General features: G+C 57.1%; 1 protein-coding gene across 1 annotated transcript; it reads left to right on the top strand.

Moving 5' to 3' along the window:
• The first annotated feature begins 3,084 nt into the window (after nt 1-3,084).
• Nucleotides 3,085-42,787, top strand: TRPV4 (transient receptor potential cation channel subfamily V member 4). Its single transcript, XM_050924286.1, has 16 exons — nt 3,085-3,166; nt 19,772-20,191; nt 25,870-26,042; nt 26,574-26,726; nt 26,937-27,077; nt 28,269-28,567; nt 31,298-31,477; nt 32,388-32,546; nt 33,074-33,166; nt 34,230-34,303; nt 35,021-35,186; nt 36,248-36,314; nt 37,026-37,342; nt 38,453-38,580; nt 39,991-40,112; nt 40,628-42,787. The coding sequence occupies exons 2-16, from the start codon at nt 19,812-19,814 to the stop codon at nt 40,783-40,785; spliced, it is 2,610 nt and encodes an 869-aa protein (XP_050780243.1). The 5' UTR covers nt 3,085-3,166; nt 19,772-19,811; the 3' UTR covers nt 40,786-42,787.
• The last annotated feature ends 15,246 nt before the right edge of the window (nt 42,788-58,033 follow it).

Genomic DNA, 58,033 nt, shown 5'->3' with positions numbered 1-58,033 from the left:
CCTGACTCCTGCCCTTTCCCCCAATTGTTCCGACTCTCTCTGCTCCTGCTCCTGCCTCCTCCTGCTCCTAACTTCCCTCCCTTCCAAGCTCCTATCTCCCCTCTGCCAGGCTCTTGCAAGGGGAGCACTGAGAGCAGCATTGGAGGGCCAGGCTCCCTGCTCTCAATTCCAGGGCCTGGTGCCACAGCAGTCCCCCAGCAGCCAGGAGACACAATGGCAGGGAAAGTCCTGCTCAGCCCCTGCACCGGAGCACGCTCAGTCTGGTCACACATGGCCACACTGCAAGGGGCTGGAGCATGCTCAGTGCAGATGGGCTCTGGAGAATTTAGCTGCCAAACTCTAACAAGTCCCTACTGAGCATGTACAAACTGAGATTTTTCAAAGGCTGCTAACTGCTAAATTTGGCAGATTTTCATGGGAATAGCAAAAGGCTCTTCTCTGACACTGGGCAATCCCACTGCCATATTTCAAGCACTTTCTCTAAAGCACGGAGGTGCTAGAACTTCCCAACAGAACAGCTGTATGGATTTTTTTGACATAGGCAAAATAATGTATTTTCCCTTAACCTCATTCTATAAAATAGCTGAACCATTTTAGCTGAAACTTTCCAAAAAAGTTCAGCTGGAGGCAAACACCTGGCATGGAAAATTTCATCCCAAATGGTTAAAGTTTGGCAAAGTTATAAGCAACTGAAAACAGGGTCTTATAATGGAAGGTGTCAGGTAAACTTGAGTATAATGTTACCTGCTCTGCTTATAATAGATGATAATAGTACTTTGCGCACCTCCAGCACCCTGTCCATTCAGTGATCCCAGTGTTCTTAACCTGCTTAAATGAAAGCCTCCTAAGCAGACATTATATGCATTTACAGACAAAGAAACAAGCAGGGCCGCCCAGAGGATTCAGGGGGCCTGGGGTCGAATTGCTACCGAAGACCTGGCACTTCAGCGGCGGGTCCCAGGGCAGAAGGACCCCCCGCCGCCAAAGTGCTCGGGATGCAGGGAGTGGGTTCCCTGGGGCAGGGGCAGGGCGCAGGGAGTGAGTCCCCAGGTGCCGGACAGGGCAGGGTCGGGACTCAGGGAGTGGGTGCCCCGGTGCCAGGCAGGGGAGGGTCGGGGTGCAGGGTCTGGGAATAGGGAGCACGTCCCCTGGGGCAGGGGCAGGGCGCAGAGAGCGGGTCCCCAGGTGCTGGGCAGGGCAGGGTTGGGGCACAGGGAGTGGGTGCCCTGGTGCCAGGCAGGGGAGGGTCGGGGTGCAGGGTCTGGGCATAGGGAGCAGGTCCCCTGGGGCAGGGTCACGGCACAGAGAGTGGGTCCCCAGGTGCCGGGCAGGGCAGGTTCGGGGCACAGGGAGTGGGTGCCCCGGGGCAGGGTCCGGGCAGCACAGAGTCGGGGCACAGAGCAAGGTCAGGGAGCAGGTCCCCAGGTGCTGGGCAGGGCAGGGTCAGGGTGCAGGGAGCGGGTCTCCCAGTGCCAGGCAGGGCAGGGCAGGGTCGGGGCAGAGGGAGCAGGTCCCCCAATGCCGGGCAGGGCAGGGTCGGGGCAGAGGGAGCGGTTCCCCAGGTGCCAGGCAGGGCAGGGCAGGGTCCGGGTGCAGGGAGCGAGTCCCCTGGGGGAGGGTCCAGGCAGGGCAGAGTTGGGGCACAAGGCAGGGTCAGGGCACAGGGAGCGAGTCTCCCAGTGCCGGGCAGGGCAGGGACGGGGCAGAGGGAGCAGGTCCCCCAATGCCGGGCAGGGCAGGCTCGGGGCAGAGGGAGCGGGTCCCCAGGTGCCGGGCAGGGCAGGGTCCGGGTGCAGGGAGCGAGTCCCCTGGGGGAGGGTCCAGGCAGGGCAGAGTTGGGGCACAGGGCAGGGTCGGGGCACAGGGAGCGGGTCCCCTGGTGCTGGGCAGGGCAGGGGCACAGGGGCGGCTCCAGGCAGCAGCACACCAAGCACGTGCTTGGGGCGGCAAGCCGGGGGGGGCGCTCTGCCGGTCGCTGCCAGGGCCCTTCGGCGGGCTGCCTGCGGAGGGTCCGCTGGTCCCGCAGCTTCAGCGGATCTCCCGCAGGCTGCCGCCGAATCCACAGGACTGGGGACCTCCCGCAGGCAAGCCACCGAAGGCAGCCTGCGTGCCGTGCTTGGGGCGGCAAAATACCCAGAGCCGCCCCTGACAGGGAGTGGGTCCCCCGGGGCAGGGCAGGGTTGGGGCGCAGGGAGCGAGTCCCCCGGCGCAGGGTCCGCGCAGGGTCGGGGCGCAGGGAGCGGGTCCCCCCAGGCGCAGGATCGCGGCGCGCAGGGCAGGGCAGAGTCGGGGCACAGGGAGCGGGACTCCCGGGGCAGGGTCGGGGCGCAGGGAGAGGGTCCCCCGGCACAGGTTCCGGGCAGGGCAGGGTTGGGGCGCAGGGAGCCGGTCGCCCGGGGCAGAGTCGGGGCACAGGGCGCAAGTCTCCCGGTGCTGGGCAGGGCAGAGGCACAGGGCGTGGGTCCCGCGGGGCAGGGCAGGGTTGGGGCGTAGGGAGCGGGTCCCCCGGCGCAGGGTCCGGGCAGGGTCGGGGCGTAGGGAGCGGGTCCCCCGGCGCAGGGTCCGGGCAGGGCAGGGTCGAGGCGCAGGGTCCGGGCAGGGTCGGGGCGCAGGGAGCGGGTCCCCCGGCGCAGGGTCCGGGCAGGGCAGGGTCGAGGCGCAGGGTCCGGGCAGGGCAGGGTCGGGGCGCAGGGAGCGGGTCCCCCGGCGCAGGATCCAGGCAGGGTCGGGGCGCAGGGAGCGGGTCCCCCGGCGCAGGGTCCGGGCAGGGCAGGGTCGGGGCGCAGGGTCCGGGCAGGGCAGGGTCGAGGCGCAGGGTCCGGGCAGGGTCGGGGCGCAGGGAGCGGGTCCCCCGGCGCAGGGTCCGGGCAGGGCAGGGTCGAGGCGCAGGGTCCGGGCAGGGTCGGGGCGCAGGGAGCGGGTCCCCCGGCGCAGGGCCGGGCCGGAGGCGGGGCGCTCGGAGGGAACCTGAGCCGCTCCGGCTGGAGACGCCGGGGGGGGGCTGGCGCTGGCCTGGGGGCGGCCCGGGCTCCGGGCGGGGTGGGGCCGCTGGACTCGGGTCATTCCCAGCCAGCGCAGCGCGCCCGAGAGACCCCAGCGATCCGTGGGGAGACGGGCCGGGCCCCTTCGGCTTCAGCTGCGCCTCTGCCGGGGAAGCGAACGGAAGGTACCGGGGTCCCGTCTGCCCGCGGCGTGGGGCGGGGCTGGGCGGGGTGCGGGAGACAGAACCGAACAGTCTGCAGAGCCCAGGCCCCGGCGGGCTGCCCCGAGCTCCTGGGGCTCGGCTCCCTACCACACCTGGGGGATCCCCCTCCCCTGGGGCCTGGCTCCCCAGCACACACCTGGGGGATCCTCCCCTCCCCTGGGGCTTGGCTCCCTAGCACACACCGGGGGGATCCCCTCCTCCCCTGGGGTTCAGCTCCCCAGCACACACCTGGGGGATCCCCCCGTGGCTCAGCTCCCTACCCCACCTGGGGGACCCCCCTCCCCTGGGGCCTGGCTCCCCAGCACGCACCTGGGGGATCCCCCCCTCCCCTGGGGCTCAGCTCCCTACCACACCTGGGGGACCCCCCTTCTCTCCTGGGCTCGGCTCCCTACCACACCTGGAGGACCCCTGCTCTCTCCTGGGGTTTGGCTCCCCAGCGCACACCGGGGGGATCCCCCCCTCTCCTGGACAGGGCGCAGGGTCCAGTGCAATGGTTTCTGCCTGGCTAAGTTATATCCGTTCTTATCAGTTTAATATCTGAAATCTCTGTTGCAGATTGTCGGTGAAATAGCCTAGTGCAGGGAGTTTCCCTGCAATTGAATCATTGGGCTGATGGGAGCAAATGCTCTGTGTGCTAAAGGCAATGTCAGGGTTAGTGGGCTCCAGCACCCCTCTTGAATGCTCTTCTGTGTCACTGGGGCCCAGCACTGTCGGAAAAGCTTTTTATCTGGCATCTGTGGTGGCAGGGAACAGAAGAGCCAACTGCAGACACTGCAGTGGCCAGTGCCACCGGGCCAGAAGTTGGATTAAGGGAGGGGAATCGCTTTCGGGGGCAGTCAGGCATGTTGTGACAGGATTTGGGATGTGGTGAGGAATGGCTGCAGGCGCATTGAAACCCACAAATGCTCAGCAGGCTGAATCCGCAGCTCTCTGACTGGTGACGGAGGGGAGCTCCTCTTAACCCGCCTGCCTCCATTTCACCTACCATTGCTTTCCCTCTCCTTATGGCTGAGAATCCGGAAATTCACCAGCCTGTTCCAGCAGTCTCTCTCTGAGGCCTTATTGCAAACCTAGAAGGGTCTATGTCTAATCTATCTGTCTGACTCATCTGGGCGTTTCTGATACACCCAGCACTCTGATATCAGTGGGTCCTTCTTCACTCTAATGGGAGTGAGTCTGTCTGTCTGTCTACTATCTGTCAGTCTACCCTGCTTTTCACTTTAATATCTCAGCAACCATTCAGACTCACCAGATTGTTTGTATGATAACAAAGTCAGTCGAGCTGTTTTCCAGAGTGTTTGTGTCACTCCGGCGGCATGTCCTATGGCTGTGGGGGTGAATCTCCAGGGTAGATTAGGGAGCGTGCTCGTTTGGGAGCAATTTGAGCAGCAGTTTTCTTAGTTCTCTACAGGAATTGGTTGTTGAACCAATTCTTGGCATTTGTAGGCGATGCCCATAAATCTGAAGGGATCCCACTTGCTTGTCCACCCTGTGCCTTGTTGGAGACACTAGCCCAGTCCAAGGCAGGCTGTCCTATGTTATTGACAGGGTCTTCCTCTGCCAGATCAGCTGCCCTGGAGACTGAAGGGCATTATGTCCTCATGGGACAGGTGTAGGGCAGGCTGTGGCTTCCCCCATCACTGAGCAGAAACAGTCGCTTAGCCAGGCCCTGAAGAGAGGGGAGCTCAGTATCTAGACCAGGGATGGCCAGCCTGAGCCTGAGAAGGAGCCAGAATTTACCAACGTACGTTCCCAAAGAGCCACAGTAACACGTCAGCAGCCCCCCATCCGCACCCCGGCTGAGAGTGTATCTTGTGCTGTACAAGACACAGCAACACAACCCCTGCCTGGTACACCAGGTCAGCCCCAGAGTCGGAAATTGTTGGTGATTTCTTGTGATTGGCATTGATAATTATTAGTGACTCTCCCCTGGCGTCGGCTCTCAGTCTGTGGTGAGATTGTCCCGCTTCTCTTGAGGAGATACATAGAAACTGGAAGTTTAAATCTTTTGTGTCAAGTGGCTCCCTCCTAAGAGGAAACACGTCTGATGGCTCATCAGAGAAGCAGCGGTTTGAATGCCAAGGACAGGAGCGACCCAGATGCTGCTAGTTCACAAGGCAGACTGCAGGCGTTGCTTTTTTTCCACAAATGTAACTTTGGGACTGTACTAATCTGTGTGTGCCTGGGGAAATGAGGTGATTAGCGTGCACGGCCCTCCCTTCCTGCTGTGTCATGTGTCATCAATGGCAGGTCGGTCTCATTCAGCTCTGGTGCTTCTCATGCAGCGGGTGGTGTCCGTCGAGCCTGGGGACCACAAATTGTAACCCTGGATCCAAAATTGGAGGCTGCCTGGTGTGTGGCTTGCAACTCCACCAAGGTGGGTCACTCACCACCTTTCAGGCTTGATCTCAGGGGCAAACCTGCAGGTGGCATGGAGATGGCTGGATATCTGCTGGCCTGTTTGGATTTGGAGCATGCCTGGGTCAGTCAGTCTCTTTGGAAATTTAAAGTCAAGAATGGAACCCTGTTACCACCTGGCTCCATGCAAATTGCAGCCCCAGCCCCTAAGGGAAACAGAGCCTCTGACCCCACCCAGTATCCCCTCTGCCAAAGGCCTGTACAAATAAACAGGCCTCTGAGTGTGACCTAAAGGTCAACAAGCTCTGAGGACTGAGCTGCAGATCTGAGAGCCCCTCGCTGACCCCGGGACTCCCAGCTGTCCTGACGTCTCAGGCAGAGAGGGGATTTCAGGTGTGTCCATACCCCGAGCTATATAGGTCAGAATGTCCCCGCTGCCCGAAGGGACTGGAATCAGAGCAGACTGCAGGGCAGAGATGTTACAGGTGCCCAGCCCAGGGAGTGGGCAGCTGCGGTTCCCAAGTGTCCATGTGCAAGACTATTGTGGCATTCTCCTTTAGAGGTGGCAGGGCCATGCATCACTGCGGGGAGGCCCTGTCCAAGGGGAGAGGTTGCCATCTCCTAGCCAAAGACTAGGGTTGCCAACTTCCTAATCTCACAAAACCGAATACCCTAGCCCCTACCCTGCTCACTACATTTCCCCTTCCTTGGTGGCTCGCTCTCCCCCACCCTCACTCACTTTCGCTGGGCTGGGACAGGCGGTTGGGGTGCGGGAGGTAGTGAGGGCTCTAACTGGGGGTGTAGGCTCTGGGATGGTGCCGGGGATGAGGGGTTTGGGGTGCAGGAGGGGTCTTTAGGCTGGGGGGTGGGGCAGAGGGGTTCAGGGTGTGGGAGGGGGCTCTGGGCTGGGGAAGGGGGTTGGGGTGCGAGAGGGGGTGAGGGATCTGTCTGGAGGTGCAGGCTTCAGGGTGGGGCCAGAAATGAGGGGTTCAGGGTACAGGAGGGGGCTCTGGGCTGGGACAGAAGGTTAGGGTTAGAAGGAGAAGAGCAGAGGTCAGGTCTCCTAGCCGAAAGCAGAGGCCTCCATCCAGGGGAGAGGTCGGGTCTCCTAGCTGAAGGCAGAGGCCCCCGTCCAGGGGAGAGGTCGGGTCTCCTAGTGAAAGGTAGTGGCCCCCATACTGAGGAGAGGTCGGGTCTCCTAGCCGAAGGCAGAGGCCCGCATCCAAGGGAGAGGTCGGGTCTCCTAGCCGAAGGCTGATGGAATAGAACTATTTCTGCTATTTGGTCTCCTAACAGCAGCGGCAGCCTTTTTTACAGTGTAATACCTGGGCATATTGACACCATGGCAATCCCAAAGATATTTTACCAGCTTTAACACAAGTTGTGCTGGTGGCTTGAGGGATGTGGACAAGTGTCTCACCAGGAACTGGCCGAAGACCATCAACTTGTGTCACAGAGCAGCTGGGAAGGAGCTTGAGCTATAACCAAAGGAGAGGAAAGGAGACCAGGAAGGCAGAGCAAGGAAAATGGGGAACTCTGAGGAGATGGAGAACGACTGATGGTGAATACAGGAGACCTATGGGGGAAAGATGGGAGCCCAAGCCCTCCGGTGTGGGCTGGACACCGCCTACACTCAATGCCTGTTATGGCCCGTGGAGCTATGTGTGACAGTGGTGTTCTGCGATGGTGCGGTGTAGGGGAGGTTTGAATGGCTGCAGAAAGTGGTACCCAGATGTGATGGCATTAGAGGCCTTAGAAATATGCTATTTTGTAGAGCTGATACAGCATCAGGACCTGGGCCAGCCCTTCAAGCACCAGGCGTGGATGTGCCAGGACACAAGCTGGCCCCTCCTAGCAGAGCGTTCTCAAAGGCAGAATATCAATGGTGGCCACATATCACATTTCTGTAGCACCTTTTATCCCAGAAGAGCCCAAAACCCGCTACAAACAGGCTCTAACATACAGGATCTCTGCTGAAAAGGCAGCTGCATCTGGGATGGAGCGCAGCACCTATGGAGCAACACTACACAATAGCTTGGCCAGGAAGCGAAGGGGAATCCAGGATACAGTTGAAACTTCAGAGGGAGCTCAGGGGAGTGGCCTGTCATCGCCCAAAGTGGACTTTTGGCAGGATGCTGGGCTTAATGCCCCTCCCTACTCTTGGCCAGGGGATTCTTAACAGCCACAAGGGTCAGGACTTACGTCTCATGTGAAGGACAGTAGCACAGGGACATTGGTTCAGAGGGACATGTGCCACCTACCGAACCATTAACACCACTTCCAGGTTTTCCAGGGAGGTCTCCCATCCAAGCACTGGCCAAGCCTGACTTTGCTTAGGCTGCAAGAGCTGAGGAAGTCTCTGGCTGAGGTGGTCTGGTGGGAGCCCGTTACTGGAGGATAGCAGAATAGTGGCCTTTAGCTGGAAAGGTCTGTGACCCCGGGCTGGAGGCTGCACACTCTCCAAGGAGCACAGTGCAGCTCTGTGCAGTGTTCTGGCAGCATGGCTGCACCAGTCCAGAGAACACAGGCTGTTGCTTACCCGAGCTCAGGCCTGGAATGGTCCCGTAGCTGACAAAACTGTGCAAACTGGGCTTTGGTTATGAAAACGGTGACGTGCAGGGTGGGGAAATCTGGAAAAAAGACAAATAAACTAAAAGCTCAATGAAATCCAATTAATCCCCTGGCCATCATCTCATTGGGCCGCCCGCCCGCCTCTGGGATTGTTGGGGCTTCCCCACTCAATGGGGCCAGTTATAATCAGCACACAGTTTCCAAAGCAAACTTCCTCCCCGTGTGTCTAATAACAGCACCGGATCTTACCAAGCTGCCTGCATTTTCCATCGTGCCGGGCATTGACTCACCTTCCGCACTTCACTCTGCTTCAGCCATGAAAGCAGACCTGTCAGCGCCGCCTTTGTTCCGTCCTATTCTCGTTCTCCTCTGCCAGGAATCAGCCGCATTACTGGGGTGCAGACCCTGGGGGAGCGGATGTTGACATTCAAATAAAAAAATGGTTGCCCCTTAAATCAAAGCTAGTGTTTCCTAAAATGTTTGTAGTGAGATTAGGGCTGGTGGAACTTTGTTTAAACACCCATCCCCTGTGGCGTGACTTGTGGGCCTGACCCACCTGTCTCTGATCTCCTGAGTCGCAGTGACTGTGCCTAGCCTAAACACAGCTGTGCTTGTTTGCCCCACACCATGAGTCAGTCTGGATTCTCATCCTCTCCAGAGCCTACTTTTCCTGGCAGCAAACAGAGAGGCACAGAACCGGTTAGGAATCGACGGTGACAATGGGCTTGGATGGGAAAAGCCAAGTTCCCACCTAGTGAGGCTGTTCAGTTGTTTTTCTCCTTTTGGGGATCAGATCAGAGTAAGCGAAAAACAAACTCCCAGCCCATGGAGGGGCGTGTTTCTGAAGTGACACCGGCCCACATTTCGAGTGCTGTTCCAACAGATATTCCAGTCGCTGAGGTCCTCTTGGGGAATCCTGAATGCAAATGAGTCTGCAGGGGGAATTTTGGTTGGTGCAGTGGAATTATCCCAGCTGGGATTTGACCAGTGTGCTGCGAATCACAGAGGGCATGGTGACAGTTGGGACTGGGCTTGTCCAATGAAGCGCAACAAGGGATCTACAAAGTAATAAATAACAAGGGGAAACATGGCCTAATGGTTAAAGCAAAGGACTGGGATATTGGAGAACTGGCTTCTCTTCTTGGCTCTGGTTCTAACTAACTGTGTGACCTTGGGCCAATCACTTCATCCGTCTGGGCTCTGAGGGTGTGTGTTCACTGGTGGCCAGCCCATGGGGGTATCCAATTGCAGTGTAGACATCCTGGCTGGCTGGAGCCCAGACTCTGGGACCCTCACCCTCTGGGGTCCCAGAACCCAGGCTCCAGCCTAAGTCCGAACATCTACACTGGAATTTTAGAGCCCTGTAGCCTGAGCCCCACAAGCCCAAGTCGGCTGACACGGACCAGCCACGGATGTGTTGTGTAGTGTAGATATGCCCCGAGTGTCCGTCTGTTGAGTGCTGGTGGTGGAATGACATCCATAGATGAGGAGTGTGACACCAGGGCTGAGCAGTAAAAATCAGGGTCTGATCTGCGGGAATCTCCCTGCAGCTGGTCTCAATTCCTGTGCTCGCGCTGATTGCAGAAGACTTGCAGGAGGTTAAGTGACAGCAGAATTGGGCAGGGAGCCTGTAATCCCCACCATTGCTCCAGCCCTGCCAGCATGGAGACGTGCAGCTGCAGTTCCAAGATCTCTGCTCTCAGCTCTGGTCTGGATCCCCTCCTTATATGACCCAGAATGTCAAGTCCAGGGGAACATGCCTGAGTTTGTGGGACAAGGGAAAGCCAAGGGATCTATTAGTATATCACTCTGGCAAGGGGGCTGTGAATGACCAAAGCAAACGTATAGTCACAATCTGCAGATCCACCCAGTCCCTTTAAATACCCTGTTTGTCACTGAATCTCCTCCCGTGTTACTACACAAGGAAGCCAAGAAAAGGGCCAGAGACATAAACAGCCAGATTGGAGCTGTCTGTCGTTCTGCTCTCACATCTGCCCTCCTGCCACTGTCATCAGCATGGGTGGGGAAAGCAGCACATTTACAGCAACGTGGGACTACATGGGATGCAACAAACCGTGCCCTGCGGTCTCCTCCACACGCCCGGCGCACAGAGGGGCACTCCTGGTCTGTTTCCAGCCTGCCTTGGCTCCCTCGAGATGGGGCAGAATGTGGGGCTAGGGTGCAGAAGCGGAATCAGTAGCTCTCCGGCCTCATGGGGACTTAGCTCTGTGGGATTGGCTCCTCCCAAGTGAGGAGGTTCATGTGTAGAAGAGAGAGAAACCACTTGTCATAGTAATAAAGATTTCTACGTTGCCTTCTGCCCAAGGCTTTCTGGACTTAACACGCTTTAATCAATAAAATATACAATAAAAGCTTTCTCGTCCACGTACTGAACACAAACGCTGCCCAGCGCTGTCTGCCTGAGCAATTACTGGGTTTAGATGCTCTTGCCAGTCCATGCCAAACTGACTGGAGCTTCCTGCCAGTTCTGATGGGGTTGAGTGGCTGAGGTCGGTGCGCCTGGTTGATTTGACTGCGTGGAACTGACATTCCATGTTCTGCTTGGTCTTGGGCAGGGAGATGGGTCTCCGGGTGAGACTCCCCTGGCAAATTTTCAGCTGCCAGGCTTTGCTCTCTCTTTGGCAGAGTAGCTTTGCTCGCTCGCTGTCAGCCCGTGTCAGTTGGGGGCTGGGTCCTTGGAGTGACTTTAGCCCATCTCTAAGCTGGACTCTGAACACTCTTTGAAATTCCTGATTGTTTCTAATGAACTCCTGCCTTTCTACCAGCATGGTGCCTTCTGCCTGCCTCACGCACCCCGGCCTGGCTGCATGCTCCTTTCCCTGCTTCCCAGTCCCCCTCCTTCTCCCGATCCTTCAGCTGTCCGACCCATCCCCTCGCCGAGACTTCCACTGCGTTTCACCCCAAAACCAGCAGCACTCATCCTCCTCCGACAGCGCTCCCAACCGAGCACCAGCCAGGCCCGCTGCATGGTCCTGGGCCTCGAGCCCCTATCCTGTTACCCCATCCACTCTCTTGGTTTTCTTCACAATGGTGTTTATTAAGAGCCTGGTCCTCCAAATGCTTCTCACTGGCCATAGCACTTGCTGCTCTGAGTATCACCCAGCAGAGTGCCCCGTGCCTGGCACACACAGCCAGCGCTGCTGGCTAGCAGGCCAGGGGACATCACTCACTGGAAGCCGATGCTGGTGCAGGGATGGAACGTGCTGGATGTGGATGGTTTGTTTTGAATCGCGCCACCTGCTGCTCCTGTGCAACTCTAGCCCATCACAGAGGACTCTTCAGTCTCGTGCCTGCCTCTGCTCTGCTGCTTCTGGAAAGGTCATTTCCATGGAAGGACCTAGCCCCTACGGCATCCCATTGCACTAGCTTGTCCCATTGCACCAGCTTGTCCCATTGCACCAGCTTCCACATGGAAAGTTTACTGACTTTCAGTGTGTGCCCGACCCCGGGTGTACATAACAATGTGATCTGTTCTTCCCCGGGGTGGGTGCAGCTGTATTAATGGGACATGTGATACTCCTTGGGGGGAGGAGCAGATACAAACGGGGTGATTCAATAACAAAGGACTGTAAAGCAAAGGCTGCCTAGGCATCCCTTCCCCTCCTCCCACTGTGTGTGAGAAGAAAGAGGAACCCGAGAAAGGCAATGTGGGGTCAGTGCATCTGGAGCCAGTTTGTTAAACCTCACGCTGAGCCGTGAGCAGTGAGGTCACTGGCCCTGGCACGCAGCGCCCAGATCGCTATCTCCTTCCTGTGCCCCAGGGCATTTCGGAAGGGCTGAGACATGCAGCGACTGAGTCACTCAGATTGGGTGCGGTGGCGGGTTCACACTGCATGACCTTGTGCTGGGGCAGCGATACTCTGACCTCGGGGGTTCAGGGGCCAAGTAAGGGATCAGCATTACCCAAAAGAGCCACACTCATGGGAATTCACTGTTTCATTTACTATAGTGCTGTAGATTCCTAGTTACACAGCATGACGGGGCAAATATTTAGTTTATATCTATATATTATTCTCACAGTAAATAAGTTAATAACTTAATTGGTTAATTTTTAAAAGCATCCTGATCGGCTAATAGCTTAGGTTGGTTAATAATTAAATCACCCTGTGTTTTAATATCACGGGCTGCAAAGGAGACACACCAGCAAACCATGTGCAGCTCTTATGCCTCCTTCTGAGCATCGCTGTGTTGGGGTGTCGTGGAGAGGCATGGCACTGCTGGGCCAGCATCAGGACATGTGTCAGCCACCTTGTGATGAACTCGCTTTGGGGTCCAGGCTGCAAAGTGTCACTTAGACTCTGTTAGTAGCTAGGGTTGCACCCACACGGCTCATGGGGTCTGGGATCGCCCTGACCATACTGGGAAGATCCCAGGGATGTTGGGTTGGGGGGGCATGCCCCTGGCACAAAAACGGGTGGACAGAGGGTAAGCAGCCTTTCATGGGAGCACATGAGACTTTCACAAGCTCCTGACAGACTGGAGAGCCATTGGCTCGCAAACATCCGGCGCCATGGTTCATAAAACCAAGGGGTTGTGGCTGGGTGTCTGGGGCCGGGGATCTGCCTCACCTCTTCCAGTCAGGCCAGGCTTTGAGGAGCTGAAAATGAATGAAAGAGCTGAAAGACATAGAGTCCCCGCCATCCCCCCAAATGCCATCTGCCCTGGGATGGTGGGGAGGGCTAGTTCCCAGCTAACACTCAGCCATCAAGACACCAGTGCTTTAAACTAGGACCCATCCCACATAAGGGTGTGAAAGACTCTTCCAGGAGCCCTGGGGAGGAGAAGGCTAATGTGGTGGTGAGCTTGCTGGGAGAGAGCTGGAAACGTGGCCCTCATGTGGCAGCCTGCAGGGACCCTGCCCACTGAGGGCTTGACCCTTCTCCCAAGTATATCCATGGGAAAACTCCCATTGGCTTCCCAGGGAGCAGGAGGGGCTATAAAGACAAACAGCTTCTCACAGCCCCCCGCCCCTCCAGAGCACTCCCTGCCACTATCACCCTCCTCCCCCTGCTCCATTAACCAAAAGCAGGATGGGGACAATGGATCCAGTCTCTGCCGTCTCGCTGCCTGTGTCAGGGGGCTCCCAACACGACAGGCTCCTCGTTCACTGGTACTCCTCTCCCAGGGTATTTAAGGCACTTTCCTGGGGTGGTTTTAGTGACTCTTCGTAATCAGGGTTAGTGGCAAGAATGGGAGGGTAGCGTGGATCAATTGCTAGGACTCGAGATTGGGACTCGGGAGATCTGGGCTCCGGCCTCACCTCTGCCATGAACTGTCTGAGATGCCTCTGCTCTCTGTACAGTGGAGAAGAGTATGCGGACCTGCCTTTGTAGCATGCGTGAGGAGCCATCTGTGGGTACAGATCAACTAGTGGGACGTGTTCTTGTTGGTCTTCTTTTGAGACGTACCAAGACCCATCTGCAGGGTTCGGCACAATCCTTGGCATGCCCGGACGCTTCTGTCTTGGCAGGTTGTTTTCCCTAAGCCCAGCCATGAATCGTCCTCTCCCAGCCCTCTCCATCTGCCAGGCCGAGTGACTATGTGACCAGGAGGCAGATCATCGTGTTTAGTCTCTGCTGCGGGTGCTGCTAGAAGTTTAGTCTGTTTCCCTCTGTATGCGCCACCCTCTCTCCTCCCTGGAGGGGAGTGGGGACTCCTGCTGCCACAGTGCACTTCGAGATCAGGGATAACGCTCCCTGCCCCCTCTGCATGACACATGACTGCCAACCCTAAAGGTTCACCCAGTGTGAGTCCCAGCCCAGAAATCATGAGATTAGCCCCGAAATCCTGGGGTTTGTGTTTATTGAACTGCCTCTCTGCAGCTGTGTGTGCCAATCCGTGCTCGCCCAGCGTACGGTGGGTCTGGCCCCTGCTGCAGGAGCTCTCACTGCCACCTGACGGCTGGAGCTTCCAGCTTCTGCCCAAACCCAGCATTGTCAGTCATTAATTCTGTGCCCCCATCCTGCCCGTCCTCCATGCCAGCTTCTCATTCTACCCCCCCAGCCCTCACGTCAGTTCCCTCCATGCATCAAGTTCTCCTGTCAGTTCTGCCCTCGACATCAGTTCTATGCCCTGAGCTCAGGGTCCCATTGTGCCAGGCTCTGTCCAAACACACTCCAGGCTCCTCCTCCTCCTCCCCAAAACTTTGATGGGGGAGCTCTGGTGTGCCTCATCCAGAATCCTGTACCTGGAGGAAACCGTGAGAGTTGGCAGCGTCGATCATGTCCCTGTGAAAGCCAGACCTTCCAGGGAGGGTCATGGGAACTCCAGGCCTTCCATCCCAGACCTTCCAGGGAGGGTCATGGGAACTCCAGGCCTTCTATCCCAGCTGCCCATTGCGCTAGCTGCATGCAGTGAGCGGGGCCAGAGGAACTTCTCCGGATCCCTTCCCCACAGTTCTCAGATCCCCTTTAAACAACCAGACAGGATGAAAGACACAGAACAATGGCACAGCTGCCTTGCTATGGAGGGAGCCCCAGGCTGTGGGCTCCTTTAAGGAGGGAGCAGGGAACTATTGGCCTAGGACTGATGGGGCAGGATTCTCTCCTTAAAAAACTAGGGGAGGTTGTTGTGCTTGTTTCCAGAAATGTTACTGAGGCTGGCTGGGTAGCCCTGGGGAATGGAATCCTCCCTCTGCCCGTGGCACAGGTACAATCCAGGCAGCAGCAAGGCTTCCACCCCCGCAGGCTCCTGCTGGAGGGATGCTCTGGAGATTAGGCTGCCTGGAGCATACAGCTGTAAAATCTGCCATGGAATTTGACTGTGTGTTTAAATTAACCCTTGGAGTGCTGGCAATTTCCAGGCTGCTGCCAGCTGAGCTCTGGTGGGAGCCTATGTCTGTAGCTGTTCATATCGAAAGCCCAACAGGACCTAGACCCTGAGCACTTGGGCTATTGCTTTCTGCCCTTTGTCTGTGCCTGGCGTTTACACTGGGCCGGGGCAGGGCAGGTCTTCGCAGGAGGACTCCCTCCTGGAGCAGCTTTGCTAGACACCTAGGACTGCTTTGTTGCCTCTGTTACCCTGGGTTGTATTTTCCACCAAGTCTTTGGTCTCAGTGACATAACTGATAGTTGGTTACTCCGCAGAAGGGCACATCCCCTGAATCTGGAGAAGCAGATGGCAGGGCCCATGGTTGTTGGCTTTGCCCTGGGCTGGAGGCTTGTCTGAAGAGATGAGGACTATTTGGGCTTTGCCCGTCAGGGTTTTGTTTTATGTTGTGCTTTTTGTATGGCTCCGTAGGTGCTTTGGTTGGAATTTTCAAAGGAGCCTAGGGAAGTTAGGCACCTCCAGTAAATGCCAGGAGAGTTGGGAGCCCAGCACCCACTGGTTCCTTTGAAAATCTGCCTCATTGTCAATAGCTGAATACCACTAAGTCTGCAGAGAGTTCACCAAGGGGTTAATGCTGTGACTGAGCTATGTTAGCAAACGGGGGGGGGGGGGTGGAATTTGTCAGGCAGGAAGTTTTTGTGGTGCTGCTACACAGAAGGGAACCAAGGAGTGATTAGCCTGATGACAGAAGCTAACTTTACCCTCAATCTTCTGGGGCTGTGCTGACTGCTGCCTTTCCAGCCAGGAGGGAGGCATTGTTCATTGGGCTCTGTCTTGTATCCTTGCGTTGGGGAAGCAGCATGGTCTAGTGGCTAGAACAGTGCATTGGAAGAGTTGGGTTCTAGTCCTGGTTCTGCCACTGGTCTACTGGGGTAAATTGCTGCCCCTTTCTGTGCCTCAGTTTCTCAATCTGCAAAGTAGGGCTAATGATAGTGACCACCTTTGTAAAGTTCTTGAGATCTATGGATGAGAAGCACTAGATAAGAGTTATGTATTATTATTATTCAGTGGAAGCTGGAGATCTGCTCTCTGAGGCAGTGTCTAAAAGGGACTCTCCCATCATTGCACTGGTGTGACTAGGGCGGACACATTGGTATGTCCATGTCTGTGATGTTTGACCCAGCTCACAGCAGGTCTAGCTGACCTGCAGGTTAATCACGGGTGATTACCTGTGCCCTGGCTGCTCTAGCGCCCGCTACTTCTTGGTACCACCACTGGAGCTGCACCAGCGGGAAACCTCCCGAAAGAGGCTAAGGTAAATATGCCTTGGAGGAGACTCTGGTGTGACGGTCCTGGCCCCATCACTGGCAGGGCTGAGTCACCATGGTGATAAACCTGGGGAAATGTCAGCGAAAGGAAACCAAATCTGAAGATGGGACAAAGACACCTCTGTGTGGGTGAGCGGGGAGGGAGACGTAGGGCAGCCAGAGACAGTCATTCAGAGGCCAGCTCAGGGGCCTGGGAGCTCTGGCTTCTATTTCTGACCTGTGTGGATGGGTGACCTTGGGCATTGGCTCCCCATTGGAATAGTGGTGACCAGGCTCCAGGAGCGTTGCAGTGTGAAATCACATTGTTCATCTCCGTGTGTAAAGAGCCGAATGCCTGCACGGCTCCAGCTAGTGCTCGGAAGTGCTGAGAGACCCTCCGGAGGTTGGGGCTTTGCGTCTGCTCGTGATCAGCCCTTCTTCCAAGCGGTTGGCTCTGCAGAGGTGGCCTGGACCCCATATTTCTCGGTCAGCTGAGGGACCTTGAGCCTTTCCCGCGGGGTCCAGCACACCTCTCGCCCGCCCTTCCAGCATAGGAAGAGCAGAGGTAGCACCGGAAGGGGAAGAGTGAGGCAGCGAACTATGTGGGACTTCTCCACCCCTTTGGGCTTGGCTCGTTTGTCGCTGCTTTGGGAATCCAGAGTTGTTCTGCCCATGTTGTCTCTGGGTGAGAGGGTGGGATGCAGGGAACAGAGGCTGGACACTGGACTGGGAGCCAGGACACCTGGGTGCTAATCTTGGCTCTCTAGGTGACCTTGGACTGGGCACATTCCCTCTCTGGGCCTCAGTTTCCCATCTGTAGAAAGGGAATAATGACACCCCCTCCCCCCTTTGTAAAGCACTCCCATAGGAATGAAAAGCCCCTCTCTACAAGCCAGGTTTCTCCAGCTCCACAAGGCCTGCTCAGCGCTTCACACCTGGCCAGGGGTGCCTGCAAAACCCAAGATCCCAGCGGAGCGACAGACTAACTGCATGGAGAGGAGGCTGGACAATATGGGCAAGCCCCACCAAGGCAAATGCTGAGGCTGGGTTGCTCCCTGGAGTCAGAACCTCCCTTGAGAGGGAGATGAATGGGGTGGTGTGGAAGGGGCCATGGGGGTGGCTAGGAGAATGGCCTAGCTGACCCCGGAGAGAGGAGCAGGAGGAGATGGGGGTGGGTATGGAGCTGGGCAGGGCCTTCAAAGTGAAGAGGAGACTGAGCCTGGCGTGCACGAAGCTACGTAAGGCAGGACAAATGGCACTCCAGGGTGGTGACTCTCTGGCTCCATTCTCCTTCCTGTTTCATTCCTTTCCTTCCTCCCCATCCCGGGACCATCTCCCCTGGCCACACGGGGTGCGTGTGCTGCCCCAGCCTGGCAGGGAGACGTCGCTCAGTGCTGGGATAATTCTAGACACCAGAGTGGGGCCAGAGGGGAGACGCTGAATTTCCGATGACACGGCAGCAGGATTGCTGTGCCACTGAAACCTACTGGCTCTCTAGTAATGACATGCTACATAATTAGAAGCATGTTATCCAGCAAACGTTCCAGACCGAGGCCTGGAGAGCAAAGCCCCACATTAGGGCTTGTTATACAAAGCTACAACCAAGTAGAAAATGACATGTTCCCAGGCTGCTTTTTCTGTCCTCTCAGAGCTGCCGGGCCTATCAACAACAGCACAGACACCGACACCTTGGATCCCATTGCTGGCTATGGCTTAGAACTTGCTGCCTGCTGGTTATTTCTTTTGCAAATTTTCCTGTGCACCAAAATAAATCAAGGCCATGGATTTGAATTCCAGCTGCAGGACAATCCACACACAGGTCCCTCCCCCGCCACAGAGCCCTCATTTGGATTCCCTCCCCCATCCCATTGCAAGCCTCCATCTCGGAGTCTGATTGAAACAGATTCTCTGTTGCCCCTCAGTTGTGTCACTATTTCCACCTGTGCAGTGCGAGCGTGAAACACTAGGGGGCAGCATCTCACCCAGCTCTGCTCTGGTGTAACTGCACGCAGGAGGGGCAGGGTGACCATGAATTGGGCCCGGGAAGCCTGGTCCTCCCCTTGCCTACACCTGGGAAAACTGGGAGTGTCGCCATTGAAGTCAGCAGAGCAGCAGGGGTGTGAAACCAGCATGAGCTAGAATCGGGCCCTCGTGCCAGCCCTCTGCTGAGCCCACTCTGGGGGGTCCTGTGAATGGCACAATGCCAGCCCAGCCTGCTGGGCCAGGGCGGCAGCTTCTGCCTCTCTCCTGCTGCCCCGGATCCACTGCCTTGTGTTGCTTCTAGCCAGGCCCTTGGTGTTTATTGGAGGGGGGTTGGGGTGGCTGGTCAGTATTTATGGGGCTGGAGAAAGAAGAGCCTGTTCTCTCCCCTGCACTGGGCTGTGCCCAACAAAACCACATCTGGGCAAGGCAGGGCTGCGGCAGGGCTCGCCCTCTGTCATTACAGCAGCTCTTTGAAACATGAAGCCAGCAGCCGATTGGATCCCACACACATCTGCAGATATGAGGGGACCCGGCTGGCGCAGCCACCACTACGGCATGGACTCGCTAGCTGCCTGCCTGTCTGGCCCTGCATCCTGGGGGCCCTGGCTCCGAGTGCAGGGGAAGCACATTTACTGAATGTGCAGGAGAAGTGAGACGCAGAGAGTTTGTGATCTCCCTGAGCACGGAGGGACTGAACCCCGCTGCAGGGAGTCCCTCGACTAGGAGCACTGGGGTGAGAACTGGGAACTGGCTAGGAACGATCCCTCCTGCCAGCGAGATCCAGGAAGCTATTGCAAGATCCCAGTAGGCAAAGGTGTGAGTGGAGTGGGGGCCGTGCGATCTGACGTGTGCAGCTCACCCTGTTTGCTCGGTTATTCTGTTTTAGGAGGGTTTGAGTTGATTTGATCCACCCCCACCCCCTGGGAGATCTTGTTTCTCTTTGGGGTCATCTAAGGGGGTGTCTACACTGCAAAGGGGGGTAAGCGTACCTGTGTTAGCGTTACTCTAGCTAGCACAGGTAACAATAGCAGAGTAGAACTGGTGGCAAGGGCTTCAGCAGAGGCAGGCAGCCCATGGGTCTGTGGCCGCCTTGTACCAGGGCTACTAGCCCGTGCTGCCATCTTTGTGCTCCTATTGTTACCCGTGCAGGCTAGTTCCGGGGTGCTCTTACCTGCAGGGCAATCCCCCCTTCCCTTGCAGCATAGTGGGACCCCAAATCCACCCACTGGCTTTCTGCCCGGGTACGTGGACAGTCCCCCCTCCGGCCTTGTCCCTTCCTTTCCCTCTGACGCAGGGAGCCTCGGCAGCGACTCCCCCACCAGGCTGCTGCTCTTCGGGGCACTATGGTGCTTCGGCCCAAGCTGTGGCCCAGAGCTGGGAGGCCTGGGATTCGCAGCGGGCGGAGCTGAGCAGGCATGGAGGAGGGTCCGGCCTGGCTTTGTGTGTCTCTGGCTGGGAGGGTTTGTTGCGTAGGACGTCTCTCTTACCCTGCACACACACGCCCCTTCCCACCCCACCATGTCATTTCTCATGCTCTCACCCACCCCTTCTCTTCCAGGCACACAGGGAGGGGTCAGGGCCCTTCCAAAGCGGGCGGCATGGCGGACTCCGACGACCCCCCCCGGCTCCACGTTGGGGAGGCCGGCGAGGCCCAAGGCGAAGAGGGCTCCCCTCAGAATGATGCTTTCCCGCTCTCATCTCTGGCCAACCTGTTTGAGAACGAGGATGGCCCCTGCCCCACTGAGGTGGCCCGGCTCCCCCCCGGCTCAGGGGACAGCAAGCAGCAAAACCTGCGTATGAAATTCCACGGGGCCTTCAAAAAGGGCGTTCCCAACCCCAAGGACCAGCTGGAGTCCACCATCTACGAGTCCTCTGTCGTCCCAGGGCCCAAGAAAGCCCCCATGGACTCGCTTTTTGATTACGGCACATACCGCCAGCACCCCAGTGAGAACAAACGCTGGCGGAGGAAGATCGGGGAGTGAGTATGGCACCCCAGTCCCCTACGGGCAGCATGCCTGCTTACGCTGCCGCCTCTCCATGCCCAGGGCTGTGCGGGGCATCCAGCCACGAGATGCCAGCCGGGGTCAGGGTAGATCTGGCTGGGAAAGAGAGGGAAGGAGGGTGGAATTGTGAATTGCTGTTTTAATTTCAAATGGTTTTACCTGCTCTAGAGGTGGCTGGAAAAAGGGGGCATTTTTTGAGCAAATTTTATCCAACATTTTCCCATTTTTCAAATTTTGGAATTTCCAAATGCAACGCTTACTCAAAGTTTTGAAAAATATCAGCCGGCTCTAGCTTGGGGCATTTGCCTTTCCCACCTCACAGCCCAGCATCTCTCTGGGCCAATCCAGAAAATGTCACGTCCACAAACATCACAGAGTTTGTGAGCCTTTTTGCCCTTGATGTTTTTCTGGAGAGATCTTTGTGCTCCTGTTTCTATTATTTTCGGTGCTCAGGTGCCCTACCGAGCCACATTTCTTTTATTTTAGTGCTACTTTCAAAAAAAAAAAGTCCACATTTTTGTTGCAAATATTTGGAACTGTTCGCTGTGGATATGAACCTTCTTTGAGATATTTGCAGTGAAAACTATTTATCTGAGCTGCTAGGATTGCAGGAAGCAAATGCACTAAGAGGGAGAGACATGGATAGGCAGGATGGGGTCGCTACCTTTGATGCCACAGTCCCAGCGCTCAGCAAGGGCATTTTGACCAACCTGGTATTTTCTCACAGGTGTCAGCTAGTAACAGTAAGGAGCATGTCTAGCACTGGGCAGCTGCATGTGGTAGCAGGCTCTGCAGTGCTCCTGTTGAATGTCCCCATTCAACACCACCTGCTTGTGTCTGGTTGAACGTTTTCCATGGTCACTTGCAAAGAAGGGGGGCACTGGGGTTACAGAGATGCCAGCTTCCTAAAGGCACCTTGCTGGGAGCTGGACAATAGCCAGGCCCCTCCAACCTGGCCCCAAGCAAACCTCTGCCACCCAAGGGCAATGCAGGTGGGGCAGGCCACAGAGCGAAGGGGCTTTCCCGGGGGAGAAGGTAGCAATGAGCTGTGTAGACCACCCAGGAGGTGGTAAGGCTGTTGCAGCAGGATTGGGAAGCTCCAAAAGCCCAAGGGATGATCAGAGCCAGGGAGATTTCCCCTCCCCTGTGTCCCGAGCAGGAGGAGTAGCTGGGATGCCCTAGGGTGCCCATCAGTGCACTGCCTCTACCAGCCTGCGGTAGCTGCTGAGACACATGAAGCACTCACTCCCTAGCTGGGATATGCTCTTGGTGCTCCAGGCTGGTGTTAGGGGTGCTGGACCTGCCTGAGCTGTCCCTGAAATAAGGATGAGATGAGCCCTGATACTGGGGGGTGGAACCCCAGTGCCTAGACCAAAATGGGCTGGAGCCACAGTCTGGAACAGACCTTGAACTCCAGCGCAGGCTGGCGCGAGATCACATTGAGCTAGATCTGGGGGCTGCGAGCGAGCAGTGGGATGGGGGGGGAGGCCAGTGGGAGCAGGGAGCAGGGCTGTGTGGAACTGTCCTCTGGGTAAGCCGCTTTGGAGGGTGGTGCAGACAGCCTGGCCTGGGAGGTACTAGCACTCGCCAGGGCTGCCGGCTGCCAATTTCCCTCTCGCGCGCTCCCCTGAAAGAGGGCTCTGTGCTGGGCCGTCTCACTCTGTCTTGTGCAGCCTGGCTTTCCTTGCTGGGCGTGGCAAGCCGGGCTCCGGCATGAATGGGCTTTTCAAAGAGTGCTCCCCGCCCGCTCCCTGCCAGGCTAGGCCAGGAAATGCTCCCGGGGGACATGGAGGCCCCGCCTGCCCCAGAACTGGCAGCAGGGCACAATGCACCAGTCTGTCCTGGAGAAACTCCCCGCACTGTGGGGCTGGCCAAGCCATGGGCTGGAGAGACTCCAGCTCCGCTCCCCGGGGCTCCCTGCGCTCGTTCAGACAGCATGATGCAGCTCCTGCCCTGCTGGGGTCCTGCACCCACTGTGCTTCCCGGGACGATGGCCACACAGGAGACCTCAGGTGCTGAGGACTGACAGGGACCCAGGACTGCTTAGTGCAATGGGACTGGGGGGCAGGACCCAGTGTTCTGGTCCCCGCTCTGGGAGGCAGTGTGTCCCCATGCTCAGGCTGTCTGTCAGATCCCTTCCTTCTGTCTTCTCCACTGCACCCTTCTGTGGCCTGGGGCCAAACCCACACCTCCAGGTCTCACTGTCCCCACATGGTCTGTAGCAAAGGGATGACAACACTCCCCCTGCAGATCCTAGGTGAAAGGGGCTAGGAGATGGGGGGCACTGCCCAGATCAGAGAACAAGTGAAGCAGGGAAGCAGTGAAGGGGAGGGCAGGGATCGGAGGGGAAGAGACGCTCCCAGTTGGTTTAGCAGGCACTGGTTGGAGAGCTGCCATTGTGCATGGTGCTGTACGGCTTACAGAGGCAGACGCTGCTATTGCAGATGCTGAGAACGAGTTGCCTCCCGCTTCTCTCCCCTGCCCTGGTTCCTGTATATGTGTGGGGTGTGGGGGACCCCAGACTGTCCGTAGCAGCCAAGGTCCTGAGCCCCACAGCCGCCATGTGTGCATGGAGTAGCATTTGGGGCCATTGCTCTAGGATAGGGGCATACGCCTAGATGACATTGTGACACAGTCACCTGCCTTAGATGGTGCTGGGGGTCTCCCCCTCCCCTGCCTGCCTGAATCACTTCCATTCCCAAGGGCTGGGGGTCCGCAGCAGAGACCAGCGGTCGGAGGGGAGCGTGTGTTCATGTCGCTCCCACAGGCATGGTGTGGCACCCTATATTGACTGCCCTTCCCCCCCCCGGGTATAACTGTCCCCCACATGCACTGCAGGGACATTAGCTACAACTGAAATCGGACCGGCAGGTCTGAAGGCCCCATCCTGCCCCCTCGAAGCGTGGCCTCTGACTTCCATGGGGGCAGGACCAAAAGCTCTTGGACATTCTCCGGTAGGATCTGGCCTGGGTGGGGTCTGTGGACGAAGTCTAGCTGCCAACTGAACCCAGATGCCACTCCCCCACTGTCCCCTGAAGATGGCCTGAGCTTTGCAACCTGGGTGCTGGGCCCCTGGCAGCCAGGCCAGGACTCTCCCCAAAGCTTGGAACAGCCTTGCAGAGGTGGACACTTCCCCTTGTTCCTGTGGGAAGCTCTTTGGGGCTGGGAGCGGGGTCGATTTGTTTGTAAAGCGCCATGCCAAGGTTTTCATTGATAGCAACAATCTGGTGATCTCTCTGCTCGGGAGGTTCTCCTGGCATTTAGCCACACTTTCCCTTCCCACATATCCCCCCGTCACTCTTATTTCTGGCTCCTTATGCCACCCAAATGGTCCCTCCCAAATAGCTGGGTGGTTTGCTTGTAACCTGCCAGGAAGTGAGGCAACTGCTGCTCATGTTTCTGAGGCTGGAGCCCAGCCGGGCCGGGGCACGGGTAAGGTCAGCTGGTTGTTTGGGTTCTGGTGCCGGCAGCACTGCCTGGGCCGATCCAGCCCTGCGAACCCCCTGGGGTGGGCAAGCTCATTCCATTGCCCAAAGGTCCTGGGTCGCTCCTCGCCAGGTGAGGTGGAAATTCCTTTAATGACGCCTTGTTCTGTAAGTGGCTGATTCGGGGAGAAGCCTCGTTCAGGGTGCGCTTTCCCCTCTGCCTAGGCCTGGTGCTAAGCTGAGACTGGTTTGTTTAGATGTAATTAGCTGAGACAACAGAGGTGCCTGAACCAGCCCAGCTTGCGTCCACAGAACTGGCCTGAGGGCCTGTACCCTCTGGAGAGTGGCATTTAGCCATCCCTGGCCTTCAGCAAGGGAGTTGGCCTCCATCACTCCCACCCCGTCGTCACTGAGCATGTTTATCCTGGTGCGAAATGATGCTCACCTGTCTCCCCCGGCTAAAGGCATTAAGGTTTGCAAAGCCCCTTGGGTGGAAGGCACTCGGAAGAGGCTACATGTTCCTGCAAGCTCACTGTGCTGGGGCAGATCTGCATCCCGAGGCCCATTGGTGCTGGTCCTAGTGTAACCAGAGGAGGGCGCTGCAGGCTTATTACACTTTCTAGCTCTGGGAAAGGACCTAGTCCATCATCCTGCCCCTCTCTGGCCATCAGCCTGCTGCCACTGTAACTCTTGCTGGCCCTGGAACCGAGCCCTGGTCTGCCTGGCCACATGGAGCACTAATCACCCGGTTACTGGGCTGCCTTCCCAGCGTGAGGTGTGAATTCTCCACCCTGGGACTGTGACTGGTGCCTTCTGGGGTCGGGGGCAGCAGGCTGCTGTGACAGCTGCATTGCTAAACCCATTTGCCTGCAGCCTCTAAGCAGGAGTGGATTCAGGTAGTGGTGTGTCACATTCACATAGTCCTTGTTGGCCAGGGGATTTCAAATAGCAGCAAGGTGGGTGAGGAGCTATCTTGTATTGGACCAGCAAGCTCTCCTCCCCAGGAGTTGAGTCCAATACAAGATATCACCTCACCCACCCGGTCTCACCAACACGGCTACAGCCGCACTGCCTGCGTGGGATTTTGGTGTGTGCAGCCAGCTAGAGTTACGCCTTCCTTTGCAGACACAATCCCTTTATTTGCAGATCCCTCACGGGGCTGGGATTCTTGGGCAGCTCCTGGAACGTAAGGGGAGGATTTGGGATTTGCTGATAGCAGCAGTGTGGAGCTGGACAGGGGCTGCGTGTATAGTTGTATCTTGGGAGATAATTGCCTGCACCAACGCCCAGGCTCGCTCTTTGGATCCCCTGTGATGCAAAGTCCTTGCCAAGCAGCTGTCGGCTGGCCTCTCTCAGAGCATGCAGGATCCCCTGGGGGGCAGGTGGCCTCCAAAGCAGGAAGACATCAGGAAATTCAAGTGCTGATGGCCCTGGGCCCTGTGAAGCGAGGGGCAGGCCTGCAGAGCCAGGCATGAGGGGAGGGTTGAGCCCATCCATGGCGGTAGCTGTACCAGACCTGTTTTGGTGCCGCTGTCAGGTTTTGGAAAGCTTAAACTTTAATTTAACTTAATATTTTAAAAGTAAATGTCTAGCCTAATTTCTAATGTGCCCTGGCACAGTGCTGCCTGTCTGAAACAAAATCGGCCCTTACCTCTCAATGGGGTGTGTTAATTCTGAAGCCTAGTGACACTAGCTAACATGTTAGCATTGTTAACTATTGCACTGCTGATCAGTTTAGTAGAAACATCCAGCTATGCCGGAATCAGTAGTGTAATGGGGGGAGCTTGAGTTATGTTCCCTAGTGTGAATGCGGATGGATTTCCTTCCATAGGAAATGAAACACTTTACACAGTTGACCAAATATTACTGTCTGCATTTTACAGATGGGGAAACTGAGGCACAGAGCAGGGCAGCATCTTGTCTAAGAGAGTCTGTGGTAGAGTTCAGTCCCCCTGTCTTGACTCCCAGTCCAGTATCCTGTCCGCTGAGTCACACTGCTTCTTGTGCACCTGGGTAACTGCAATGCTGTGGGGCAGAGGCGAAGTCAAGGGCCAGGAGACCAGATGCCCCACCCAGGCACCTGGAGCAGGCTGTAGTAAAGGACATGTCAGTGGCCATGTCTGGCTTATGGACTAGCTCCTGGCCCTGTAGGCATCAGGTCGGTGCTGGTGGCAGGAGGAGCTGCGCGCTTTGAGAGTCTCCTTGTAGAAACAGTGCCCCTTTTCCAGGAAGCAGACCCACAGCCCGAAGGCCCCGGCCCCCAACCCGCCTCCAGTCCTCAAGGTGTTTAACCGGCCCATCCTCTTCGACATCGTGTCCCGGGGTTCAACCGCTGCCCTGGATGGGCTCCTCTCCTTCCTGCTGACCCACAAGAAGCGCCTGACCGACGAGGAGTTTCGAGGTGAGCTGCGAAACGGGCAGCGTCAGCAGCTGGCCTGGCTCTGGGGCTTCCTGCTGGGGGGGGTGGAGCTGAACATACCAGCTCGGGAAGCCAGTGGCTGTGCTGCACGGGCCCTGTGTCCTTGCTGCAGAATCTAGAGGGACACAGCGGAGTCCATTGGGCTGGGTGCTTCATGTGCAGTCAGTGTGGCGGGGCGTGTAGTGACGGTAAATTGGGCGTGCACCCTCGATTGTGCGTATACAGCTTGGCACCCGTGAGCCTGGCTGCGCAGCCACTCCCCGTGCCCATGTGAGTGCATCGGGGCTGGTGGGTTCCCCTCCGGGGAACTAGCCTCTCTTCCAGCCAAGCAGGCTTGAGGCCCGCATGTGACAAGAAACGCTTCTGAATGCAGGTGTTCCTGGGCCATGCACACCTGGGGGCTTGTGGCTGGGTGAAGGTGGAACCCCTGGAGTTGGGCACGTGCCTGCTCTGAGCTTCAGGCTGTTCCTACCTGCCCCGCTCCCTCTCTCACAGCCCCTCCATTCCCTGCAGAGCCCTCGACGGGGAAGACCTGCCTGCCCAAAGCGCTGCTGAATCTGAGCGGGGGCAAAAACGACACCATCCCCCTGCTGCTGGCCATTGCGGAGCAGACAGGCAACATGCGGGAGTTCATCAACTCGCCCTTCCGAGACGTCTACTACCGAGGTGGGGGCTGAGCCGTGACATGGACGGGGGTGGGATTCCTGGCCATGGCCAGCACTGGGCGGGCTGCTGGGAGCTCAGCCGCGGCTGGGGCAGAGCCATGTTCACCCCCACACACCTGCCCTCCCTGCGGTGCGTTGGGGACGTGACGCCGGCTCGGCCGGGGCTGAGGCTGGGCGCTCGGGGCACTGACGGGCCTGCGTGTGGTTCCAGGCCAGACGGCGTTGCACATCGCCATCGAGCGTCGCTGCAAGCACTACGTGGAGCTGCTGGTGGAGAAGGGGGCGGACGTGCACGCCCAGGCACGCGGCCGCTTCTTCCAGCCCAAGAACGAGGGCGGGTACTTCTACTTTGGTGAGTGGGGAGTGCTGCCCGGCCCTGCGCACGGGAAAGGCCACGTCCTCAGGTGGTGGGGGGCCCCAGCTGGAATAGCGGGTGGAGAAGCCACCTCCAGTGAGGGGGATGCCCCAATGGGAGGCTTGGTAATGAGACAGACCTGCTCGCCCCTCGGCCCAGCTCCCGGGTGTCGGTGCCAGGAAGTGTCCCTGTCTGCCTGCTGACTGCTGGCCTGGGAGGTGGGCTCTGGGGTCTCACCAGCTCTGTGTCCCACAGATCACCCCAAAATGAACCCCGCCCCCATGTCAGCAGGGGCCTAGAACTAACGCGTTGCTGGAAAATGACCTGCCCTCCCGTGCAATCCCTTACACTCTCAGGACCCTGCACTGGTACACACCAGTCTGTGCGGAATTGCCCCATTGGGTCATGTGAACAGTCTCACATGCAGTCATGGTGTGCGTGCTGTCACACACATGTGCAATCCCTTACACTCTCAGGACCCTGCACTGGTACACACCAATCTGTGCAGGATTGCCCTGTTGGGTCACACAAACAGTCTCACACGCAGTCATGGTGTGCGTGCTGTCACACACGTGTGCAATCCCTTACACTCTCAGGACCCTGCATGGGTACACACCAGTCTGTGCGGGATTGCCCCATTGGGTCACGTGAACAGTCTCACATGCAGTCACGGTATGCTTGCTGTCACACACGTGTGCAATCCCTTACTCTCTCAGGACGCTGTGCTGGTACACACCAGTCTGTGTGGGATTGCCCTGTTGGGTCACATGAACAGTCTCACATGCAGTCACGGTGTACGTGCTGTCACACATAGAATCACAGAACTGGAAGGGACCTCGAGAGGTCTTTAGTCCAATCCCCTGCACTCAAGGCAGGACTCAGTATTATCTAGCCCATACTGACAGGTTTGTCCATCCTGCTCTTAAAAATCCCCAGTGATGGAGATTCCACCACCTCCCTAGGCAATCCCATTACAGACTCACGCTCCTGGTTACTCCACCACTACTCAGGCCTGTACCTCTGCTCCCTCCACTGGCTGTTCACTCGCTGCCTGGGGGAGCAGAGCGGCTGCTTCTCCCCAGGCCTCTGGCCTGGCTCCCGTAGCTGGCTGCCCGGCGCCCAGAGCCCGGTTCTGAGAGTGGCAGGACGGAGAAAGGCTGACGTCTGTCATGCTCTTTCCCCTGCCAGGCGAGCTGCCCCTCTCCCTTGCCGCCTGCACCAACCAGCCGCACATTGTGCACTACCTCACGGAGAACGCGCACAAGCAGGCAGACCTACGGCGCCAGGACTCCCGGGGCAATACAGTGCTGCACGCCCTGGTGGCCATCGCCGACAACACCCGGGAGAACACCAAGTTCGTCACCAAGATGTACGACCTGCTGCTGATCAAGTGCGCCAAGCTCTTCCCCGACACCAACCTGGAGGCCGTGCTCAACAACGACGGTCTCTCACCCCTTATGATGGCGGCCAAGATCGGCAAGATCGGGGTAAGGGCCTGCTGTCCTTGTCTCCCTCCAGCTGCTGCTGCAGGGAAAGGGCAAATCCAGCTCCGCCAGCCCCTGTCAAGAGCCCCTCTTCCCCCACTGCCCCCGCAGCTCCCCTGGATGGCAGTGGCACCCCCCAGAAGGGCAGGAGATGCTGATTAGCATCTGGCTCCTGGGCAGGGCTCCTTTCTGGGGTGACGGGGCAGTCTCTGTACTGGGGGCAGCCTGTGTACACGAGTTCAGCTCAGCGAGTATGTCCTTGTGCATCGATAACGACCCAGCACATTAGTCGAGCGCTCGGCTCACGGGGCAGCAGGGTCTGACCCCAAGTCCCTGTTGGTCCAGCATACAAGAGAGAAAAGGTGGGTGAGGTAAAATCTTTTATGGGACCAGCTTCTGCTGGTGAGAGAGACAAGGTGGGTCGAGCTGCTCTGAGCTCTTCTTCAGGGCTGGATGAGGGACCCAGGGGGTCCCAGCTAAATCTGGGTGGGACAGATTGTTACGCACAAGGGGTTAACGCATGTTGCAAGAAACCACTTAAAAAGGCAGGTTTCCTTTGAGGAGGAGGGCTGGTAGGGCAGCTCTGGAGTGACCTTTGCCCTGGGCGCTGTGGGGTTTTGGTCCGTTAGCATTGTCCTGCGGGAGTTCATCTGCGCGCGCAGGGATTGGCTGGTTGTTGGGGTTCCCGATGCGCCGGATGAGACACCACATGCTGGGATAGGCACGTGCAGGACCCCTGGGTGCTCTGCCACCCACCCACAGCAGGAGCTGGTTCCCCGGATCGCCCCAGGGTGCACGGCTCTGGGCAGTGACTTCGGGCCTGGCGGGTTTGTGATTTGGTGGCTGCCTCCCCCTAGCGGCCGGTCGCAGTTCTCCAGCGGGGTTGAGTGTCTAAGACCTTACAAGACAAACGGCTCTGTGGCAAAGGGGTCCCTGATCTTGGGCATACGGGTAGCAGCCCATTAACAGGCTTGGTTAATGAACCTCAGGTGTCTCGACTGCGCCACTTCTCTTCTCTGCTACCTTGTCCTCCTCCCCCTGCACCATGCAGCTGGGACGGCGCTGCAGTGCCACGTGGCGGGGTGTGTCTCCAGTTAAAGACACAGGGATTGTGAAAGAACAGGCACTGTATGACGTTACTCCTCTGGAAACAGAGTGGTACAGCTGTGCTGGTCACTGCTGTGCCTTTCCACCCAGGGAGCAGGCCTTGTGGGGTCCCCAGCACCCGTCAGGCCTCGGGGTCTCACTCCCCAGCACCCCCCTGGGACACTCTGTGGCAGCATCGTAGGGGTCCCAGCCCATCATGGTCAGGCAGAAAAGTTACCCCAGGGCCTTGAGAAAATGAGGTGCTCTCTGGGATGGTAAAACAGGTGTGGGTGGTGAGGAAGCAGGGGAAGAGCCTCCATCACACAGTAATTGCTATGGGAATATTAAAGCAAAATCTTTCCATGCTGGCCCTTGATTCTGGCTGGTTGCCACAGTTATCAGTGCTCAGTGTGGGACACTCTGGGTTGAAGTGTCAGACAGTCAGAGGCTCAGCCCCTCTGAAAACCTGGCCTGAAGTTAGGCGCCCAGAATCAGCAGCCACTGCCGAAAACATTGGCCTGGACACTTAGAGCAAGTGGAACCCCCTGAACACAGCTGCTCAGTGCAACAGAGAGAGCAGGGGGCTCTGAGCAGTGTGTCCCGGTGCCCGGCTGCTCAGTGCAACAGAGAGAGCAGGGGGCTCTGAGCAGAGAGCGGGGGGCTCTGAGCAGCATGTCCCAGTGCCTGGCTGCTCAGTGCAACAGAGAGAGCAGGGGGCTCTGAGCAGAGAGCGGGGGGCTCTGAGCAGTGTGTCCCGGTGCCCGGCTGCTCAGTGCAACAGAGAGAGCAGGGGGCTCTGAGCAGAGAGCAGGGGGCTCTGAGCAGTGTGTCCCGGTGCCCGGCTGCTCAGTGCAACAGAGAGAGCAGGGGGCTCTGAGCAGTGTGTCCCGGTGCCCGGCTGCTCAGTGCAACAGAAAGAGCAGGGGACTCTGAGCAGAGAGGGGGGGCTCTGAGCAGTGTGTCCCGGTGCCCGGCTGCTCAATGCAACAGAGAGAGCAGGGGACTCTGAGCAGAGAGCGGGGGGCTCTGAGCAGCATGTCCCGGTGCCCGGCTGCTCAGGGCTACAGGGAGATCAGGGGGCTGTGAGCAGAGAGCAGGGGGCTCTGAGCAGTGTGTCCCGGTGCCCGGCTGCTCAATGCAACAGAGAGAGCAGGGGACTCTGAGCAGAGAGCGGGGGGCTCTGAGCAGCATGTCCCGGTGCCCGGCTGCTCAGTGCAACAGAGAGAGCAGGGGACTCTGAGCAGAGAGCGGGGGGCTCTGAGCAGCGTGTCCCGGTGCCCGGCTGCTCAGGGCTGCAGGGAGATCAGGGGGCTCTGAGCAGAGAGTGGGGGGCTCTGAGCAGAGAGCGGGGGACTCTGAGCAGCGTGTCCCGGTGCCCGGCTGCTCAGGTCTGCAGGGAGATCAGGGGGGTCGGAGCAGAGAGCGGGGGGCTCTGAGCAGCGTGTCCCAGTGCCCGGCTGCTCAGGGCTGCAGGGAGATCAGGGGGCTCTGAGCAGAGAGTGGGGGGCTCTGAGCAGAGAGCGGGGGACTCTGAGCAGCGTGTTCCGGTGCCCGGCTGCTCAGGGCTGCAGGGAGATCAGGGGGCTGTGAGCAGCGTCGCTTTCTATACACATGCTGTGGGTGACCGCCTCTCCCCCCATCCTCCAGATGTTCCAGCACATCATCCGCAGGGAGATTACAGATGAGGACGCCCGCCACCTCTCCCGAAAGTTCAAGGACTGGGCTTATGGGCCCGTCTACTCCTCGCTCTACGACCTCTCCTCACTGGACACCTGTGGGGAGGAGGTGTCTGTCCTGGAGATCCTGGTGTACAACAGTAAGATCGAGGTGAGCGCTGAGTTGGCACCAGGGAGGCAGGCAGCAAATGGTGGGTGCATAGCCCGATGTGGGCCTGGGCTGCCGAGCATGGCAGGCATGGCAGGCCCCTTGCCGGACCCAGTCTCCAGTCCCTTGGCCATTGTGAAGATTTCAGGAGGATGCTGCCTGGCTCATGCACAGATGCAACTCCAGGCCAGGCACAGTCAGCGCCACTTGTCTCCATCCCCCTGCCGCGGGCACAGCCAGCGCCGCCGTGGCTCCATCTCTCCGGCCAAGGGCACGGCCAGCACTGCCCAGTCCCCATCCCCCAGCCATGGACACAGCCAGTGGCACCCCATCTCCATCCCCTCGGCCGCGGACATGGCCAGCACTTGTCTCCATCTCCCCGGCTGTGAGCATAGCCAGCGCCACCCCATCTCCATCCCCCTGGCTGCGGGCACGGCCAGCACCGCCCCATCTCCATCCCCCTGGCTGCGGGCACGGCCAGCGCCACCCCATCTCCATCCCCTCGGCCGCGGACATGGCCAGCACTTGTCTCCATCTCCCCGGCCGTGGGCATAGCCAGCGCCACCCCATCTCCATCCCCCTGGCTGCGGGCACGGCCAGCGCCACCCCGTCTCCATCCCCTCGGCCGCGGACATGGCCAGTACTTGTCTCCATCTCCCCGGCCGTGGGTATAGCCAGCGCCACCCTGTCTCCATCACCCTGGCCGCAGGCATGGCCAGTGCTGCCCCGTCTCCACCCCCGCAGCCGCGGGCACGGCCAGCGCCGCCCCGGCTCCATCCCCCCAGCCGCGGGCACAGCCAGCGCCGCCCCGTCTCCACCCCCCTGGCTGCCCCGTCTGCTCAGGTGTGCGTGTGGCCTGTGTAGCCCCGTCCCCTGGCCCTGAGCTCACAGCCAGCATGCTGGGTTGTTGCAGAACCGCCATGAGATGCTCGCTGTGGAGCCCATCAACGAGCTGCTGCGCGACAAGTGGCGGAAGTTCGGGGCCGTCTCCTTCTACATCAGCGTGATCTCCTACCTCAGCGCCATGGTTGTCTTCACCCTCATCGCCTACCACCGCCCTATGGAGGGCACGGTGAGCCTCACGCCGCCCGGCCCGGTGGGTCCCTGGGGCTCGGGGAGGCTGCTGTGCAGGAGCAGCAGGTCCCACTGTTAGGCTGTACACAGAGCTGAGCTTTCTGGGCAGTCCCTAGCGGTTCCCCCACAGCCCAGCCTGTTTAATGCCTGGGGGTCTCCCTGCCCCATGGGAGCTGCAGCCCACACCAGGGCCCTGGCAGGCTGGGCCAGGAGTCCAGGGAGACAGGCCCAGAGCCCACCTCCGGCTGCGCCAGCTCAGAGCACTGGGCCCTCTGGGATCCCTGCCTCTGGCAATGGCCAGTGCCTGACCCCTGTAGAGGAAGGTGAGCCCGTCTGGGTGCCCGCACTGAGTGTGTCCTGGGCAGCGTCTGGTTCTTGGTGCCTGGGAGAGGGGAGGGCTCTCGTTTCTGCCGAGGGCAGGCTGGCATGGTGCTGGGGGTGGGGGACAGGGTGCATGGTTTTGTAGGAGGCCGTACTGCTGGGATTTCGAGGTAACGTTCTCATCACCGTATCCCTGCTCTGCAGCCGCCGTATCCCTACACAACGACCATAGACTACCTGCGCCTGGCCGGGGAGATCATAACCCTCTTCACTGGAGTCTTGTTCTTTTTCACCAATGTAAGTGGAAACCATTCACCCCCTTGCACAAGTGCCTCCTGTCTTGCACAAGAGCCTTCATGCCTGTCTACCCTCACACAAGTGCCTCTGTGTCCCTTGCACAAGTGCCCCCACTCCCTCGGTCCCCACACGAGTGTGTTCTGACCTCACACAAGTGTCCCCCATCCTGCCACTTCGCACTTGCACAGATGTCTTGTGTCACACACATGCAAGGGGTAGGGCCCAACCATAAGACCCACAAACCCCGCAACACACGCTTCCCCTGAGAACAGAACACACCGAGCTGCCTGGCACCAGGAGAGCTCAGCGGGCACCCACACCTTTCCCAGGAATCTCTGAGCACCTTTCCCTTGTGGGCTGTTCTGCAGGGCCGCATCTGTACTGCGCTTGGCAATTGCCCCTTGGGCTGCAGCCTCCTCAGACTGTTCCTGCCAATCTCCCCAGAGTTTCCCCGAGGTCATGGGTTGGGGCAGGGCAGGGGCAGAGTGGGGTGGGGTGGGCCATGGGGTTGGGAGCTCTAATTCAGGGTATTTAACACACCCAAAAAAGTCCTCTGTTTCACTGCAGGGACTGCAGGGAGCTGGCACCCTGAGGGCCCGCTCCCAGCGGGTGTAAACCGGCTGCACTCCATGGAAGCCGGTGGTGTTACGCCATGGGGCCACATGCACGAGCAGGGGAGGTAGCCCCTTCCCACTGGCGGTCCCTCTTCTGAATCTCTCGTGGTGCCGGTCCTGGTCCCTTGCCTGTGGGTCTGGCTTCCTTGCACAGCAGAGGAAGGGTTAAATGCAGACCGAGACGGCTTTGCATTTACAAATTTAGGATAAAACCCAGCGCTGCCCCGATCCCTGCGGGACCGGGTGGAGTTGGAGCCTCTTAGCACTGAGCCCGCTGGGCAGCTTCCTTCACCTCCCCTCCTCTGGGTGGAGCAGGGCCAGTCCTGCCTCCATGCCGGCAAGGACCCTTCAGGGCTGTGCTCACTGTGTGCACCCTGCCGGTCCCACCCTCAGCCTCCATGGATCCGTCTGCCAGGCTCTGGCTCCACCTTCTTTTCTTTCTTCCTCAGCTAAAGGATCTGTTTATGAAGAAATGTCCAGGGGTGAATTCGTTCTTTATAGACGGCTCCTTCCAGCTGCTCTAGTAAGTGGCGATGCCCTTTGCCCCTGGTGTACCCCACCCAGCGCCCTTGCGATGTTACTAACCCCCAGCCCTGGAAATGCATTTGGAAGGGAAGGGGCGGTTGCAGGTGCCCGGCATGCTGGGATCAGCCATGTCTCGGGGAGATGTCAGCCCAACCTGGTGCTGATGGAGTCTCCTTTGTAGTGGACAAAAGCGCAGAGGCCTCCTGGCATGCCGTCTCTGGCGCTGGCGCTGGGCATCCCAATAGACATCCCAAGATCTCCTCCCCCGGCTGCAGAATTCTCTCCAGCCTTCGCTGTGTCTGCCCCCTGCCAGGGGATGCCGCCTCCGAGGGGCCGGCTCAGCAGCCTGACATCCCTGCACCTGCGGGTTCACGTCCCAGCAGCGATCTCATCCTCCTGATGGAAATCAGTGGCCTGCCTTGCCCTGTGCTCTGTGTGGGTTTCTCAACAGAAGCTGCCAGGGCAGTGCATATGGGGGTGGTGGGCTTGCTCTGGATCCCCACAAAAATACTGCTCTGCTGCCTGCCCACAGTTGGCTGGCGGGGGGGCCCTGCTAAGGCACTTTGGAAGTTGCTACAGCGACGGTAGCCAGTCCCATTGCTCGTACGGTGCCCTAGGGCGGGACTGGCAGAGTGCAGGAGCTCGACCCTCCTGGGCTGGTTCATTCCAGGGGGATGTTTTGATCTTGCCTTTGAATCCTCCTGCTCTTCCTCAGTTTCATCTACTCGGTGCTGGTGATCATCGCAGCAGCGTTGTACCTGGCGGGGATCGAAGCTTACCTGGCAGTCATGGTCTTTGCCCTGGTCCTGGGCTGGATGAACGCACTTTACTTCACCAGAGGCCTGAAGCTTACAGGGACCTACAGCATCATGATTCAGAAGGTCAGGAAGGGACCAGGCCTCTGTGTGTGTGTGTGTGTGAGTGCCACTATTAACACTGGGAGCTCGTTGGGGCTGGGGCTCTCTCTCACTATGTGTCTGTGCAGCCCCCAGCACAGTGGTATCATAATGCACCTGATCGTGGTAACAGATGTACCTGGGTCCAGGGCCAAGGTCTCTCGGTGCTTTTGCAGGTGTGTACAGAGCTTTAACCTCTGTCCTGGCCAGATTCCAGGCAATCCCATTTTTCTCCCTAAACCAACCCAGCAGTTGCAATTGGATACAAGAGTTGTCTCCATGGCCTGTCCTGAACTGCTGCTGCAAACAGCCTGAGGGAAGGGATGCAGGGATTAAGTCAATCTCTAGCTATTAGGGTTTAGGATGAGACCTTCCCAGGGGCAGATTAACCAGTCGACCTGTGCAGGGTGCTTATACCTTCCTCTGAGGCATCTGGGGCTGGCCTGTCTGAGACAGGACGCTTGGTTAGATGGACCTCGGGGCCAATTCAGTCCGGTAATTTCTATGTTCCTGTGGCATCTCTTTGTGCTGTTAAACAGCGGTGTGACAGGGTGCTGGAGCCAGCACTGTGGTCACCTAAACACCCATTAATTCCCCCCAGGGTGGACCTGATGGGGCCTAATTAGTGGATTAGAATGTGCTGGGAGTGGACTAATGAGCGGATTGGCCCATTAGCACAGGAGGTATAAGAAGGCAGAGGAAGGAAGCACAGGGCAGAGAGAGGTAGGCTACCAGAATGGATCTCTGGGTAGAGAGAGCTCTTCCCTCTCCTCAGCAGAGACCTGAGGAGAAACTGATGTAAATGATTGTTGTGTGTGGGCAAGAAGGGGGTGGGAAGAGCAAAGGTAAATGAACTGCCCTGGGGTGTCTCTGAGTCTGTGTAGTCAGCAGAAGACAGGGGTGGGACATGGCCCTGTCACGGGAGGCATAGCCCACCCCAGGGATGGTTGCATTTCAGTGAAGTGGCTGCTGTGAGGCGCTCCAGGGACGTAAGAGGCTGGCTCTGATCCCAGCACAGCTAAGCTCTGCCTCTGGGATTTTTTCAGATCCTCTTCAAAGACCTGTTCCGGTTCCTCCTGGTCTACGTGCTCTTCATGATCGGCTATGCTTCAGGTACGGCACGTCCGTGGGAGCTGTGGAGGGGATGCTAGTTCGGTGCGCAGAGTGGGGAATCTGGCAGAGAGCAGATGGGCCCTGGCGTACAGCTCAGCCAGGCTGGAGAACTGTGGCCTGAGAAAGTGAAAACACTGCATATTGGCACTGGTCCTTGGCAACCCTTCCAGGCTCTCACGCGGTGGCCAGATAGACAAAGGGCTGAATTCTGCTGCGTCAGGGGAGGAATCTCACCAGGGTTTATTGTTCAGATCCCCTGGAACGGGAGCTGTGAGGAAAGGCTCGTGTGCCAGTGGACAGAGATGTCAGCGCAGCGTGGCTCAAGCTGTGGGATAGGTGCTGAGTGCCCACGCTGGCCATTCATTTACCTTCCTCTGCACCTCGGGGCACTAGTGAGGGAGTTATGCAGGGAGGCCAGGGAGTGCTGCTCTTGCTCTCTGACCCTCGGCTTTGGGAGCCTTCACTCTTCCACTGGGAGATGTGGGGAGTTCTCCAGGCTGGACTGGGATGAGGGCAGAGCGTGGGGCCCAGGTCCCCAGCACAAGTGCAGGCTCCCAGCGAGGCGGTGCTCGGCTGCGCAGCCTAACGAGTCATCCAGAGAGGTGGTGACACTGACTGGCACCTTAGCTTGACTTGGCCAGTTCTCTCAGCTAAGCCCCTGGCTGAGTTGTCTGGGGGTCTCACCCATATCCCTTCCCCCCACCGACCCAGCTCTGGTCTCGCTCCTGAACCCCTGTGCCAGTGCTGAGGCCTGCAACCAAGACAAGTCCAACTGCACGGTGCCCGCCTACCCGTCCTGCCGGGACAGCAAGACCTTCAGTAACTTCCTGCTGGATCTCTTCAAGCTGACCATCGGCATGGGTGACCTGGAGATGATCGAGAGCGCCAAGTACCCCGGCGTCTTCATCATCCTGCTGGTCACCTACATCATCCTCACCTTTGTGCTGCTCCTCAACATGCTGATCGCTCTGATGGGGGAGACGGTGGGGCAGGTCTCCAAGGAGAGCAAGCACATATGGAAGCTACAGGTAACATCTGGCCAGGCCTTGGCTGCCAGAGACAGACACCCTGTCAGGCCGAATGCAGGGGGCTTGCTGAGGCCATGTTAAGCTGCTCACAGACTGGCCTCCTCCCCAGAATCCTCCATGCCGACTCCACGCCCTGTCCCAGAGGCATAGGATAGGATGGCCATTTATGGGATGCTCCTAGTGTCTACGGAGCACCCGATGCAGGTGGTGCAATGGACCCCTGGACATGGGAAGTGGGAGCAGCTGAGGCCTATTGCCCTCTGAGCTGCTGGTGGCCCCTTGGGTTTTCAGCCCCCAGGCTGAAATCCATTGCTCTATGCTGCCCAAACTGGTGATGGCCCATCCATTAGCATGCATGCTGTGCTGAGGACACTGGGTCTGCAGCCCTGGACACTAGGGTGTGTCAGCCCCTATGCTAGGGTGTGTCAGCCCCTTCTCCTAGCAGGCACCTACTGGGGTAGCACAGGGGGAAGCTGTGGTGTAGAAAGGTCTCCGGCATTTTTATCGCCACGTTCTCTTCCCCTGCTCAGGGACTGGACATGGAAATGACCTGGCAGGTCCCATCTGGTCCATGACCACCCTCTTGGCCAGAGCAGGAGAGTGGCCTATGGCCTGTGTTCTCCTGGACTCTAGACTGGGGTGTTTTCCCTGACAGAGCCTCATGGGAAGGAGGGACACTCCTGCCCTCAGATACACATGCACCTTCCATCGGTTGCATCAGGTGTCACACTCGGGTACCTAGGGGCAAGATTGGCCTGTGCCGTTAACCCAGGGAGGCACTGAACGAACTGAGAAGGGGCAGCCCCAGGATGATTCTGGCTGTGGGGAGCTTGGCATGATTGTCTGAGCCCTTTTGGGGAACTCAGGCAAAACAGGAGTGTGAAGCTGTGGAGCTGAGTGACACTTGCGTCCCAGGGACCCTCCCTGCAGCGCGTGGCTGGCCTTAGCCCCAGCAAGGTCCCAGCTTAGGGACATCCAAGGGAGCATGTGACCACCAGGGTGGGGTTTCCCACAGTCCTCCCAGCACTTATTGGAAGCCAGGGGTCAGATGCCCAGCCCCCCCTTTGGTTCCAATCTGGCTGACGGGCCTGTGTGCTCCTCCCTGTACAGTGGGCCACCACCATCCTGGACATTGAGAGGTCCTTCCCGGTGTTCCTGAGGAAAGCCTTCCGCTCGGGGGAGATGGTCACCGTGGGGAAGGGCACCGATGGCACACCGGACCGGAGATGGTGTTTCAGGCAAGCTTTGGGGGCCAGTGGGGAATCAGGTGGCCAGTAGCTCAGAAGACTACAAGCTGTTTGGGCTAGTGCGTCGCTAAGTGCCTTCAACCTGGGCTCGGACCCAACCCCCTGGGAAGCCCAGACCCATCCCGGCCTTGGGCCCATCCTGACAACACCCATAAACAAACCGAACATGGGGCGTTAACCTCCATCCTGAGCCCCCTCGCCAACATCTCCCCCCCACCCCCCGCAGCTCCAAACGTGCTGTGAGCTGAGGGGCTCCTGTGGCTGCACTGTTAAGGAAGGGCGGGTTCGTTTGCATAGGAATGAAGGCACCCAGCGGGGGCCAGCAGTCGGTATTTAAGCAACCAGGTAAATATGAAGGAGGGATCTCACTCCCAGGTGTGACAGTGTTTCATGGAGTTTCTCCATTGATTCATAGTTAGGCCTCGTTAGAGCCTAGTAGTTTGTACTAACCGGGAGCCAGGCAGAGCCTCTGCCATTCTGTGTGGGGCTTAATCACTAGTTGTCTCTCAGTGGCTGATTCGCGCGGCCGCGGCTCGGCTGTAAGTATGGGAGCCGTCCCATGGCACAGGGTGCCCCTGGCAGAGCGAGTCGGCAGAGCGTCCTGTGGGACCTGTAGGGAAGACAAAAGCCAGGGCCCGACTTGTCCAGAGCTCGAGAGCCAGTCTGCCAAAGGCGCAACCTGGCGCCGTTTAACGGGACGGGCTCCCCCAGCCTGTCTCACCCCGACGTGCTGCATGGGAAGGCTCCAGGCCGGGGTGCTTTGGGTGAACCCTGGGGCACGGGGCTGCACTGGGAAGAACCATGGTGCCAGGCTGGTGCTAAATGAGTTGTGACAGGCCCGTGCCATGGCTGGGGACTCTCATGCAGCCAGCTTGCTGGCGTTGGCATGTCACCCGGTGTTCATGGGCTCTCTCCAGATCACTGGGGAGCAGGGACAGCTGATGCGAGGGATTCCTGGCTCTGGGTAGGCCCCAGCGCCTCCCCCATTGCCAGGCCCCATTTGCTGGACATAGGCTGAGCCCTGCCATTTGCTAAAGGGTCTGCCAGTGCATTGGCTGTTCCAGGGGGCTGCTCCCATCCCTGCCGCCTCTCCCGCACCAGCTGCCAGCAGCTCCTTGGGGAGGGCAGCTCAGGCCTGGGAGAGGGAAAGGCAGTGACTGAGTCTCCTGCTGATCATTGCATGGACCATGCACCTACCCTTGCACAGCCCCACTGTCCAGCGGCACTCACTCTTATCCTGCTGCCCAGATACCATGGCGATGGGCCTGCGTAAGAGCCTGAATGCTGCAGGAAAGAACCCAGATAAATTCCTGTTGCGGGGGGGCGGGGCTGGGCTCCAGGGCCTCTTGCCCCACTTCCATTCGTTGCCATTGCCCGAGGGATGCCTTCGTTCCCCTACAGGGTCGATGAGGTGAACTGGTCTCACTGGAACCAGAATCTGGGCATCATCAACGAAGATCCAGGCAAGAATGACACCTACCAGTATTACGGGTTCTCCCACACAGTGGGCCGGCTGCGCAGAGGTGAGCGGTGGGACGGGGGACCATGGACCCAGGGCACTGCTCTGTGGGAGGGATCTGGGCTCTGGGGGCAGAGAGGCGGTTGCCCCTTGGTGGCACCTTTGGGATCTCATGGGAGTTAAGGAGTCCCATGTTCATGTTCCTCCAGCGTAACCTGCTTTGTGCCCTTGGGGGAGCCTCCTTTGGCTGATCTCTAAGCAGGGGGTGTTGGCAAACGGGGATGCTGGGGAAGAGGCCTCCCTGCATCCCAGCAGGCATGAAGGATGCTGGCCAGGGGCTGGCTGGGCTCAGCAGTGCAGCCCGTGCTTCTGAAACGGGCGTGCAGGTGTGGGGGAGTGTGGAGATCAACGCAGTGAGCGAGGGGGCTGAGGAAGCCAGCGTAGGAGCAGAGGCAGGGGGAGAGATGAGGGCTGGACGAGCCCACAGGGGTAAAATCCAGACCGGGGGGTGGAGGGAGTTGGAGTTACTGTGCCAGGGTAACTGCCACTAAATGGCCTCTCCCTATCCCTGTCCGGCAGATCGCTGGTCGAGCGTGGTGCCCCGGGTGGTGGAGCTGAACAAGAGCTCGCAGCCGGAGGAGGTGGTAGTCCCGCTGGAGAACAGGGGGACATCCGACATGCACGACTGGAAGCAAGGGCATCCCTCAGGCTGGCGGAAAGAGGACTCCCACATCTAACAGCGGGGTCAGGCGTGAAGAGAGAAGCCAACGCTGGCTCTGCCCTCCGCCCGGCCTCGGCTGCCCGCCATGCACAGGCCTCAGCGTGGGGCTGCGGGGATGACGCGCACACTGCACGCAGGCAGAAACCAACCAGCAACGGAGCTTCTGAAACAGCCTCCCTCCCGCCAGCGGCCTGCAGCGCACAGTCGGAGCCCCCGCTCTCTCCCGGAGCCCTGCGCACGGCCCTTGGGTCTGAAAGGGCTTGTCCAGCAGGGCCCTGGCTGCCTCAGACACCAGCAGCGGTGAAATAATCATTTTGCTATTAGTATTTCCAAGTGCCGAGCCCCTGGCTCCAAACGCCTCGAGCCTGACCATCATGAAGTGCAGAGCAGGGCTGTAGAGAGAAGAGGATTTGCAGGGAATGTTCATGAGATGCTCACAGGGTAGATCTGACTCTGCCACCCCAAAGCCCTACGGTGTGCCCATGCCCTGCTCTCGTTCTGCCCATGCTGGTTTGCGTGTGCTGGGGCCCTGGTGGAGAGACCGGCCAGTGCTGAGATGCCATGTCACTTCCTGGGTGCCGTGCCAGGGCTGCCCTTGGCACACACTCCCCTGGCTGGGCAGCAGCCAGTCTGTCGGCGTTCAGAGCATCTCAGTGAGAGCGTCATGTGTACCCCTGCCCTTGGCACCAGGATTCCAGTTGCACCGGGAACTGCCCAGTGTCCCCTGGAGAATGAAATCTTGTGCCTAGTGAGTGGCATCAGTGAGCGTGTTGTGCACATGGAACCCCACTCCCAGCCCCAACCATGAGCAAATCTCCAGGGGCACCGGCATTTGCACAAGCTCCCCCAACAATCGGCTGGGCAAGGGGACGCCATTGTCCAGCGACAGACAGCAAATCTGTCTGAGCTGCCTCCTCCCAGGAGTCGGCGTTCAAGCCTAACCTTTGCTGTCTGCAAACGTCAGTGCCGGCAAACCCGACCCCAGGGGTGCCGCTGCAAAGCCAAAGCACACGGGCCTAGTGCAGATCCCCCAGCCCTTTCCTAGCCAGGGATCCAGTCTGGGCCTTCCACAAGCTGCGGGAGAGCCTAGGAATCAGCTTGCCCAGTGCAGGAAGGTTCCCTACAGCACGTTCTCCAGGTCTTAGATCAGCCTATTTCCAAAGTCCTGGGCAACGGGGCTCCCTCCCTCTCCCTGCAGAGGTTGCTTTTACCTTAACGTGGCTCTCTGGAGAGATGCCTGGACAGAGGGACTGGTCTCTGTCTCCGGCAGCTCCCCACTTCACCCTGCTCTGGGCCACAGGTGCCTTGCAGGCTAATGGCACAGCTGCCCGTTTCCCTGCACAAAGTGTGTTAATCAGTGACCATTTCCAGTACTCGTTCTTGACACACCGCGGCTGCACCATTCATTTCCCTCCCTGCGTGGGTAGGACAGGGCTCCATGCAGTGGAATTGCTGCTGTTACCCACAGGGCTCCGGCTCTGTTAACGCCAAGGGGCTCATCCGTCCATGGTCTCCTCTGCCACAGTCCTGCTCTGACAAAGGGCCCTAAGGGGTGGCAGGGAAGGTGTGTGCTGGGGCAGTGATGCCAGCTGCTGAGTCTCCTCCCAAGCACCCGACCTATTCCAGGAGCTGAGGCCACTGAAGCTGGGTGAAGAGTTGGGGAATTAGCTGCCAACAGATGTAGGTTTTATGACTTTGTGTGCAATCAGCTGAGGCATGGCCCTGCCACCATTACTCAGCCTTAGGGCTGCTCGCTGGCTCTGTCCTGTGCCCATTGTGCTCGCTACATGCTCTTTGTAATGTGTACTCTGTGACTGGGCACTTAAGTCACGTGGCGTTGTTTCTGCTCCCTGACTGGATGGTTCCCACGCCCACAGAAATCTTCCAAGTTGGTCCTTGAATATTCAGGGTGTGAATGCTTGTGCAAATTCGTGCCATACACAGCATGCAAAGCCTTCTGTGCACAAGTACAGTGTCCCATTTCTTCTCTTTGGAGGTGCTTGGGACCAAAATGTGACTTGAGACTGTTCATGAGGAGTAAATCTGGGAGGGCCGTGGACAGGCAAAGCACAATCCTGATGTTTATGCAAACAAATGTTTGTCACTGCCATTTGCCAGCCTTTGCCCCGCTGTACTAGAGATGCAGGCAACTGGAGTGTGGGACATTCCATTCAGTTCCAAACCCCGTCTGGTAAAAATCACAGGCGTCAGTGCTGGAGAAGGCCTGGGAGCCCTGTTCCTTTCCCTTTGCTTTCCACTGCAAATGCAGGATTGTTCCTGGCTGCCTCAGGGATTTGTCCAGCCTCGTAATCGTCTCGTGATGGGCTCCCCTTGAGACATTATTCTCCAGACCGGTAGCTCCCCAGGCCAGCTCTAGCCAGGTTTCCAGCCTTAACAAGAGAGATGAGAGTCAAGTTTTAAAGAAGCCGCGAGAACTAGTCTTGCTAGTTCAGGGAGGAGAGCGGAAGAGCCAGTATTCTGCAGCACTGACTTTCCAGCTGGTACCTGTGACACCGGGAGAGAGACCCACTAAACCTGAGGGTAGTTTCACCAGGGAGTGAGAAAGCGGCTGCTAAGCACTGCTCTCTCTCTAGCTATCAGGAGGCGACTGTACCATCCCCTGGGAGGGATATTTCACTAGTACGAAGGGGAGCAGGAAAGATGAGAGCATTATCCATTACATCCCCCAAAAGGCCAGTGGTTGCGCCATATACATTTTTGCACAAGATTTATACAACTATTTATTTAGTAATAAAAACCGAACAACGCCCTCTGCCTCTGTGTTTTATTTGCTGATCTCGCTCTGAGAGCATGAGACTGTATGTGTCCCAGGCTCCCTGGTGGGAGAAGCAGAAATCTGTGGAATGGCTAATCCCAAGGGTCAATGTCCAAGAGATGCCAGCTCAGGTTCTTCTCCGTGGCTGAGTGAGCCTGCTGTTTGATTATCAGCAGTGAATGGGAGGTGCTGGTTTACAAGCCAAGAATCCCTTCTGTTAGCCGAACACTCTTATCTGTGAGTGGCCGGAAGCGGGCCACAGATTCTATGATGCTGGCTCATGGCCACTCATCTTTAATACAGAGCGAAGGCAGCAGGTTTCATCCTGCAATGCACCATCTTGCTGTAAGTAGCCTGATCCTGGAGCAGTGCATGCTGGGACCTGTAGTCCTCATGAGCCACACCATCATGTTAAAGATGAAGTAGGATTGTGTCTCAGGCTCCGGCAATGTGGCCCTGAGAGGGCAAAGACTTGGAGCTTGTGTAGCTCTAAGGGTTTCAGACATCGGTTCCTTGTTGTAGACTCATCTCTTCAGGCGCTCACATGGAATGGGTTCTGCTTGTGCTGTTTCACGGGATCCCAGTGTGAGGGGAAGTCTTATTCCAGTATTCAGGGGCCTTTTGCTGGCTCAGATACACGGTGCGCTTGGCCGACTATGTGCATCAGCTCCTTGTGTCCGTGATCCAATATTCCTTCGAGGTGGTAAAGGACGTGATGATCCCACTCCTGCTGAGGCTTTTCTCCTCTGGAACGAGGCTCTTTCCTGTCCTGGCTCAGGGCTGGGACTAGAACGGGTTGACATTTTGCAAATAAGAAGTTTTTGTTTTGAAAAATGGCCCTCCCCAAAAAAAATTGGTCATAAAGTCTTAGAATCAGAACTGTAGGACTGGAGGGGCCCTCAGGAGGTCATCTACTTCAGTCCCTGGCACTGACGCAGGACTAAGTATTGCCGACATTTCCCCCTCACCCTTTTTCTTTGTTTTTGTTTTTCAGAAAAAAATTGGGGAGTGTGGGGCGGATAGTGAAAATGTTTGGAAACCAGAGAAAAATGGGTCGTTTTGAACTTGTCACAGTGAAACCGGCCTTGACATTTTTCACGAGAATAGAACTTCCTTTTTCAATCAGCTGTAGCTGTGGTCTCATCTGACCAGGGCACAGGGGAGACCCTGCAGGCCGTGTCGTACAGAGGGGAACCGGAGAGTGTGGAGTTTAGAAATGGCAAAATAAGATTGCAGCTCATCAAGAGAACGTCTAGGCAGCGACCTGTGTTAAATCTATCCATGGGCACCCAGGGCATTTGATGTCTGGCTCATTCTCTTCGTAGATTAGAAGCTCCTTAGGAGCTGTCTCTTCTCCTGCATCTTGTGTGGCACCGAGCGTGCCTCCAGCACTCTACAAATCATGCTCATGCTAAGGGGCAGACTTAAGATCAACAAATACAGTTGCAGACAGGATCATTGGCGCTCACGTTACCTGCTGAGACGTATGCATTTAGGGCTCTGTGGTTCCCTCTGTCGCTGGTGGGCCCCAGGGCAGAGCACAGCACTGCATTCCTTACACTGTGTTAGGTGCCATGGAACTGCCCAGCTAATGCCTTGCCAGGCAAAATCCTTCCAATTGGGCATTAGAGGCGCTTTTCCATGGGAACAAAACAAGGGGCTGTCGCTGGCCTGGTGCTTTCTGATCCCCACTGGCTCTGTTGGCCACCCTTAGGGCCCAGTCCTGCAGGCTGGAGCTCATTGGTCTCTTCCGTGCCACAGAAGGTTGCCAGGGACTGGGCCTTAGTGTTTTCAGCATGAACATCCTTCCTCACAGCCTCAGTTCTCCCTGTCCGTGCCCTGATGCCGCATCTCTGTAACTATGACATCACCAGCTGCTGGGCCTATGATGTCACACTGCTGCAGCAGGAGGAGGAGGAGGGAGCGATGGTGTGTGTGTGGGTAGCTTCGGTCACTAGCAAGTGTCCCACGGTGTGAAAAGGGGAAGGGCGTCTGCTGTAAGCTGAGCCATCTGCAAGTCACTCTTCAGGCCTGGCTGAGAGGATCAGGTGGCCCAGGAAGTTGATGTCCCAAGGGGAGGTTGCTATGGAGGCCTGTGCTGTGCTGCATGAGTCCCTTTTGCAATCCAACATTTCTGATGCAGTAGCTTCGCCTCACACCCTTAAGAATGGCCCTACTGGGTCAGACCAATGGTCCATGTAGCCCAGGATCCTGTCTTCTGACAGTGGCTGGTGCCCGGTGCTTCAGAGGGAATGCACAGAACAGGGTGAGTATCGAGTGATCCATCCCCTGTCGTCCATCCCAGCTTCTGACAGTCAGAGGCTTAGGGACACCCAGGCCATGGGGTTGTGTCCCTGACTACCTCAGCTAACAGCCATTGACGTATCCAGTTCTCTTTTGAACCCCGTTCTACTTTTGGCCTTCACAGCATCCCCTGACAATGAGTTCCACAGCTTGACTGTGTGTTGTGTGAAGTTCTTTCTTCTGTTTATTTTAAACCTACTGCTTATGAACATAAGAACGGCCATACTAGATCCGTCCAATGGTCCATCTAGCCCAGGATCTTGTGGCCAATGCCAGGTGCTTCAGAGGGAACGAAGAGAACAGGGCAGTTATCAAATGATCCATCCCATTATCTAGTCCCAGCATCTGGCAGTCAGAGGCCTACAGACACCCACCTATTCATTTCATTGGGTAACCCCAGGTTTTTGTGTTATGTGAAGGAGTAAATAACACTTCCCAATTCACTTACAGTCAAAAATGGTGGGGAGAATCGCCCTGTATCACGTTCCCTTTAGTTGTCTTTTTTTTTAAGCTGAACAGTCCCACATGTTTTTAATCTCTCCTCATGTGGCAGCTAGTCCATCCCCTAATTAGCTTTGTTGCCCTTCTGTGCACCTTTTCCAATTCTAATATATCTTTTCTGAGATGGGGGGACCAGCACTGCACGCACTATTCCAGGTGTGGGCGTACCAAGGTTTGATATAGCGGCATTATGATATTTTCTGTCTTTTTATCTATCACTTTCCTAATAAGAATCCTGTGGCACCTTATAGACTAACAGACGTTTTGGAGCATGAGCTTTCGTGGGTGAATACCCACTTCCTCAGATGCATGTCATGCGTGTCATGCATCTGAGGAAGTGGGTATTCACCCACGAAAGCTCATGCTCCAAAACGTCTGTTAGTCTATAATGTGCCACAGGATTCTTTGCTGCTTTTACAGATCCAGACTAACACGGCTACCCCTCTGATACTTGACACTTTCCTAATGGTTCCTAATGTTCTCTTAGCTTTTTTGACTGCCGCTGCACATTGAGCGTGTGGTTTTGGAGCACTATTCACAGTGTCTCCAAGCTCTATCTTATCTCAGGGGGGAGAACAGGGGTAAAAATCTACCACCCTGAGGGGAGAATTCTGATGGCAGCTTTGACGAGGCAGCAGGAAATTGGTGTCAAGGTTTGCTGGGTGCATCCTGCCTAGCCTAGCACTGCCTGTGCTCAGAGCAGCCAGCTCCCTGAGTCGGGATGAGAATTTCAGGGTTTTAAAATTGGCCTTGAGGACATTATCAGGGGAGTTGAGTGTAAAGAAAGAATGTAGCCAACTCCCCCACCCTGCCCCCCGTCGTTGGGTACAATCCTGCACTATTTAAGCCAGTGGGCGTTTTCCCATCAGCTGGAAAGGCAGCAGTATAAAGTACAAGATGAATAGATAATCAGCAATAAATACGATGATTTTGAATCTGCTGCACTGTTGAAATGGCCTCTCAAGGCCTTCAGTGTGTGTGTGTTTCCCTATAGCCAGCTGCCTGGCTGAACTAACTCTCAGGGCTTTTCCTCCCCATCAGCTGTAAATTGTGTTACGTGGGTGAAACTTGTTCACAATCTCATTAAAGTTTATTGACAGGGCAAGTTCAAAGTCTTTAATTCAAGCTGGGCTCCTGGAGACTTTGATTGCAGCAGGGCGCCCTGGGTTACAGGCTGCAGCAAGGAATGATGGTGTTGATGGATATTTTAATTAAAAGTGTGCTGTGTGTGGGGAGGAAATTAACCCCTTCCCGCATGCTGAACCCGCTGTTTCTCAGCAGAGGTTATAATGAACTCTGTGTGCAGACACAGGGCTGGAGTAGCACACACAGGTCCCACCAGCAGGTCAGTGGAGTGGCACGTGGCATTGGCCCATCAAAAACCTGGGGCAAACCTCTCTGGTTTGCCCTGGCCCGCGACAAGCACCTCTGGGTGGGGTGAAAAAGTGTGTGTGGGGTTCACCATGGTAGTTTGGGAACATATCTGGTTTCCGTAGCTCGGAAGAAGGGTGCAAATCTCGCCTGACCCCCCCAGCAGCCGGGGAACGGACTACAGCCCACAAGAAAGCATGTCTCCTGCAGGCAGTTTGGTGGGCAGAGCCGGCTTTATGTGATTTGGGGGTGGGAGGGCACATCCAAGGCTGGGGCGTGCCCCGCCAGCTGCAGAAACTCAGGAATGAGCTGGAGTGAGCAGGCTGGACCGGAGGGCTCCGGCTGCACAGCCACAAAGCGAACACCCCACAGAGCTGGAAGCAGGGATGGGCAGAGTGATGGTTGGCAGCTCATGCCACTGGAGGGCACCACACACCACACAAGAGCAGCCAGGCCAGCAGGCTGGGCCCAGCCACAGTTAGCGGGATGAGCTGAAAAGCGTTGGGCTCCTTGGCCCTGCCGTGTGATTTTTGTGCCCCCGGTGGGGTTACTGCACTCCCTGGGGTCCCTCGGCCAAAGCCCTGTCAGGCCACTTTTCCCCGGCCCAGCGCGAGGCTCCGTGTCGCTCAGGCCTTGGCACCCACCAAGTCTCTGGGATGCTCTGACACGTCCCTGTCCTCGCCCAGAGAATGGCTCACACGGCCTCACCCTGCACTGCAGAGCACCTCACTGCCAGGCTGGCTCGGCACAGCTCCTCCCCGCTCAGCTGGCAGAGTCGGGGGGGTCCAGCTGTGTGTGTGACGTGTGTGTGGGGGGGTGTCCCGGTTTTGGGTGGCTGGGCTGGTTCCCATTGTACCGGGGAGTCGTGTGGAACAATGTGGGGCTCAGTGAGCTGCGCTCTGGGTTTGGAGCTGTGTGTGTGTGTGGGTGTTTGTTCTAACTAGAACGTTCAAAGCAGGCCTGGGGGAGAGGGGGCTGTCCCCCAAACCCAGGGTAAAGTTTGCACAAACCCCTCCTGAGCTTGGTACAGAACGTGGCAGCCCTGGGGCTTTCCCTGCCGAGCGGATGGTAGTGTCTGTAGAGGGGAAGACAGGTTAGGGGTGGTGGTGGTGTAGAGACCACAGACCCCTTCAGTCTATCTGAGGCCATGGGCCAAGGTGCTCATGGAAGTGACCAGGGAGGGTCCCGTCCAGATACCGTCCATGGCCACCATCCCCTCGGCTCTGTGATCAGGGATCACCCCTGCTCCATGCTCCCCAACAGGCACCATGGCATCTTAGGAAGGCCCTTCCATCGCGCCAGCCTCCCTTGCTTCATCTGTTGGCATGGCAACTTGTTACTTCCTTTGAGGCAGAGCGCAGAGGTGCCTGTGATGGATCAAGTGGCCAGATTGTCATGACAGTGCCAATCATGGTTTGTGGGGACTCCGGATGGGGAAAGCAAAGGCCCCATGGAGTGACTGCCCAGGCTGGCTGGCTCTGACATGCTGCCTTAGCACCATCCTCTCTGATGAAGCCAGCTCGCTGGACACCTGGACGTTCAACCCCGTCAGCGTGGCCTCCTGCACGCTCAGATGGTCTGTGATGGGCTTGTCCCAAGCTCGCTGGGCCATGGCAGGAGAAGCGCTGTGTAGGGAATGACAGCTGTGTTTGCTGTGTAAGCCTCGTACCTGCCCTGGGCTGAACCACTCCAGGCTCTGCTTGTTCGCCTCCCTGCTGACCAATGTCTGCACCACAGCGATGGCTCAGCTCAGCCATGCTGGATGGCACCTCTGGCCACCTCTCTCTGCAGCAGCCCATAGCAGAGACATGGCAGTACTGACATGTACTTGCCTGCTGCTGGGCGCCATGGCTGAAACTGAGAATGTGCCAGCTGTGGGCATGACGATGTCCCCTCCTGAGCCCAGATGACTGTGTGTGAGTGTGAGCGGAGGTGGCACGCCCATGTGACTGGAGCCCCTAGGCTAGATTCAAAGCCCAGCTGTGACACTGACCTGGCCTGGGACGAATGGCTCTGTGTTGGTTTGCCCATCTGTCCAATGGGAGCAGAACTTGGGGTAGTGTTGTGATGCATGGTGTCAATGACAAGCTGACCAGCCTGGGTGGGGGCAGGGAGGATTAATTAGGGAATATGTGCAAAGCGCTCTGGAGGGCTACCAATTCCTATTCCTCCGGGTTGCAAGTCCGTTCATGGCTTGGGAGCCCAGCCTTGGATTTTCACCGTTCGACACAAGCTGGGGCTGCAGCTCGGTGCCATCACATCCTTGTCCTGGGCTGGGCCAGAGAGTCCAGGCTGGGATTGCTCTGAGTGGGGGTTGCAGTGGGTCTCGAAGGAGACACTGGGGTGAATTGACTGGAGGAGGGGAGATGCGTTTACAAGGGTGATTTCCCCCCAGAGTTTGCATCAGGTTAAGCTGCCGCGTGGCCCAGACCTCACGTGGGTAGGCTGCTTGGTGGGGAAGGACCTAATACAGTAGAAATGAGGGAATCAAATAGTTTGTACTATAGAGCCCAGCCTTGCATGCAGACCAGTTATAACCTAGCCACACCGATAGCACTTCCAGGCATGGCCCAAAGGAGCAATCCCTGCCTCCCTGGAGACATGGCCAGGAAAACCCTTAGCCACTAGCCCTTCCACTGACGGCTTTGCAGCTGGGAGTGCTCTGCGTGATCCTTCCTGCTTGCATTGACGTACCACTTACACCTGGAAGTAAGGGTTCATTCTTGCCCATTATGCTGCCAACTTAATTCATGTTTCTCAGCACTAGGACCACTGAAAGGCTCCGGTACCTCTTGCAAGCGGAATGCAAAAGCTCTGTGTTCAGGGCAAGAACTAACGTTGCGAGCTACAACCCGCACAGGGCCAGGCTCTCAGCCTTGGAGGGTGATGAAAAACAGGGATTCCCTGGTCCTAGGGCTTGCCCTTGAGAACGCTGTATTCCCTGTCAGTGCAGGACATACATGGATGCAGACATTTCATTTCCCACTCTGGCCAAGGCGATGAGCAGAGATTAGTCACATCATCACAGTCAAGTATTTCCAGCTGATCTGTTTAGTCATGAGCAGAGCCATTGCTGCGTAGAAGTGAGGCATCCGAGATGGAAAGGTTGTGATCAGCTTGTGGAATCCCCACCAAAATTGCCTTGCTTGCAATCCATTTCATTATACTTCCTGAGCGCTTCAGGGGCATCAGAATCTGGGGACCTTTCCTCATCAGTTTTCAGCCCAAAATGTTGGCAATCTCAGTGGGCCATCAGATCTCGTGAGATTTTCACCATCTTGGATGTGTGACATCAGTTGTTCTGCAAGGTTTCTACCCCTGTGAGCGGCATCCAAGCACCAGACCACTTCTAGCAGCAGCTTCCATCCAGACCCAACAACAGAGAGGCAGGTTCAAAACTGATGAGTCTCGGTTAACTCGTGTGTGGTTAGTTCCAGATAGGGGTTTGCACTTGGAGCCCAGCTCTCGTTAGCTCTCACCTTGCTGAAGGAAGATCCCCCTACAGCACAGATAGATGATAAGACAGAAAATATATTGTCTTTCTATAAATCCATGGTACGCCCATATCCTGAATACTTCGTGCAGATGTGGTCGCCCCATCTCAAAAAAGATATATTGGACTTGAAAAAGGTTCCAAAAAGGGCAACAAAAATGATTAGAGGCATGGAATGGCTGCTGTATGAGGAGAGATTAGTAAGACTGGGACTTTTCAGTTTGGAAAAGAGATGACTAAGTGGGGATATGATAGAGTCTGTAAAATCATGACTGGTGTGGAGATAGTGAATAAGGAACTGTTATTTACTCCTTCTTATAACACACGAACTAGGGGGCCGCCAAATGAAATTAACAGGCAGCAGGTTTGAAACAAACAAAAGGAAGTATTTTTTCACACAACACACAGTCAACCTGTGGAACTCCTTGCCAGAGGATGTTGTGAAGGCCCAGACTATAACAGGGTTCAAAAAAAGAACTAGATAAATTCATGGAGGATAGCTCCATCAATGTCTATTAGCTAGGATGGGCAGGGATGGTGTCCCTAGTCTCTGTTTGCCAGAAGCTGGGAATGGATGACAGGGGATGGATCACTTGATGGTTATGTGTTCTGATCATTCCCTCTGGGGTACCTGGCATTGGCCACTGTCAGAAGACAGGATCCTGGGCCAGATGGACCTTTGGGCTGACCCAGTCTGGCCGTTCTTCTGTTCACATCTTGTTGGCCTTGGGTTTGTGATGGATTGGCAGAGGTAGAGACCGGAGGGTGGGCTCTGGGACAGTGGTTGGGAGCCAAGTTTTGTAGGCAGCCCCCTTCCCTTCCAGGCATTGTGGGCGCTTAGGGATTGGCAGTGACAGACGTGCCAGCAGGGAAAAGAGGCAAAACAAACACTCGGCCATAATGACTCTGCGCTGGGAAATCAGCTTCCAGTGGGTGATCCAGAGGCAATAAATATGTCTAAACAAAGGCTGCCTGCTGCACCTACTGGCACCAGGGAAACTCAATTACAGCGGGGGTCGTAATATCATTTTGTCATACTCGAGCATGACAGGCACGTGGGTCATGATGGAATGCAGCATAAATTGTGCACGTCAGACGAGCACATTGGAAATGAACTAACCAAGTGAGGTGAACTTTAAGGGTAAATACTGTAAGTGGATTCCTTCTACCACTCAGCCAGCCTGCAACATCTTTGAGCTGGGATTAGAAATGGGGTCATGCCTGCCGGGTCCTCAGGCCCGAAGCTGACCTGCTTTTGACACCGATGCGGCTTTTCTTTGAGGTTACTTTGCGGGAGGCCCTGACTTTGCTTCGTAAGATTCTGCTTCCAGATCTTCCGTGCACTCCCAAGGTCACGCACTCCCCTCCCCCATATTTCTGAATGACACCGCTGCCTTTGGGCAATAAAAAGAAGATGAGGTTGATAAATGTTTCTAGAATAAGGGATTTCAGTCGTAAATTGCACAATTCACTTTACAAGACTGAGAGAAGCTCATTGCGTTTTTATTGCAATGTGCTGCCTCATTTGCCTGGTTTTTATTCCCATCCTGGGTGAGTCGGTTACAGCTCTTCCCTCCCTGCTGTAATTCCAACTTTGGCAAGACCGTTTGGCTGCACAGGACTTCCACTTGTTAAGTCTCAGCTCGCCAACACAGCGATAGCTAGCTGCTTCACCCCGGGTGTGGTCCAGGGGCCGGGACCGGTGGACCCTCCTGTTCTGAAGTGTAGGCAGGTGTAGTTATTGAACCTGTTAAGTGCTTGGCCGCATGGATACCCTGTGGCACCGCGGCTAGGCAGGAAAACATCCAGAGAGCGTATAGCTCCGTCAGTGACTAGCTGTAACACAGGAGCGGGAAGCTGGTGGCATGAGTGTGGGGTAACTCCTAGGCAGGTACAGACGGTAGTGAGCAGGACTGGCGCTAGTGTTGTTAGTGCCCTAGGCGCACGGCCATTTTGCCGCCCCACGCGGCGCTCCCGTGGCTCCCGTGGAGCTGCTGCAGACATTCCTGCGGAGAGGGTCCGCTGGTCTGTGGCTCTGGTGGAGCTGCCGCAGCCGTGCCTGCGGGAGGTCCACTGGAGCCGCGGGAGCAGCAGACCATCCGCAGGAATGCCTGCGGCAGCTCCACTGGAGCCGCGAGACCAGGGGACCCTCCGCAGGCATGACTGTGGCAGCTCCACTGGAGCCACCTGCCGCCCCCCGCCGGCAAAATGCCACCCCCCCAATAATCCTGGTGCCCTAGGCGATTGCCTAGGCCACCTAAATGGAAGCGCCGGCCCTGGTAGTGAGGTGCCCAACATGCTGGCCCTGCATTGTTTAATGACTCTGTTTGAAATATTGCTACCAGGAGCAAGCATGATCGCTGTATGTTCAAAGCCCCAGCCCGTGCCTGGCAGTGCCTGATTCTAAACCAAAGGGGTGGGGGAGGGCTGTGTGATGAATAGCTGCTTCCCACCCAGCCCGGGAGCTGGAGCAGTTCCATCTAACAGGTGTGCTAATGTCCTTGAAACACCCAGGCCGTCTTTGCGACGGCCGCATCCAGGAAAATGGCACTGGCAGCCAAGAGGGTAAGCCAGGCCACCTAGAAAAGCTGCACACTTCTCACAGGAGTAACAGGCCCAATGGTCACGCACTGGCAAAGCCTCAGCCCCACCCTTTGAGCCACTGACCCCCCGCCAGCCCCAAGCTACGCTCCACAGCTGCCCTGTGTGGGTCAAAACTCACCCCGCCTTCAACTAACAAGAACAAGAAGACATGATGGCCAGTCTTGGCGTCTCCTAGGGCTCCTCATCCTGGCTGCTCAGCCTGCCCCTGGGCTCCTCTCTGCCTCAGCCCCCGCAATCCCTCATGCCAGGCAGCCTTGTTCCAAAGCTTGCTCATGCTCTTCTACGTCCTCGGCTGCAGGGGCCTTCCTCCGGGCCTGATAGTGCAGGCTGGTGTTGCAGTGAAACCTGGATGTAAGTCCCGTCTCCAGGGCTAGACCCTCTCCTGGCCTGGGCCCATGTAGGGTTTGTCTTCGTGCTGCAGTGAGGTTGAAGGGTGTGCTTTTCAGAGGGGCTGTGGGGGGCTCAGTGCCTCTGAAACGCATGGTCTGAGATGACTTGCCTGAGGGCACAAAGTGTGTGAGTGGCAGGGTCAAAGCCGCCATCCAGGAGGCCTGAGCCCCATGCCCCTGCTCTTGCACTGACCCCATAAGCCTGGAGCAGCATTCCCCGAAAGCAGGCCCATTTCACGAGGCAGGCTTGGCCTTTCCCAGCCTCTCCCCAGCTGCTGGGTTCCTGCCCAGACGTTTCATTGAGCCCCACGCCATCCAAGAGAAACGGGTGCCACTTACCCTAATTGTATTTGAATTTTGAATGATGAAGTGACAGCCTCACCTGTTAATTATCTGCCTTTAAAAATATAATTCTTATTTAAAGAAAACAAGCTGTCTATAAATCCTCATTTAAGCCAGGAAGATTTACCGCTCGGAGAAGGAAAATCCAATAGGCTGCTCGCGCTAATGAAAGTCTCCTGAGGTCACCCCGCTCTCTGAGGTGTAATTATCTTCTCAAGCCCCATGTTTATACTGCGGAGGCCACTAAGCCACAGGGGAAGGCAGCACCCATCCTCTCCCGGCTCCCTCGATAGCTTTCTAAGCTTACCTTTAATGCCAGCGTCCCCCTGCGGGGCTCTGCCTCCTGGGATGTTGGCGTGTGCCCTGGACCTAGAGGATGATGGTGTTATGGCTCTTGAGACCAGCAAAGGGGCTGACAATGAGAGAGAGGTGTCTACTCCGAAATCTACGTGAGCAGCCCTGCTAGGTCAGCCCCGTCCATTCCCTGGGGGCTGTGTTCTCCTGACAGGAATCCCCCACCCCTCCTGGAGAGGCTGAGCTGGTTCCAGAAAGCACTGGCAGAAATGCTGGGGGATCCGGCTGCATGGCCCAGGCCCCAGGCACGCTGACTTCCACTGGGCCAGGGACTCACTAACAAGGCAGCTGCTTGGTCCCTGTCTCTGACCCCTGCTAGAATCTTGCTTTTCTCTTGCGTGTGGAGAGCTGCTTTCTGGGCTGGGGCCAAGGCCTGGCACGGGGCACGGTTTAGAGAGCCATGCTACATCACTGAGCTCACCAGAAAGCTTCCTGGCCACAACGGGGACAGGATGTCACTTCAACAGGGCCAGGAACGGCACTTGCCTTCAGCTGCGGGCTGCTCCGGGGGCCATTCAAATCAGCTGCCAGCCTCATCTAGCTCCAGCCATGGACCCTCATGTGTTGGTGCCCATGTCACAGCCCTAAGTGCCCTCACGCAGGACTGGGACAGCCTAGCCAGGCAACAGGGCGTGGGGACTCCTGAATACCTGGGGCCTGTCACAATAAGTCACTTGCTGCCAGCACTGGTGCTCTGACACACTGCATGACACCCAGACAACAGAGACTGAATCTCACCTCTCGTGCCATACAGCCAGGGTGCCACAGGGCCAGCTCGCTTCAGGCTGGAAATGGCCCGGGAGAGATCCAATTTCCCTCCCCACCACCCGCAAACCCGAGCTGCTGGCTCTGAATGGCAATTCAAGTCTCGGAGGAGACGCCAGCACTGAGCCTGCAGACGCTGGTACTCAGGCAGTGTCAGTCATCGTTACTAGAAACGCGAAAGTCAGTTCATTCAAACCCGGCACTCGTGGCATTGTCTAGCAGAAAGCAATGGAGTACAAAGAGCAGAGCTGTCAGCTGCCTTCAAACAGTCCAGCCCTTTACTTCCCAAATGCCAAGCTGGCGGCTGAAGCTGCCATGAAACCCTCAGTGCCTCTGTGGAAAATGGCTGCAGCTTTTCAGCGCCAGGTGGAGTCTCCCCCGCTGTGGGAGGGTGTGCGATACAGCAAGAGTCCAGAGGAGCAGCAATGATAAAACAATACAAACCTGACGCCTGAGGAAAAGTTAAAAATACTGGGCTGTTTAGTCTTGAGAAAAGCAGGGGGGAAGGGGACCCCTGAGAACAGTCTTCACATATGTCAAGGACTGGTATACAGAGGAGGGAGATCAATTCTTCTCCCTGGCCACTGAAGATAGGACAAGAAGTGATGGGCTTAATCTACAGCAAGAACGATTTAGGTCAGATATTAGGAAAAACTTTCTAACTCTCAAGGTAGTCAAGCACCAGAACAGGCTTCCGAGGGAGGTTGTGGGATCCCCGTCACGGGAGGTTTTTAAGATCAGGTTGGCTAAACCTGTCGGGGCTGGGCTAGGTTGACTCGGTCCTGCCTCAGGCTGGGCAGCTGGATTTGCTGACCCCTCAAGGGCCTTTCCAGCTGACGCGTCTATAACTCTCTGCGTGGCAAGTCTGCAGCTGCTGGCTGGCAGTGCCCCTATTGTGCCAAGCCCCTCTCCTCATGGGGAGGGGCCTGGCAGTGAGGTGAACATGCTGCTCAACTTCTACCTGGGACAGGCAGGGGGGCAGAGAGGGGCAGCTTGAATGAGCTAGTTCTAGCGTGTCCCATGCCCGAAGAAAGGCCTGGCACCCCCCCCCCCGGGCTGGGCGCTGCACAGTGACTGACAGACTTGGCTCGTCTCCCAGCAGGGCACAACAAGGGAGTGTACCGAGCGCTAGGCAGCTGAGGCTAAGGGTGAGCAATCACATGGACAGTCAGGTAGCTAGGCCTGTGTCCCCCACGCCCTTCGGGCACAAAGCTGTGTCCTCAAAGCACGTAAGACACAGTTCCGTTTCTGCACCCGCTGGTGCTCCCCACCTGCTTCTGTTGGTGTAAGGCACCCGTCAGCTTTCCCTTGCCGTGGGGGGCATTTCGTAATGCCAAGGCATGGCTGACAGGAAATGTCCTACCCCCCAGCCCTGAGTTTGAAGTACAAGTGGAAGGAATTAGACTTTCTGGGCTGTCTTGTCTGACGTGCTGGCTTTTGTTTTTTGACTTCACTAAAATCTTAACTGAACAATTACCTCTTATGGCTATGAACGGTGCATTATTGCTGATCCCCTTAGTATTAGCTGTTATTGTTTGAAGATGAATAGCGGGAGATTTTTTTTTTTTAATTAAAAGCAATTTCAAACTCGAAACTGCTAATTGCCCCCCCCCCACCTAAAACAATGTTTTCTGGCTTCAGAACATGTGATTACCCCTCCCCCCCACCAACCAACTCATTTTGTGTGTGTTAAACTCGACTAAGTTGCACAGACATCAGTTGCTCTTGGTTTAGCAGGCTGAGTGATCTCTGGCTTGTACTTTTTCTGCTCTCAGCAATTACCCCAATAGCCGGAGAGTTTGGCATAGTCTCCATAAAGCCCCTGTGTTTACTGGAGCCCAGGCCTAGAACGAAGGTGTTAAGAGGGCTGACAGGTAGGACTGGCAGGTGCAAGAGGTGAAGGAAGGCACAGTTTAAAGAAAGGGGGTTGGGTGGGCTGGGAATGCTGTGCAAAGTACTGGAGAGGAAATAGCATAAAGGCAGGGGAGGCTGATTACGGGCTGATCAAAGACATGGTATACAAAGCCAGGGCCCTCAGTTGAAAGGAGGATGTGCGTAGATTAAAGGAAAACTTGCTCCTGATGAAAGCAGCCAGCCAGTGCGGCAGCGGGGTCTTGGCGATGGGGGTGCCCCCAAGGAGGGGCACTAATCGCCCAGAGCAGCAGATGAACTGGGGCAAAGGGTGGTGGACTGGGTTCAGGGTCCAATGCAGCTGGCTGCTGAAAGTGGCTGAGGGGGAGCAGTTCTGGGAGGGATGGGGGGAGACATGGAAGCAGAGGCAGCAGTGACTTGCAATATCATCATTATAAAAGTAAATCATAGTGACTGAAAACGAGGGGCGTGTGGTTGGCTTGGGCCAGCCAAG

The sequence above is a fragment of the Gopherus flavomarginatus genome, chromosome 15, assembly GCF_025201925.1.
Source record: "Gopherus flavomarginatus isolate rGopFla2 chromosome 15, rGopFla2.mat.asm, whole genome shotgun sequence".
NCBI lineage: Eukaryota > Metazoa > Chordata > Testudines > Testudinidae > Gopherus > Gopherus flavomarginatus.
The sequence above is the reverse complement of the archived record's forward strand: the minus strand, read 5'-3'. Positions and strand labels throughout refer to the sequence as shown.

What these genes read in the sequence shown, in the direction of transcription:
- TRPV4 (XM_050924286.1), top strand. Translation starts at nt 19,812, where the DNA reads ATGGCGGACTCCGACGACCCCCCCCGGCTCCACGTTGGGGAGGCCGGC. An exon ending in TGGCGGAGGAAGATCGGGGA is followed by an intron (nt 20,192 to 25,869) that starts GTGAGTATGGCA and finishes CCCCTTTTCCAG; the next exon opens with GAAGCAGACCCACAGCCCGA. An exon ending in AGTGGGCCGGCTGCGCAGAG is followed by an intron (nt 40,113 to 40,627) that starts GTGAGCGGTGGG and finishes CCTGTCCGGCAG; the next exon opens with ATCGCTGGTCGAGCGTGGTG.